This window comes from Hibiscus syriacus, unplaced genomic scaffold (assembly GCF_006381635.1).
Source record: "Hibiscus syriacus cultivar Baekdansim isolate YM2019G1 unplaced genomic scaffold, ASM638163v2 tig00110482_pilon, whole genome shotgun sequence".
NCBI classification, from domain to species: Eukaryota; Viridiplantae; Streptophyta; class Magnoliopsida; order Malvales; family Malvaceae; genus Hibiscus; species Hibiscus syriacus.
The window spans coordinates 1900080-1972168 of record NW_024062758.1 but is presented as its reverse complement, the minus strand read 5'-3'; the positions used below and the strand labels follow the sequence as shown (position 1 = coordinate 1972168).

General features: G+C 35.1%; 4 protein-coding genes across 5 annotated transcripts; 1 reads left to right on the top strand and 3 right to left on the bottom strand.

Moving 5' to 3' along the window:
* Positions 1–23102: 23102 nt before the first annotated feature.
* Positions 23103–24602, top strand: LOC120128645. Its single transcript, XM_039146294.1, has one exon. The coding sequence runs from the start codon at positions 23103–23105 to the stop codon at positions 24600–24602; it is 1500 nt and encodes a 499-aa protein (XP_039002225.1).
* Positions 24603–31208: 6606 nt separating this feature from the next.
* On the bottom strand, positions 31209–40031 carry LOC120128644 (villin-2-like). The gene is made up of 23 exons (XM_039146293.1): positions 39976–40031; positions 39616–39715; positions 39454–39522; positions 39117–39353; positions 38799–38976; positions 38516–38648; positions 37406–37565; positions 37177–37327; positions 36996–37096; positions 36754–36912; positions 36345–36413; positions 36208–36276; positions 35956–36093; positions 35410–35541; positions 34971–35121; positions 34848–34858; positions 34624–34764; positions 34420–34545; positions 33727–33789; positions 33084–33344; positions 32822–33022; positions 32614–32739; positions 31209–31219 (listed from the first exon to the last, which is right to left on the bottom strand). The coding sequence occupies exons 1-22, from the start codon at positions 40029–40031 to the stop codon at positions 32626–32628; spliced, it is 2820 nt and encodes a 939-aa protein (XP_039002224.1). The 3' UTR covers positions 31209–31219; positions 32614–32625.
* Positions 40032–46652: 6621 nt separating this feature from the next.
* Positions 46653–59460, bottom strand: LOC120128910 (probable galactinol--sucrose galactosyltransferase 2). Of its 2 annotated transcripts, XM_039146515.1 has the most exons (16): positions 59371–59389; positions 59268–59338; positions 57626–57839; positions 56702–56937; positions 56309–56399; positions 56037–56085; positions 55804–55895; positions 55591–55698; positions 55256–55378; positions 54483–55035; positions 54281–54348; positions 54055–54189; positions 53753–53970; positions 53555–53643; positions 53086–53473; positions 46653–46664 (listed from the first exon to the last, which is right to left on the bottom strand). In XM_039146515.1, exons 3-15 carry the CDS (start codon positions 57814–57816, stop codon positions 53093–53095), a joined length of 2334 nt encoding a protein of 777 aa, XP_039002446.1. In that variant the 5' UTR covers positions 57817–57839; positions 59268–59338; positions 59371–59389; the 3' UTR covers positions 46653–46664; positions 53086–53092. The 2 variants fall into 2 exon arrangements, with proteins under 2 accessions (XP_039002446.1, XP_039002445.1); XM_039146514.1 differs by having other exon boundaries at positions 59268–59460.
* Positions 47972–49994, bottom strand: LOC120128911 (insulin-degrading enzyme-like 1, peroxisomal). The gene is made up of 3 exons (XM_039146516.1): positions 49978–49994; positions 48426–48548; positions 47972–48331 (listed from the first exon to the last, which is right to left on the bottom strand). Exons 2-3 carry the CDS (start codon positions 48522–48524, stop codon positions 48080–48082), a joined length of 351 nt encoding a protein of 116 aa, XP_039002447.1. The 5' UTR covers positions 48525–48548; positions 49978–49994; the 3' UTR covers positions 47972–48079.
* Positions 59461–72089: the final 12629 nt, after the last annotated feature.

Sequence of the window (72089 nt, the reverse complement as noted above, 5' to 3'; positions counted from 1 at the left end):
GACCAAATGGTCCCAAAAGCTTCCCCTTTCTCTCCACTCTCTATATATCAGACCGATTTAGTCTAAAACTACACCCAATTTTATAGATCTAAATTTTTGTACCTTTCGAAAGCTTTGGAGATAGGCGATCGTTGGTGCTCCCGACCGATTTTGGACTCCTTGTAAGTTTCTCTTCTCTGCTTCTTGCTTTTTATTTTCTTTCTTCTCCTTGATGAGTGTTTTTTTTCCCCTCCCCGAATGGTTCTGGTTTTTTTTTCTTTCTGATCCTGTTTTTTTCTTTTGTTGTTCAAACACCCTTTAATTTATGCTTGATATTCTCGCCAAATCTTCATGGCTGCATCTTGATTTTCTTCGTATTTGGTAAGATACTGACTAATTTAGGTGAAATCATTAATTTGCTTGACTTTAGCTGATTGAAGCAGGTAATCTATCACTGTAGATGATTTGTGCAAATTAATACGTCGGTGTTGGCTCAATGACTTGGTGATGGCTCAGCTCATGTCTGGGAGTTGGTCTGCTGCTGATGGATTACTGAGTGGATCGGTTCTTGGGCTTGAACTGGGTTTATCTTATATGGGCCACATTTGGCCTGCACAAAAATAAACACACATAATACTAAAATTAATAATAATAATTTAATATAATTTAATAATATTTTTTTTAACCCTGACAAAAAAAATGGGTGTCTACAAAATGTTTTTGAACTTGTTGAATGGCCTTAGTTATAAAAAAATTATTGTTTTTCTATAGGTGTTTGATTCGACAAATAGCGTTTATAGAATATGTGTGCATTCATTGTTAATTTATTAAAAAAATATGAATATATACTATAATCACCCTACTAAAAATGATTTTTTAACTATAAATTATAGATTTTGCGGTTAGTTGTGACACCATTTTTTAAAATTAAAAAGATCTTTTTAGCTAAAAATGCGTTTAAAAAATCACGCCAAACATGGTCTTAATCATAAATTATTTTTTTAATATATTATAAATATTAAGAATGTCAATGTTCTCTTAATTATTAATATTATTGGCATCAAGTGTCCAAGTATCAATGTCAAACAAGCAATTACAAAGACAGAAAAAGAGGCCGCCGACCCAAGTTGACCCATCATAGTTATTCCGGATATGGTTGTAAAGGAGTCTAGCAGAGCTCGAATCGACTCGAAAACTTTAAAATAGAGTTCGACTCAATTCGAAAATTCACGAGCATAAATTTTTCAAGTTTGACTCAAATTAATGAAAAAAATCTTAAACTTAACTCGATTGGTCTATCACGAATGACTCACGATCTGTCTCGTCTCATTCACAATCCTAGTTCCGACCACCATTAGCTTCTTTCTCAATTATTAATATCATTTAAATCATCTTAAAATTAAAACACTTTTTTTATTAACTCTAAAATTTTATAATTTAATTTTTATATTAATATCAAATTCTTGACTTCGTCAATTCAGATACTGTCTTCAGAATATTTTTCAAAATAAACGTCCATAATTTTACTTGGAATAAAATAGTTTAGTCCACTTGTAGATATATATGATTGAAAGTAATACACAAATTATTTAATATATCTGTTTATCTACACATAAAATGGATTAACTACATTGATTCAGTGTGATATATTGTTAGTTCATAAAGTCGTATGTACTAAAACGTTATGGAAACAAATTAAGGTGCTAAAATAAAATCAAGTATGAGATTTAGTTTCACAGCAAAGTGATATGAAGTTAATATCTTGTAAATGAGTTTACAAGGTCAAATGATTTAATTAAAAAATATAAAATTTGAATTATTGTTCCAGGTTTTTCTCAATAATATGAGTCAGATTATAGATAAACATTTAGTTCGATGATAAATATCACAAATTTAAGTATTATTAACATTGACTGCCAATAAATCTTGAAAGTTGCTTAAATAAATTTCAAGAATACCTTCTTACGTGAAGAACTTGACAATTACATTTAGGGTAAACTACGCCAATGTTCAACAATGTTAAGGTAAGTGTTCGTTTTTATCACTTGTCATAACCATTTTAAAAAAATTAAATTTAAAAATAATTATTACTTTATTTTGGAAGATTTGGATTTTTTGGTATAGTTTGAAATTTGGAGTCGACATCGATCTTTGGGTTAGGTAGGTCGAATACATAAAAAGCGTCTTTTAATTTTTTAAAAAAATAGACAAAAATTGGTATGTGTTTACCAAATATTCATTTTAAAGGATTCGATAGTCATCTACGCGTGAAGAATGATTACCACCCCAAAGAGGTCAAAATCGGTACCTCTCGATTATATGTTGTCTAAGTAGTGGAACTTTATATATTCGAATCCAAAATTTAAATTACGATCCTTTTTTATTTCGATGAATTTGAAAATGAGTGAATTAATTTTTTTTAAAAAATATTTGAGTCGATGAAAATGAGTTAATTCACTCGATTTTATTTAATAAGGATGTCCACTTTACTACATGAATTAACGAAAATTAAAATTCAGTCATGTTGGACGTAATTTCATTAATCCATGATGCAAGATAACATTGTCTTTAATTATTTTAGAACATGAGAAAACAAATGCATGACATATGAATGTAGCAGTAATAAATCTCATGTACAGTATGAAGGAGATTTCGAATACGATATAACTAATAAAAAATAATAAATAAACAAGACACACTCAATATTTATTTATTAGAATTTAAAATTTGATAGAATATCTTTCACTTGTGCGTCTTAAGGAAAGGTAATTCAAATTTTTTTATGTTTTCCCATAGATTACCCTTTGTTCGAGACGTTCCTGATAAAAAAAATATAGTTTGATTTTTATTAAAATAGTTCTATTATAAAAGTATAAGTGTTTATAAAAAAAGGATATATATATATAGTGTCAAAATATATTAGACAAATACATATATTAAAAATAAAATAATAAAAAAGCACAGGGACTAAATTAAGAGAATCCAAATTCGAAGACTGCATTATTGGAAATATAAAACAACAAGGGTTAAACATGAACCAAACCCTGACAAAAACACATTACAATATGACAGTGACTAAAGTGATCTCAAAGCAAAATGTTAAGTTTCAAAAATATATATATATATACACGTAACATAATGTAAAGGCAACTGAAACATATACTGCACGTAAATCAAGACACCTTAATCAAATATGTAAACATAATTCATATAAGGTATAATAATATATAATACAACACTCGATAAAAAAAATGGAAACGATGCAGGAATAAAGGGGTAAGATAAAATTAACACAAAAAACAAATGGAAAAGCTCAATTCACATTTGAGGAAAAAAATTAAAAGTTATCAAAAATAAAATGCACGAATTAATATAAATTGATAATATTTTTTAGGACTAAAGTAAAGATTGAGAAATAAAAGATGAAACCACCACGACAATGACATCATCAACATTATTCTTTGCAACGTTCAATTGTGGTTTGTTCACGTTCTGGCGATTAGAACGGTGTTGAAACTGATAGGCTTTGTGGCTGACTAGTCCGTACACATAACACTCGAAGGACTTTCCTTCGACTTTGACCTTCCCTGGTTTCTTGAAGTTGGTGTTATTATGATATTTCATCTTCTTTTATTGATTTTCTCTTTTAAAGTTTGCGGTCTTTTTAAACTTAGACCCTGAGGCAACACCAGACTCAACCAAGTTAGTTTTAAAAGATAATTGACTAATAGAGTTAGTAACATTATCCTTTAATCGGTTAGCCTCCTCTATCTTCATATGGTTCACCAACTCCTCAAGCGAAATGTCACTCTTTTTATGTTTGAGAGAGTTACGGTAATCGGACTAGGCAACTTCTCGATCAGAACGTTGGCTTGTAGAACTTTACACATCTTCATTCCCTCAGCAATGATGTCAGAGACTAGTTTCTCGTAATCATGGATTTGATTCATGATCGGCTTGTCGTCGGTCATTTGGAATCTCAACCACTCACCAACGATGTATTTCTTGATGCCTGTATCATCAGCGCTATACTTCTTCTCCAACGTGTTCCAAATCATATTGGTGCTTCTTTCTTTGAGGAACATGTCAAACAACTTGTTAGACATGTGACTTAAAAGATGGCCTCGCATCGTCTTGTTGTCTTTCTCGTACTTTATTACAGCAGCTACGACATCAGCAGTAGCAACGAAAGTAGAGATGACATCATGTGTGGCCTCATCAGCAGTAGTATCAGCTGGGGTAGTGACCGGAGTAGGTGGCGATGGCTTCAGTAGAACGTAGTCGAGATCAAGCTGCTCGAAGAAAATAAGAATCCGCTGGGACCACCTTCGGTAATTTGAACCATCTAAGGCATCGAGTTTGGAAAGATCAGGGATCAACTTACTCAGTGGTGTTTTGCAGTAAGAAATTTGTTTTTAAACTGTTGGAAATAAAGACTGCAAAATGAGACGTTAGACATTGACTGGATAGTATCTGCGTGGACGTTAGCAGTTTCATAATTTGTTTCTAAATTCTTAAATGAGAGGATAGTATCCGCACAGACGTGTCTTAGACACGTATTGCCACGAGCCACGAGACAAGACGAACGGCAGTGGCAGCGCACGAGATTTCCCTTTGTTATCTATCACCCAACAAAGGATGGAAGAATGAACACTATAAATATCCAAGCCAAATGGTATTTCCTACTCAATGTGAGATAGTGTTTTTCCACATTACCAACATAACCTTTTACCCTAATATCTATTTATAGGGATATATATTTGATTACATTAGAAAACTAAATAAAGTAGAAATCTACTTTAATAAAGTTATATACTTTTAATTAAACTAAGATTTTTATTTTTTTAAATTTAAATATTAATTAATTTATGTCATTTTTAATTCGAGTCAAACTCTAATAGACAATAATCTCATCACATAATATTAAACTGGAATGTAAGAGATCTTTTTGAAGACCTTTGCATGGTTCTTAATACTTCACGGTCTACACATCAATTTTTTCCCCTTCAAATTGTCATATGTTATCTTTGGTTCATCGCCTCTGCTTTTTTTTTTCTTCTTACGATTAAAATTTTTATAATAATTTTCTCAATAAAAAGCCATATGTTTTATGTTTCTTTTTGTATTACACCGTACATTAAAAGTAAGAGAAAATAACATCAGTGACAAAAAATGTCTTATAATATACGATTTTAACCAACTATTTTTGGATTTGCCAAAATGACCAACAAAATCGCAATGCGAAATAAAAATCGCAACGCGATCTCCAGAATCGCAAATCAGTTCCCAGAATCGCAACGCGATTATGAAGAATCGCAATGCAATAGTACAAATTCGCATTGCGGTTTTCCAGAATCGCAACGCGAATATGAAAATCGCAACGCGAACATATAAATCGCAACGCGATTCTGACTATCGCAACGAGTATCCGTAAAATCGCAACGCGTATCCGTAAATCGCAACGAGAATACGTAAATCGCAATGTGTATCCGTAAATCGCAACGACAATACATAAAATCGCAACGCGTATCCGTAAATCGCAACGCGATTTTTAAAGCGCCATTATAATCGCTACGCGTATTTTATTTTCAAATTCCAAACACGAATATTAATTATCGGAACATTGAACCGTCCACAGTATATCCCGTAATCGCAACTCATAACCTAAAACCTAAAAAAATCACAACTCAGTCCCATCTCCATCTCTCACTCTCTACGGCGAAATCCGTCCCCATCTCCGAAGATTTCCGTCCCCATCTCCTGCGAAATCCCTCACAACCATTCACGGTCAGAAATCTCTCACAATCATTCAGAAATGGAAAATCAACCTCCGAGGGTTAGTTTTTTTAATTATTTTTATTTTGAAATTTTTGCATTATTTTAGGTTTTTCATATTGAAATTGATGATAAGTTTACTGATAATTTCAATAATAGATTAACCATTTCACTTAGATTTCTTATTAAATTCATTCGATTGCTGTCAATACTGCTAAACTGTTTAGTCTTTAACCCTGTGAAGTTAGTATTTGTCTTTGTTTTGTCTTTTGGTTGAAGTAATGCAATCCATTAAAGTTTCAATTTGCAGAAGAAGAATAGTTTCTAAACTTAAAATCGCAACATGAAAATAAAAATCGTAACACGAAAATGACTATCGCAACGCGAAATGAAAATCGCAACGCGAAACCAAAATCGCATTGCGATTTTCATTTCGCGTTGCGATAGTCATTTCCGCGTTGCGATTTTCATTTCAACCAAAAGACAAAACAGTGTTGCAAATTTTAGTTTCAAGAATAAAGTACTACTTTTTATGTTTATTGTTTTTGGTATATCTTCACAGTGTAGTTTTTGGTATATCTAACTTGGTATGTTTATTGTTTTTGTAGAAATTTTTTTCGGCTTCATTGACATTAAGGAATAAAGTTAGCCTAGCCACTACAATTGCTTCGAAGCTTTCACCTGCACAAAGAAATTGTTTGAGGAAACATGCTTCGGGCCATGGCTGAGAGTACAGCATCCGGGTGGAGATGCTAATTTGACCCATTTGTGGCTTCAAACCATGACTAGCGATCTACCCGACAGTATACAATGTGGTGAGGAAGAGGTATGGTTTCATTTTCCACCGGCGTATACTTGTTTTGGGCAGAAGGAGTTCTGCTTAATCACTGGTCTACGATTCGGACACGATGATGTAGGTCGGTACACTCGTCATATCACCCGTCCATCATGGTTATCCCGGGTTTTTCCTGATGAGTCAATAGAGAAGCCGAACTTACACGTCGAAGACCTGAAGAAATTGTTTAATAAGAAAGATGGTTTTACTCAGATGAATGACGTCGATGTTGTCCGAGTATGCCTTCTAGTACTTTTGTATGCCAGCTTTTTAGGCAGAGAGGCCAGACAACCTATTCCTCAGGAGCTAATATTATTGGTAGAGGACCTAAATGCATGTAATCTGTTTCTGTGGGGTTCGTATATATGGAAAGCTACCTGGACTAAGTTGTCATCTGCCTTTGATGACCGCAAAAGTTTGCGTGGCGATGGGTCAAAATACACTTTGTCAGGCTTTGTTTGGGCCTTTAAGGTAAGAATTTCTATATAATGTTTTCAAAATTATAATTAATTATTTAACAATTACTAATGTTTGTTATTATATTATTTGTAGATTTTGATATTCGAGGCTTTCCCCAACATGCGGACATATGCATTAAAAACTTCAAATGATATTCCTAGGGCTATTTCCTGGAAGAGGAAACGTCTGTTGGATTGGGAAGACTTAATACCATATGGGACAATAAATAATGTAAGTTAACACAAATACTATCATATATAAACAAGTTATTAATAGTAGACGTTTAACTTTGTTTGAGTTTTTATATTTTTAGGAGGCAAACACTCCATTACAGAGACTGACACCCACGGAGGCTGAGCTTGCCACTGATTGGTGGCAAGCTAGTCAGCGTTTTTTTGATGGCACGAATGATGAGCAGCCTCCACTTCCTCCACTTCGAGAGCCATCACCTCACCCAGAGCCATCACCTGATCGACCCGACTATACACCTCTACAACGAGAGCCATCACCTCATGATAGGTGACCGGCAAAGATGCCACGACTTCTATCTCCCTGTTCTCCACCTCCACCTCCACGGGATGAGTCAAGGGAGTTACGTGATGAGGTCAATGCCTTGCGTGAGGAGATCGGTACTCTACGCGATAACGATGGTGCATGGCGTGTGGAGGTGTCTACTTTACGTGGTGAGGTTGCCGCTCTACGTGAGATGGTGGTATCGTTGTAGAATGAGGTTCATACTCTACGCAACGAGGTAAGTTTAAGATTTTCCATATTTAACTTGATGATAAATTTACTCGTAATTTCACTTAGATTAACCATTTCACTTAGATTGCTTAGTAAATTTATTCGATTGTTGCCAATACTGCTAAACTGTTTATTCTTTAACACTGTGAAGTTAGTATTTATCTTTTGTTTTGTCTTTTGGTTTAAGTAAATTTATTCGATTGCTGCCAATTCTACTAAACTGTGTATTCTTTAACACTGTGAAGTTAGTATTTGTCTTTGTTTTGTCTTTTGGTTGAAAGTAAATTTGTTCGGTTGCTGCCAATTATGCTAAACTGTGTATTCTTTAACACTGTGAAGTTAGTATTTGTCTTTGTTTTGTCTTTTGGTTGAAAGTAAATTTGTTCGGTTGCTGTCAATTCTGCTAAACTGTGTATTCTTTAATACTCTGAAGTTAGTATTTGTCTTTGTTTTGTCTTTTGGTTGAAGTAATGCAATCCATTTAAGTTTCAATTTGCAGAAGAAGAAATAGTTTACTTTCGCAACACGAAACTTAAAATCGCAACGTGAAAATGACTATCGCAACGCGAAATAAATTCGCAACGAGAATCGCAACGCGAAATGAAAATCGCAACGCGAAACCAAAATCGCAACGCGAAACTATAATCGCGTTGCGATTTTCATTTCGCATTGCGATTCTCTCGTTGCGATTTTCATTTCGCGTTGCGATTTTCATTTCGCGTTGCGATAGTCATTTTTCACGTTGCGATTTTAAGTTCCAGAAACTATTCTTCTTCTGCAAATTGAAACTTGAATGAATTGCATTACTTCAACCAATAGACAAAGACAAATACTAACTTGACAGTGTTGCAAGTTTGAAACATATTTGTCTTTGTTATCTAATGCGTTTTGTGAACTATGATAGAATAATGACTTGAGTGAATACAATGCAAGTTTGAAACATATTTGTCTTTGTTTTCACTGTTTAAATACCATGTCTGTTTATTTACTGATTTTTTTATTTAATTATTTAGCGGCCCGATAAGGTGGATGCTTTACGTCTGGTTTTTCTTGCACGACGGAGTTCACGCATCAGACGGCGTGCACGTGCTATTAAGTCTCCGTACACCCCAATAGTGCGAAGACACCGCAAGAAGAAGCCAGACTCGCCTGTCATCCCTCAAGAGTCCACTCATATCGTTGAAGAGGCCCCTATCATTCCTCGAGAGTCCCCTCCCACCGTTCAAGAGGCCACTGTCATCGTTGAAGAGGTCCCTCTCACAATTCAAGAGCTCGATTCACATGGTGTCATATGTAAGATTCTTGAGAAACCCTCTGACGTGCCGGACATGATGGATGAGAGTTGGCTCTCGTATGAGTTATCGGCCAGTACCATTCCGGTATCTGAAGTGGAGAGAAGATAACTACCGGACACAATTCTGGATAACACCCTTTGGGCTAAGACCGCAGTTGATTTTTATCTACATGAGCGGAGCCAGGGGTGTTTCACTGACATATGCAAGCTCAACGATGATATCTATTTGTTGCTTGATCGGTCTTGGTGGGGCGTATTATTAGGGGTCGAAGACAATGGCTATTTCGATGGAGGGGTAAGTCTTATATTTTTCTTATATTTCAATTTGATTATTTTTTTTTAAATTTATGTAAGTCACTAATATATGTCTTTTTTTGTAAAACAGCATATCGATGCGTGGGTGTCATGTCTTCTAATAATTAGGAAACTTAAGAAAAATAAAATAAATACACGATATACAGTTATGCCGACGTCTTTTAACGCCGTTCACTTGAAGAATCAACGAGATGAATCATTTGCGTTGGGCAATGGACAAGCTAAACTTTATCCTGCATGGTGGGAGGTCGATAAGGTTAGTATTTATTTTAGATTGAGTTTAAAGGTATTAATAAATAAGTGCGCAAATGAATGAATTATACTTATGATTGCAGGTGTTTATCCCTGTTTTGGAAAGTAAACATTGGCTTCTCGTCGAGCTTCAGCTCCTATCCCTTAAGGCAATAGTATATGAAACCATGATAAATTACATATCATTGGCTGATTTAAGAGATATTATTAAGGGATTGAGCTCTCATTTGGCTAAATTCTTGGATGCGATAAATTATTGGACTCGTTCTGGAAACAAGAAGCCAAATAAGCTCAATATTACAGTTAGCAGAGACGAGACCGCACCACAACAAACGAAGGAAACCAGAGGGGATTGTGGTCCTCTTGTATGCATGTGCTTGGAGCATTTGACGACAGGAAGTACACATTTTCTACCTCCCACCGATAGAGATAGAGGTGCAGTAGGCTTGTGATTTCGGCATTTTATGGCTAGAGCGATATATGCGAGATGCTGCCTACATGCATCCGCATTATGAAAGTGTCCATAAACAATTGGTAAGTTTATAGGCTTTTGGTTTGAAAATGTTTGGTTAAGTACCTAGAATTCAATAATTTGCTGTTTATAGGTTTTAGATGTGTAGAAAGTGTTGTTTGAGCAAATGTTTGGTTTCTGCAGGTTAATCTCAGAAGTGAGCTGCGTGAAAATGATGTATGGCTGCAAAAGTTGATTCAATAGTAGATGAGGAAATAAGAATTATTGCTTATTTTTTGATTGTTTAATTGATTTGTAAAAGATGATTTGTAAAAGTTGATTTGTTTAATTAATGTGAACATAATTCTTATTTGTGCTTGTTTAATTGATTGAAATGTAATGGTTGATTTTGTTGATTTCAATCTGCATTATGTTGAAGGCAAAAATGACTATCGCAATTCGCGTTGCGATTTTCATTTCGCATTGCGATTCCCTCGTTGCGATTTTCATTTCGCATTGCGATTCTCTCGTTGCGATTTTCATTTCGCATTGCGATAGTCATTTCCGCGTTGCGATTTTCACGTTGCGATTTTCATTTCGTATTGCGATTCTCTCATTGCGATAGTAATTTTCGCGTTGCGATAGACATTAAGATGATTGCGAACGTCATTTCTGTGTTGCGATAGTCAAATGAATGCCTAATAAGTGATAACAACTGAACAGATCATAGCAATTTTCAAACTCAAGTTACTAATACATGCCTAACTGAAAATGTTAAAAGTTCACACATAAAATCCACATAATACAACGTTTGCATTTAAAAATCACCTAAGTTAACAGTCCCAAAAGGTGAAGCCGGTTGTGATTGGGATTTTAAAGATGATTGCGATTTTAATTGCCTTTTGCTTGACATCATATGAGCTTTGGATTTTGATGAGGATCCATATTTTGGTAGAGGAAAAGATGATTGTGATGGCACTGGTGATCCACATGTCAACCTTGTATGACCACTTTCCTTGCACCGACTACATGTCGATCTCTTATTCTCTTCACCCTTAGACGGTATACGATCGTGACTTTTTGGTCGGCCAGGTAGCCTTCTGTCCATGGCTGGTGGCAAAACTGTTTGTAAGTCATCTGGTATGTCTCACTCAGAAGGATGTGGAATAGAGTAGACAATCTCGCCATAAGTCGGTCGATATACTTCTGTAGTGTAGCAATCCATAGCGTATACGCTTGAATCATCTTGGTTTAGATGAAGAGAAACTTTTATAACATGGCCACACGGATAACCAGATGTTTGCCATTTCATACAACTACACGTCTTTGCATTTAGATCGACAAGCCTATTTAAGTTATTATCCAGTACTTCAAACAAAGTGTTTGAATATGGTTCAACTCTCCATGACGTTGACTTCACAACACGTTTCGTTATCTTTTTTTCTGTACATGGTGTAACACGATGTTCCAATGTTCCTGTAAATTTAAATAAATAATACTTAGTAAAATATATGATAAGTTACGAATTTAAAGAAATAATACCTGCATGGTTTCTTTTCTTGTAGTACCACTATTGAATAGAGGCTCGAAAAAACTCCATTAACATAGTAATGGGTAATTTTCGGGAATGACGACTTAGAGCGTTGATTGATTCTGCACTATTAGACGTCATGAAACCATATTTTGCTCCAAGTTGATGTACTCTTGACCATCTTTCAAACCCGACATCTTCTAGTGTTTGAGCACACTGAGGCAAAACACGTCTTAAACAGTTTATATGCTTTTAAAATCCACTTCCCGATAAGCTTTTACAGCCTTCCAGTATGTCCATTTGTGATTTTTTATACCAGCAGACCTTGATTTTAGATTTCTATACAAATAAACACCACAAAGTCCATGAAAAGCATCTGGGAAACACATTCTAACAGCGTTGTCAATTGAGTTTGCCCTATTGGATATGATTGTCAGATTGCTAATAGGACCTATGCAATCCCTAAGATGCCCCATAAACCATGTCCATGAATCAGATGTTTCAGATTTGCCAACCTCGTAAGCTATTGGCAGTATCCCATTGTTAGCATCCATGGCTACTGCTAATAAGTTTACTCCAAGGTATCGACCTTTTAAATGTGCTCCGTCAACTATAATAACTGGGCGCATGCAATTAATAAACGAACGAATCTACAAAATCATATACACAAGAAATATAATCATTTAAATGTGAAATGCATGTACTAACAAAATGAGTCAACAAAATTATATTGATTTACTAACCGCAGCACCAATGGTGATAAATAGCAACTCAAAGCGTCCATCTCTATCTGTTTTGATATGAGTTACAGACCCAGGATTTTTCAGCTTTAAATTGTGACAATAAGCCGGCAGTTGGGCAAACGATGCTTCTGGCGACCCCTTCAACAATTCCAAGGCATAACATTTGGCTCTCCAAGCTTGAGAATATAAGATACTAATCTTGAACCAAGCATTCATGTCAGTCATAATTTCATGTCCCCGATATACCCTACCATTCAAAAACATTAACTCAGCCATAAAACCACCCAACACCTTTTTGTTTGCCTGTCTATGGTGAGGAAAAACTTAGGTTCTTGAACATGTATGTTTATCAATAAAAGTCCTAACTTGAAACATTTCGCAATCTTTTATCCTCTTTGCAATCATATGCCACATACAATTTTTGTCAATCATACACCTTGTTTCGAAACGATCTTTGCTTGATTTGTTAACTTTTAGTTGATAGCCATCTTCCACACATTTCGTATACAAAGCCATCTTAAAGTCTTCCTTTGTATCAAAACAATCATCTTTCTTGATACGAATAATTTTTGTGTAACAATCAACTGCTATCTTTACCAACTCTTCTTCCGGTATCTGAAGTAATTCTGGCATATTCCAGTTATACTCCCGTGGCATTTCTTCGGGACTTTTCTTTGGGGATTTATTCTTCTTCTTTTTTTCTTCTTCAGTGTTATATGAATTACAGAATGGATGTTCAACATGTTCATTTACAGTCGTAACTTCCTCCTCATTATCATCAACAACTTCCTCGGCAACGGCTGTTTCATCATCAAAATTCGGGTATTGACCAATATCAAAATCATTACACGCAATGTCTGTTTCTTTTTCTGAAAAATCGTCAAAATCCGAGTATTAACCAAGATCAAAGTCCGGGTATTGACCAAGATCAAATTTTGAATACTGACTAGTACTCACAATTTTTTCTGTTGGCTCATCATCGTCTAACTGGTCAATACGAAAACCGAAATTTGGTGCTGAAAGTTGATTGTGATTTGGATTAGGGAAAGGTTGTGGGTTTTGAGATTGTGTTTGGTATTGGAAATGTGGTGAAACAATATTTGCTTGGTGATGAAATTGTGGTGGAACCATTAAATTTTGAGCACCATAAACTGGGGTTGAAAAACTTAGTTGATTATTACCCGCTACTGACCCAACTTCACTACTTCTAGGTTCAACAACATACAATGTAACATCATCACTTGAAACACTAATGTAAGCAATGAATCGTTCAACATCTTCATTGTCGGTTAACAAATAAACTTTATCATTTCTCTGATAAGATAGCCTAAATCCACTTAGGGGTTCTAAATTCAATTTATTTGCAACACGTAACATTAGAGTTTCATAAGTTAACTTTTTTAATGACAGTTTTAGTTGAAGATTCATGGGTAAAGGCATATATTGTAAAACACCATGAACATTCTCCCATGACCCTCCAAAACACAAATCTATCCAAACATGATCAACATTAGATGATTTCATTATTGTAAATTAATTTACTAAACAAACGAGCTGCGAAACTAAAACCTGTTGCCGGATGGGGAAGGATGTCGTTGGATATAGAAACAGATGTTGCCGGAGAGAGTGATAGATGGAGATGGAATGAGTTGCGATTTAGGGATTTAGGTTATGAGTTGCTGCTGCTGCGTAGTTATATACCCAAAACATTTGTGTTGCGAAATTAAAACCTGTTGCGAATTCAGAAATCGAGTTGCGAATTTGAAATTCAGTATTGCGATAGTCAGAATCTCGTTGCGATTTACAGATTCGCATTGCGATTTACGTATTCGCATTGCGATTTACAGATACGCATTGCGATTTACGTATTCTCGTTGCGATTTATAGATACGCGTTGCGATTTACGGATACGCATTGTGATTTTACGTATTGTCGTTGCGATTTACGGATACGCGTTGCGATTTTACGGATACTCGTTGCGATAGTCAGAATCGCGTTGCGATTTTCATAATCGCGTTGCGATTATGAGAACTGATTTGCGATTCTGGAGATCGCGTTGCGATTTTAATTTCGCATTGCGATTTTGTTTGTCATTTTGGCAAATCCAAAAAAAGTTGGTTAAAATCGTATATTATAAGGCATTTTTGGTCACTGAGGTTATTTTCTCTAAAAGTAAATATAACATAAAATTTGAAATACAAATAATATAATTAATTATTTTATGAACTAATTAATATGCATAGGTTGTAACAGCCCATTTTTTGAAGTCAAATAATAAAAATGATTGAAATAAAAAAATATTTATAAAATATTTAAATAAATAAATAAATAATCCAATAATTAAAGTACATTTACGAAATTCCCATAGCTCCAATATTTTACAAAACACCATTTACATTATCCAACAAATCAGCCCAATATAAATCATAGCGAAGCTCAAAGACCCAATTGATTTAAGCCTAAACGTAAAGCTGAAACCCTAACAGCCATTGGATCTAGATAATAATCCAGAGGATGAATAAATTAATGAATTTAAATGTATAAAAAAAATTAATGAATTTGTCATGAATAAATTAATCTAAAAGATGAATTAAGGGAAAAGATAAAGTACACTGCAAGCCACTCATTTTTTAGTATTATTATAAATATATTATTTTATTTTTAAAAGTTTCAAATAAATCATTCAATGAATCGTTTGTCACATACATGTTAATGGGTCATTAAAAATAAAAGAAATGTTAAAAGGTATAGCTAGGAACATATTTTAATGATTTTACTTATTGGATAAATTACACCACAAATCAATTATAATTAGTTAAATTACAATTGGGGCACATGATTTAAAAAAGTTAGCAAGCAATACACTCAATTTATTGAAAAAGAAAATCCATTTCGACTTTTGAGCTTCTCGAATATTGAAGGCTCCATTCATTGATCTAAACGATGGAGAGACTGCCATTTGTGAGAAGGAGAACATATCCTAAGACGACATGTATTGAATTCAAAAAGTTCGAAAGTTTTAGAGTAATTTCATGACTTTTAAAAATGATTTTCGAATTGAATAGAGAGATCGAAGTAAATCTTATAATGAAATTTGGGATTCATCAACCACCGTATACAATGACCCGACACGATAGAATATGACTTGCTTCTTACAATCAACCAATTAAATGACTTGATTATAAATCTCTAAAACCTAATATTTGTAGTTAACAAAAGATTCTACACCCGAAAGTTGTATGGTATTTAACAAGCCAATGATATTTGTTATTATTGATTAATTGAGTGATTAATTTGTAGCCTTTTAAAACTACATGACTTATTTCATAATCTTATTATAATTTAGCTACTTTATAGTGTAATTTCAACATTGCCAAATGATTTAGGCGACAACGAAATGACAGGTGAATCAAAATAGTAAAAGCATTTAATCATTGACAGATAACATGCTCTTGCTGATGCACTTGTTTTGCAAACGCATCAGTAATTACGAAAATGGTAACAAATTTCCTAAAATAATGCTTACGTTTCGTAAAACGTACACAACATAAAAACAAATCTGTTTAAAATTATTTTTTAAAAAAATAATATTTCATTTAATTATTAACGTCACAATTTTAATATTATTTATTTCTAAAAGATAAATTTAAAAAGTAAAATTAGATATAAACAAAAAAACACAAAAGAGCAATGCATGATTTAAAAAATGGGAAAATCCTCTGAAATCTCGAGTGTCGATCCTAGACTCCCCAAAAAACAAAGGAGAAGAGATGAAGAACCGCCTGATCCATCTGCCATGGCTCGTGAAGGTGCTCCTTCTCTGATGGAATGTGATGGCTCCCCACCTACTTTATCCTACAAGGACATCGTGTCAAAGGCCACTGCTTCTCAACCTGAATCAAAAGGCGTTGACTTAGAGGATGATGATATCGAACTTCTTGAAGACGACATTGCTCTTGGCTCCTCCAATGGCATTCCAACCATAGATTTTTCAGATCGAGTTCAATCTCTTGCTGTCAAAAGCATGGATCTAACGCTCGTAGTCAAAGTCCTTGGACGAAGAGTTGGATATAACACCTTTCATAATCGCATTTACGGTATTTGGAATCCCTCTCACCCTCTGAAATTAATTGATATTGAGAATGATTTTTTCCTTGTGAAATTTAGCGATCATGGAGATTATCTTAAGGTGCTCACATAAGGACCTTGGACCATTTTTGGCCACTACATCACTGTGGAACCATGGTCTATAGACTTTCAACCGACCCAAGCTTATCCTAGTCGCTTAATGGCATGGATCCGATTACCTGGACTCCCCATCACTCTTTATAAAAGAAGCATCATCGAAGCTATTGGAAACTAGGTTGGTTATGTTGTTAAAATTGATTTCCAAACGGATAATGGTTGCAGGGGACGTTTTGCTAGACTAGCTATTAGCCTCAATCTTCATCGGCCACTGATATCCAAACTTCTCATCAATGGTCGACTCCAAATCATTGAATATGAATTACTACCTACTGTTTGCTTTCACTGCGGCATATATGGCCATCATAAAGATATGTGTCCGAAGCTTCAAGAGCATAGAAATGATCAACCAGTGAATGAGGCTCCTCCACCCCCACCACCGCCCCCGGCTAACGAGAACCCAGCTTCGGATGAAGCGTTCGGACCTTGGATGCTGGTGGAACGGAAAAAACGAAATTCCAGGAACCTAAAATCTGAAAATCAGACTACACAGGATTCTGGCCCCATTATTGCCAAATCCAATCCCATATTTGAAGCAATTCCTAACAATCAGGAATTACAGACAAATTCTATAGTAACCGAAGAAGAATCTGTTAGGCCACCTTCTGTGCCGCAATCATCTCCTGTAATTGCTCCACTGTCTGCCTCAAGGAATACTCATTCAGGAAAAAATAACTCTAAGGGGAAGACCTTAGTTCACCCCAAAAAGGTGACAGTTGTCTCACATGCTACTAAGAAGCAGGCCAACATTGGAGTTAAAGCCACCAAACCTCGTGCACTCGTAAAAAACCCCATACACTGTTTACGTACCACAGTGAGTGCAGCTTCTTCCTCCAAAATGCACGTTCGAGCTTCGGTGAAAACCTTGATCCGAACAAACACCAAGCTATAACATTAACATATGGGGATAATCCAAGTATTCCAGCCGAAGTTCTAGCTCCCTCTATAGCTAGAAAGGGTAATGATGCTATGGTCGAATAATGGGCTATCCTGTCTACCTTCCCTTAATTACTTTATTTATGTATCTCAACATTTTTATATGGAATGCCCAAGGCTGTGGTAACCAGAATTTTATTCGCGTTGCACGTCAGTACATACGTGACCATTCTCCAGACGTTGTGAGCTTTGTTGAAACCCGAATAAGTAATCATACTGCTGACAAAGTTATTGCCAAACTCAATTTTCCTAACTCTTTCAGAGTTGAAGCTGATGGATTTTATGGAGGCATTTGGGTCTGTTGGTATGATCATATTCAAGTTGATGTTCTATTCAGACATTTTTAATTCGTTCACTGTCGGATCCAAAGTAAGTCCAACAACCATTCTGCTCTTGTTACCTTCGTTTACGCAAGTCCGAATCCTGCTAAAAGAAAGGCGCTATGGTCGTATCTTAAACTTCTCTCTGGCCATATTAATGAGCCTTGGGCTGTCTTAGGTGATTTCAAAGCTACTTTATCCCCAAATGACCATAAAGGATGTGTCACCATCCCTTCCTCGGATCAAGACTTTAGCAAAGCAGTTTTTAACTCAGGACTACATGATATGGGATACCAAGGACCAGACTTCACCTGGTATAGAAGATCCTGTGCAGTTCGTCTTGATCGCTGCTTATGCAATGATAAATGGCTTCTATCCTATCCCGATACGCTGGTTTATCATCTCATTCGGATGAAGTCCGATCACAGGCCTCTTTTGCTAACTATTGGTAAAAATCCTAATAGACTGCAACAACGCCTCTTCCGTTACTTTGCTGGTTGGACCCTTCACAAAGACTTTCATAAGTTTGTGAATGATAATTGGGATTCCTCTCTCTCAATAATGGATGTTATCTCCAAGTTTACTGTCGCTGCTAATAATTGAAATAACTCTATTTTTGGTCAGCTCTCACATCGGAAGCACAATGTTATGGCTCGACTCAAGGGCATCCAACGCTATCTCGATAAAAATCGAAGTTCCTACCTGTCCAGGCTCGAGACTAAACTTCAAACTAAGCTGGAATTAATCCTCGATCAGGAAGAAATCATATAGAAACAAAAATCTCGATCGGACTGGATTAACTTTGGCGATAGGAATACGGCTTACTTCCATAAAAAAGCCATTATTAACAAAAGGATTAACCGAATTTACTCTCTCCAAATTTCCACTGGTGATTGGTGTTCAGACACGAATGTTCTTCGGCAAGAAGCCAATGCTTACTTCCAGAAATTATTTTCCCTTGATGATGAGGTGAATGAAACTTTTCCCATCTCTGGTCTATTCCCTATCCTTCCTACTGAAGATTTGCAAAATCTATACTCTATTCCAACTCCCATGGAAATAAAGGAAGTCTTATTTGCTATGGCTCCTCTCAAATCCCCGGGAGTAGATGGGTTACATTCACATTTCTATCAAAAACATTGGGACATTATTGGCGCTTCGGTTTTCTCTACGATCCAAGATATTTTCTCCGGAAGCAACATTGAGCCTTCCTTGAACAAAACAATTCTTGCTCTCATTCCTAAAGTTCCAAGTCCTTCTAGTTTCAAAGACTTTCGACCCATCAGCCTTTGCACTGTTTTATATAAGCTGATCACCAAGATCATTATCAGACGCCTTCAACACAATATGCCTAAACTTGTTGCTCCTAACCAAACAAGTTTTATTCAGGGTCGTAGCATCTCAAAGAATGTCATCATTAACCAGGAAGTCATTCACTCCATGAAACATAAGAAAGATAAATATGGATGGATGACTATTAAGGTGGACTTGGAGAAGGTATTTGATCATTTACGTTGGGACTTTATAGCTGATACTCTGTATGAAGCAGGCTTTCCCCCTACAATCACCGACTCATATTGCTTTGTATATCATCCTCTACGATGCAAATCCAATTCAATGGAGACCTTAGTTTTGAATTTCAACCGCAACGTGGAGTTCGGCAAGGGGATCCAATCTCTCCTTACCTTTTCGTTCTTACTATGGAAAGACTAGGTCACCGTATTCAGCTTGCTTCTGAAAGAGGTGATTGGAAATTGTTCAAGCTTGTACGGGGTGGCCTTCCTATCAGTCATCTATTCTTTGCGGATAACCTAATCCTATATGCCAAGGCAACTACTGATCAAGCAATATTGATTGACAATATTCTAGCAGAATTTGGCCACTATTCTGGTCACAAAGTAAACAAACTAAAATCTCATATTTACTTCTCGCCAAATACTAGTGCTGACTCAGCAAATTCAGTATGTTCTCATCTTGGCATCAAGCAAGTCTCTAACTTGGGTGTTTATCTCGGAATGTCGGTGATGCATAAGCGTGCCACTTGTGAATTCTATGCCTTTATAGTTGACAAAATTAAATCGAAGCTCCAATGGTGGTCGGCTCGATCCCTCTCTTTTACTGGTCGGGTTACTCTTGCTAAATCCGTTCTTATGGCCATTCCCACACCTATTCATGCAAACTTGTTGGTTCCCTTCCAAAGTTTGTCACGACATTGAAAAAATCGTTCGACACTTCATATGGACTTCTAACGACCAATCTCGTGGCATTCCTATTGTTAGTTGGGACACCTTATCTCAACCTAGACACAATGGAGGTCTCGGTATCAGGAGGTTACATCAACATAATTCGGCCTTCCTAATGAAGCTTTGTTTTGCAGTTGCTTCGAACACAGAGACATACTTCATAAAATTACTTCGACAAAAATATAAGGTGACATCTATGTGCCCACCTTCCATCATGCGGCTGAATTGCTCTCATTTGTGGAGGTCTCTATCCAAGGTATATGATAATTTCCATAGTTTCATCTCTTGGTCCGTAGGTGATGGTGCTTCTACAAGATTTTGGCACGATAATTGGCTGCCGAAACTTGGACGTCTCTCTAACTGGAAGCAAGAGAGCATCACTATTGAAGACAACTTGATGGTTTGTGATGTTTCCCAATCAAACAGTAGCTGGAACTGGAACTTCATTTGGCAGACTCTTCAGCCTTCCACATTCCAACATATTTTGAATATCCAGCCCCCTAATCCCAATGCTGTCACTGATAGTTGTTCCTGGTTTCACGGCAAGAATGGTGAATTCTCCGTGAAATCCGCTTATAACCTTATTACTAAAGAACTTTGGAATCCTAGAGACGTTAAATGGATTAAGCTCTGTCGTCTTCCTATCCCGGAGCGTATCAAGCACTTTCTTTGGATTTCCTATCGAGATCGATTACTAACGAATGTCAATTGATGTGCGCGTAACCTTATCGATGATCCTCTATGTCAAATATGCGGATCAGCTAATGAAACTTTGTTGCATGTGTTGCGAGATTGCAAACAAACTGCTTCTCTTTGGCAATTGATCATTCGATAGCAGCAACTTCAGGATTTCTTCACTCTAGGAACTAATGAATGGCTTATGATGAATCTTGATTCCAATCGACTTTTTGCAGGTTCAAAAATCCCTTGGAAAACTTTATTTGCTTCCATAGCGTGGCAGATCTGGAAGCGAAGAAATTCATCCATATTCTCCAATCTGTCCCTCTCTAATGATCAATTACTCAACCACAACAAAAACTGGGCTAATTATTTCATCACTACGACGTCTGGTTTCTCGACCGGTACTGCTTTTCCTCGCCCGGAACTTATTCAATGGCGACCAGCGCCTGCTGGCTGGTTTACGCTCAACACGGATGGTGCAGTTCATCATACTTCCTCTCTAGGATCGGCAGGTGGCATCATCCGGAACAAGGATGGAGATTGGATCGTCAGATTTAATAAAGCGATTGGTATTTCCTCCCCATTTCAAGCTGAACTCTGGGAGATTCTTAAAGGACTTCAATTAGCGTGGTCCCAATGACTCGAGCACCTCCAATGCCAAACGGACTGTGCGAAAGCTCTAACACTTGTAACTTCTTCAACAGCCGCATCCAACCCAGTGCCTATTGTCAGATCTATCACGAGCCTTATTTCAAAACAATGGAAGGTTGATTTCATTCTCATACGTCGTGAAGCCAACGCTGCATCAGACTTCCTTGCAAAATCTATCGTCGTTTCAAATGATCAACCATGCATATACATTGAACCTCCCTAGGAGATAATACCTCATCTTGCTCGAGACCTTCATGGTCCTGCTTTTACTCGCTCCTAGTATTTCATTGTAATAGTCTTCCTTTAATTCAAAAAAAAAGTAAAATTAAAAGTTATTTTTAATAAGTAACTTCTTTCGAAAGTCTTTTAATAAGGAAATATATTCAATAATAAAAAGATAATAATAAATTTCAATTAAAACAAAAAAGGGAAGGATTTTCATACATGTGAGTAACTGTTAAGAAATGCTTCAAAAAGAGTATTGTAATACACTCATCTTACATACTTATGTACATTCATATGCTGAATATCTACATATATTATAATAAGTTAATGTTTTTATTAAATAAATATATATTATTATAACATTGTAATATAATATTACAAAATAACTAAAAGCTACAATTATGAAGTGTTTAATGGTTTAACACAACTATACAATTATTTTATTATTCTATTTAGAATTATTTATTAAATAATTTTAATAAATATATTTTCCTCTTATTCACATCGTATGTATGGCGTGATCTATATATTATTAATGAATTAAAAAGTTAAAATTTTGATACTTTTTTCGTGCTTAAATTTAAATTTTAAAATTTAAATTTTGATGTAAATTTATAAACCTTTATAATATTATTAGTTAGTCTGAATAAGTAACATAATTGTTAATGTTATTTTTTTAGAAACATTTTTAACACACACATGTACATATATGTTAGCATGAATAATTGAAACAATTAATTTATAAGAAAAAGATCACATAAGCATTCTGCCGGTGCTAATTATTTATATTGATTAATGATATTATAGAATTTAAAAAAATAATGAAATTAAAATATTATGGTTAATTTAAAATTCAGTACGTTAAGAGAACTAAAACCATAAATTAATCTAAAATTAATAATGAAAAATAAACTTTAGAGGTAAACTGTTGATAAACCACTTAATAATTTCACATGCATTCTAGTATATATTTTAAGTTTTTTTAATAATCATAAATAATTTTACATAATATATAAAACTAAATTAATTCTTAAATTAAATCCAACCATTAAATAATTTTTTTACCATAATCGAGTACTTAGATAGTAATTTATTACATGTAACAGAATTCTTTATCAAAATGTTTATAAAAACAATAAAAACATTATTATTAAGTATAAAATTATTTAATGAGTTTAGATGTTAAATTGTTTAAATAGCATTTAAAATATAAAATTTATTTAAAAAAAAGTTGAATTGAGTTTGTTAGTTGCAAAGTAGATCACATTATTTTCCACCAAACAAAAAGCAGGGCATTCAGCAAAAGGGTAAGCGACGGAGAGCAATTTAGGCTGAGCCACGCATACCATTGCCTTGGGCTCCCCCTTTTGTCCTTGTGAAAACAATCCCACTTCCACTTCCACTTGAAGCCAAACAAAGATAGATGGGTTTGGCAGCAGTTAAAGGAGGATCCAATACCAGCAACGGCAACAAAGAAAGCAAAGGAATGAGTTTACTCTTGGTGTTCTTCCATGGCGGAGGAGACCAAAACAAAATCACCACCAATTCCTCCTTTGATAACCAAAACACTACCACACCCAGAAGATTCATTAAAAGAACAAGCACTTCCACTCTCCTTTCCTCCAAAGCTCAGTCCACCATTTCGATTTGCCTTCTCTTACTCTTACTCACTCTTCTACTCTTTACTCTCTCTACTTTTGAACCTTCCCCCACCATCAAAAACCCTCGTCGAATCTTGTCCCAGAATACCCAATTTACTCCTCCTCCTTTTAAAAGCTTCTTTCCGATGTGGGATTATAAGTCACTGAATGTCAAGCAAAAACCCAGTGTTTTTCCCTCTTCGTTCGCTTTGCAGAGAATGGGAACTTTGTATAGACGTGGGACGAAAGCCATGAACGATCTTATAGTCAGCCATGTTGTTGAAGATTTTACTGAAGATGAACTCAGGCTTTTCTTAAGAGTCTTGCATAGGTCTGGTATCACTTCAAAAGCCGACATTGTTTTTCTTTTTGCTTCTCCTTTTCTATCTTCGAGATTCAGCTTTGTTATACATGAAGAGAACGAGTCGTTCTTGAAACTCATTCAACACCACGTAGAGTCTAATAACAAGGGGTCCCGTGACTCGGTGCTCGGTTTTGACTCGACCCAGTTTTGGAAATATGGGAAGAAAGATGTTGGGGAGACGGAGACTATTTGGGGAAAGAAGGGGAGCCGAGGGAATTCTTGCAATTCGACTGCAGCTGAAAGCGAGTCAACGCGTTTGACTTACGGCTCGGTTGTGGGATTCGATGTGAACGAGTTGGATCCAGAGAACTCGCTGGCTGGGTTTTTAGATCACGTTTCGATGAGTTTCAGAAGATGGGCATGTTATCCAATGTTATTAGGAAGAATCAGGCGAAATTTTAAGCATATAATGTTGTTGGATGTTAAAAGCTTGTTGCTACTGAGTGACCCACTCGACAGTGTCAGGAATCGGAGTCCCGAGTCTGTTTATTTACTAACAAAGGAAAGCGGCTCCGGCAAGCATGGCAAGAGGAACTCGGATAAAACTAAGTCTCACTCTCAAATAAACTCAGCGATTTTGATGGGCGGGGCTAGAGGAATTCGGAGGTTAGCCAATGCAATGTTGACGGAGATCGTTAGAGCTGCAATGCAGCATAAGAAGAAGAAGAAGGATTCGATATCCGAGTCAGAAATCTTGAGTCAACTCGTCGGCACTGGACATGTATTGAAGAATGTTGATTTGATCACATCGACCGAGTCAATTCAGGAAGCGAGCTCACTCACGGGTTCGAAGTTCAACTCAGCTGGATCAGATTATTCAATAATCCAACGCGGTAATAGTAATCATGATCTTAATTCCGTAATTATGCAGCTAATATGTTTACGTGAAACAAATTCTTATGTTTATAGGGATTGTTAGTGAAAAATATATGTTGTAGCCTTTAGAAAATAAATATATATATTACTTTATGTTTTAAAATGTATATAATTTTAGATTATAGGGATTTATTTAAGAACAAATAAAGAATGATCAAGCTTCTACCTTTTTGTTGTCAACATTTTCTAATTGTGAATTCATTCGGTGTGTTATTACGTATCGTGTTTAAAACTATAATTAATAAAATCATATATATTTTTGAAACAAATATAAATCATATATTTTAAATTCAATCAAAGTGTTTAAATGATATTAAATAAATTTGGATCAATTTTTTCTCTAGATTTCAAGATTTTGTAAAACTGTAGGGATTATGTTATATATATAAAAACTAAAACTTAAGATCTACTTAAATAAAATCAAATTGATTATCAAATTACTTACTATTTGAATTTATATTTATACACGCTGAATTCATAATATAAATTATATTTATATTACTCCTATAAATTTGGTATATATAATTTGTAGTAATAATGAAAGATGTATGGTTGAAACTGTCTGGTCGGTATGAGACAAGAAATAAAGGGTTAAAAATATTTTATTTTAGGAATTTTCGCGCAGCTGATTGAATAGCGGCTTCTAGAATCATACTAGCAAGCAACGGTGTCGTTTTCATTCACGTTGTCATATGCATCGTAAATTTGTTCACAAAAGAAAGAAAAAGAATCCCCACACAGGTCAGCGAGGAGTAAAACTTTTCTTATAATTTAATTGATTAATTGGATTTTAAATGTGTTTATAAATGTTATAAAATATTATTTTAATTCTAATAGATATTAATTTTCAAGGAAAAAATCGTTTGTTCTCATGAAAATTTGTATTTATGTTTTATATCTTGTATAATATAATATATACATGATTTAATTTAATTATTTTTATATGAAAATACCAGCGTACAATAAGCAATCATTGTACTATACAATTTCCACACTAAATGAGGGGTCAACAACGACAATGATACTTTTCATTGTTTTATTTTACTGATTTGATCCCATGATGAAAATTCTTTATTTCCCCCACATTATCCCAAAGTAAACAGAATTAAAGAAGAAAAAAACTTTATCGTACAGCTTTTATAGGCAATCGTATTTCCTATATAAATCTCAAAAGAATATTTATAATGCACATTATGTTCCCAAACACACAATTTCTTACGTACACACATGAAAGCAAATTGATTTGGATAGTATTATGATATGAATTTTCCATACAACATATCTATTTATTCTCATATATTGTTTGTAGTATATATTTGTTCAACTATTATATCTTAAAGAGAATAATGATAAAGTATAGAATTCAAACTATATTATAAAAAATATTTTTAACCACATGCCAGGGATTGGTATTCCCAATCAGATTTCTTCCTTTTTTTTTAACAATATCAATGTGACAATTAAAAGTTGGAATTCATAAATACTGGATTTCTAGTTAAAAGAGAGTTCTGACATTAAATCTTCGCCGCCTGCACTGACTTACGGCGAAGAAGTTACTAGGAAGGAGAGAAGAAGGTGCAGCATTTGAAATAATAATAATAATAGGTTTGCTAAAAAGGAACGGAGACATTGAGCGTCACATACAGGTGAAATTACCAAAAGCCAATCGCACCGACACCCTTTAGCCTGACACGTGTCCCATTCACACATGAAAATTTATACCCAGCTTTTCGGGTTAATCTCATGGCCAGTACTGTTTATACCCATCGTGTCATGTCTGAATTATTAATTAGATTTAACATACTTATATGTAAATACGCATGTCTGGATTATTAATTAGATTAAAATTTATTTTTACATTTAATCATAAAGTATTAAAAGATTAAAGATAAATATATATATATATATATTAATATCAAGTGCACTAAAATTTAGAACACATTAAAATTTTAACTAAATTATGAAAAAGCGATTGAAAATAGAAAGTTGAAGTGTTTATATGGATGGACTACCATGTTGAGATGTTACCGTGTGTGCACAATTGGGATGGGGGGGGGGGCACAAAGAGAGAGAGAAAATTCAAAGCTCAAGTACGGAAATTGCTGCTCTAGGGGATTTAATGTACCAATGCTAGCTGTAAAATTGCAAATATTACAGAATATAAAAAGAAGGGAAATGATCTCCCTTAAAAACGTGAAATTCTGGTTTATAGGATACTCCATGTTTTTTTGGACCACACCATTCATTCATGTTAAGCCGAACCTTGTTTTAGGTGAATTATATTTGCTGTCTGTCCTTGTAGTTTAATTGCTAATACAGTACAAGAGACTATCTAGTACGGGCAACAGACCAACACTCATATCTTGGCATTGGACATACACTCTACTTTAGGTATAATAATTTATATAAATTCACTTATAACAAAATAAACGATTCACAACTGGATATTTTAAAAATATCATTTTATGTTATGTTTTTCTAATAATAATAAAACAATGTGAATGAAGTTTGAATAATGAAATTATAATATTAAATCGAATTCAAACAAATATATTAGATATTGATACTCCAAAAATGTGAACGGTTCACTCGTAGGGGCTACTTAGGATTACAGGCTCACATGAGAAAGCAAATGAATATTAGGATAACATTATTATTATTATTATTACAGGATTAATTCACAAGACATCCTTGTACCCTACAAAAAAAACCCCAAGACATCCCTAAATCATGTGCAAATTTAAATTTTATTTTAATTAAATTATCAAGTTAAAGTATAGTTTAATCATGTTATTATATTAATTTAAGGGTAAAATACATAAATGGTCCTGTGACTATATAATATTGTTTTATTAAGTTAATTGACTATTAAAAGCTACAAACTGATTTTCTGGCTATGAAATGTTAATTTGTTAAGTATTCGACTATTAAAAGTTATAAATTGGTCATCCGACTATTGATCATTTTCTAAACTCGTAATTTTTTCGTTAAAAATTGATGATTGTCTAAGCTCGATGTTAACATAATAAATGAATATGATAGTCGTTCATTCTTTTGAGATTCTAAGATTATATTTTATCATATCACAATTAACAGATTAATGTTTAACTCAGAATATAGTCAAATTTTAACGAAAAATGACGAGTTTGGAACATAATGAATAGTCGAGTGGTCATTTTATAACTTTTAATAGTTGAGAGACTCAATGAAGCAACACTCTATAGTTAAAGAATCATTTTATAACTTTTAATAGTTAAAAAAACTTAATAAAATAATATCTTATAGTCGGATGAACATTTATATACTTTACTCTTAATTTAAATGTCATTCACCATTACTCGTTATTTATATTATTAAATGTTAATCTAATGTACTAAGTTTTTTTAAACATAAGATAGTTGATAAATATCTTTTAAATATGTCAAATTTAATTAATTAATCTTTCAAGTTTAACTTATAACTTAAGAATATATAGCAAAGTTAATCATAAAATTATTAACATACTAAATGTTAATTTTTTGTGATTTTTTAAATTTGGATATTACAACATACATAAAAACAATACATGTTTTTCATTCAAAAAATCTAGTTTTCTCTTATTGGTGTGCTGCTCGTCTCTTTTCTTTTTTTTTTTATCTTTATTGATCGACGATGACACTAATTTAAATGTTGATTGTCGATCATCGATATTCTTTAGTCTTTTTCTTTTCTCATATCATATCTCTATTTTTTTTAGTTTTTGATTTTCAATAAGTGTTCTTGTATGATGTGTAACGCCCTGAATCCCGGGTTAGTAGTTCGGGTCAATCCGAAGCCCAAAGTTGAACCATTGGATCTTATTATATTTGTTAGACCAAGTTGTTGTCAGTGGGCTTAAGTTAGGACCCAAGAGAGTTAATGAAGGGAGATGAGTAATTTATGATAACAAACATAAAGGGAATAAAAGTGTATTTTACCCATAGCTATTTTGGAAGCTGAAAATCCCTAATTATATTATGTTTTCACAGTGAACAACCCCCTTACACAACTCACCAAACACTCTTCCTATCTTCTCATCTTTCTCTCTTCTTTTATCTTTCTTTAAGTAAGAATCTCAAAGAAATTCAAGCCTAGTTGGATCCATCCAAGGTAAGATTATTAAACCTTATCCTTCTATATTCATTTTGAGCTCCATTTCACTAGTTTTTATCCATAGAACCAAAAACGGGTATTGAGAGATTTGTGGGAATCTATAAATTCTAACTAAGTTTTGAGTTATAGGGAGTTTGTTTAGATGTTATTCAACCCCTTGATGGATTGATAATCCATTTTCTCATTTTGTTTAGTGAAGGAGATAGGAGAAAGCTCAAGAGCTAAAGGAAAGGAAAAGTTGAATCTTGATTGAGTTGAGAAAGTTTCTAGCCATCCAAGAAGCAAGGTAACACCTTTACAACTCTTACATACTCCTACTGAGTCATTAGAAATTCAAAATAGTTTAAATGGTTGAGTTGAACATGATAAGCATTTTCATGGTGAAATTCTTGTTTTAGAGTTACAAAATGGGTTTAAAGCCTCTATTATGACCCTTGTTGATCAAATAAAACTTTAAGCATGTTTGGGGACCTCACTAAGGTCTTTGGGATTCAATTATAGCATTTTAGTATGTATTATACGATTTCTGCAGGTAAAGTATCGATACTATTGGGATAGTATCGATACTAGTTCTTCGTTTTGGGGAAATTCATGAGGTTCTGGGCAAAAGTATCGATACTCTTTCAATAGTATCAAAACTTTAGGTCATAGTTTTGAAACTCCCACAAATTTTCGAAACAAGGCAGAACAGAATGTTTAAAATATCGATACTTATATAAAGTATCGAAACTTTTGCAGTAGTATCGATACTATTGGGTTAGTATCGATACTTTCAATCTATTTTAGGCAAAAATGTCAGTTTTTAAGGGAATTAGACTCGAGGTACCCAACACTTCTTTTTATTGTCAAATATGACTGCAAGTGAGAATATTAATGATACTAATTACACTTAGAAACAAGATTTATTAGGATGACATAAAAATAGCCTTGGATGATGCTCAGGAAACGACCAGGACACCCGAGTTCCTTTAGAAAATGCTAGCTTATCGAAAGTATAGATTCAATTCAGATATATCCTTAGGTATGGCGAAGTCCCTTCTGACTAACTATGTTTGTCGAGGCCTTAACACTCTTTAGAAGAAATGGTGGGATAGTTGTATGGTTTCCGATGCAGAGAATTCTGGGGTCATATCTAGAGTAGACTAGAAGGATGTGTAGCTCCGAGATGCAAAACCCTTAGTCGCACCATGATGTATACCATAGTGTATAGAGTGAGTATTCAATAATACTCACTAAAGCATTTTTAAAGCAGGCTAGCTTGGGCGCAAGGTCCAACACTCAAAGAGTGGGCTAATAGAACAAAATATATTGTAGAACAGATAGTAGTAGACTTGGTAGGCTGAGCATGTCATGAACGCTTTTAGTATGACTTAGTTGTTACTGTGGCGCTGGGCTAATTAGCTCAGCGTTTGAAATTTGTTTCCTTAAATAGGTTAGTCGATGAGCAGTCCGATGACTTTTTGACAGCAGTGATTCAAACCCAGTTAGTGCATAGTACGTCTCGAGTTCATCTTTAGAAGGCATGTATATTTGTAAACCCCTATTTGTATATTTTTGTATGAGTTGTAACTCATTTTAAACTATGGTTTGTATGATTTAAACATTATTTTGGGAGCTCCTAATGTAAACTATTTTATTTAAATTGTAGTTGATTATTTTAGCATGAGTGATAACAAATGGTAATTTTAAAAGAAAAAAAATAGTTAGCCACTCCGGTGGTTCCGTGTGACATTCTGATCGGTCGACTTTGTGTCGTACTGATTTAGGGTGTTACATGACATGTTTTCATCTATCTCTATGATATGTTTTCTTCTGCTTTTATGACATGTTTTCTTATGCCTTTTGGCATGTTTTATGTTGTTTGGTCATTTTTTATTTATCTTTTCTAAGAGCCAATTTGACATCGCCACGACTGATCAAGATGTTGCTTATTTGATATCTTGTTGATCTTCCCTGCTTTGGACCCTCATATTGGATTTGAATACCTGATTTGCGTTCATAGATAGCTTTTCACGTCGCTCGAGTCTGATTTGAGATTTGTCGATGTTCTTTCAATAGCTTGACCCCTTTTTTTGGTTCATTTGCCGATGCAATCATATATGTTTGTATCTATCTTTGTTCGAGTTTTTTTAGTTAGATTTTTAATATTTTCTTGTATGATCCTTATGTGATATTAAATTACTAGTTTGTTTCAATGATTATAAGAAATTGTCCTAATTATGTGACTAAATTTACTATTAAGATTATAAATGTTTATTGTAATTTGGGATAATTTCTATTTAAAATAAAATTAATTGATTCTATAAAAAAATTGTGATTTTTTTATTAATCTAAGATAAGTATAAAACAATATCTGTTTAAAGATAACTCTCAATCTCTTTGCAATAATGCTGACACAATTCCTTTACCAATTTGCGATTTTTTTTATGTTCAAGATTCAAGGTTAACCATCTCATTAAGGTGATTTCAAATTTAATTTAATTTTTTATTGAAAGCATATTACGCGCATGTTGGTGCTCCTTGTTTTAACTATTAAAGTATCATTTGCACATTAGAGGCCTAATTACATGCTATGTGACAACTCATTTCCCTTTTATATTAGGGTTGATGAAAAATTGATTGTTGATTAATCTTCAATTCTTTTATGTCTGGCTCCATATGTTCCACTTAAATTAAACCAAGGAAATTATGTCAAAATTTGACATGGTTTAAAGTAATAATTATTAAACGTAGACAAAAAAATATGTTTAAAAGTACAATCTTAGTTCGATTTAAGTTTTATAAATTATTATTTATATAATATCGTTTTATGTTTACTTACATATCATATAAATAACAGAATATATATTTATTTGAAGATATTCGTCATCGTTGGTAATAAACGCTTTTGTTTCTTTTAAACTCCGGTTTGATGATGACTCTTGTTCTTTGATTTTTCTGCTTTCATTTTGTTTTTCATTAATAATATTTAATAAAAAAGGGTTAAATCTTCTAACACCCGATTTATTATACATGACTGATAGTTTTATGTGCATACCATACTCTTAAATATCACTAGATCCGTAATTATTGGAAACAAATTTCATTAGCCATGCCATCTGTCTTCTCATATTTGCTTTAGCTGCATTCTCATATAAATTTAATAATTGTATTTTTATTACTAATTATTCAAATTTAGATATAGTGTTAAATTGTTGCATAATTATATAATATATTAATATTCTATACATTATACGTTGAAACTTAAATTCTAAAACTATAAATACCTTTTTTGAAAATAATTATAAAGATCAATTTAATTATATTTTATCTATTTATTTTTATAGTGTGAGTATACTACACTTGTATATTCTTCAGCTTCAAAATTATTAATCTAATTCAACTTGATTAAGGGTTATGCGACCAATATTTTTTTTCAGCAAAATCGACTTTAGAATCTTAGGTCGAGACACATGATGGAATAATTTTTATTTTATTTAAAGTGGAGGATTACATCAAATAAAATAATAGCCGAAATAAAATGTATTTTTTTATGTTAAATAAGGGTGTAGTGGAGGAGACCAAGGAATTTGCATGTGAAATGATGATTACTATTAATGTATTAAATAATAAACTCAGAATTTTTCCAATACCAAAAAAAAAAATCTCAACTGAAGTAAAAAGCATATATAGTTTAAACATTTATTTTATAATAAAGACCTATCAAGGATTAATGTTCAATTAAGTTAAGTGATTAACCAAAAAAATGAGATGGAATATATTGCAAACAAAGCAAAGAATGTTGTTGACCTGCAAAAAATAACATATATGGTAATGGTAATCCATGCAACATTACACGTACGTTAATCAGAAAGGAAAAACAGACAAAAATGGTATTCCAGGCGGAATTGGTAGTAAGACTGCAATGGAAGCACTTAAATCACTTGCATGAAGCTCTAGAATAGATCGACTTCCTTCTTCTTAGAGTCTTGCTTCCACTTTGGCATTTTGGAAAATGCTTCTTTCGTCATCCCGAACACCGTCTCGAATTCCTCGGCGGACAAATAAGCCTGACAAGTCGTATACAAAAGGTTAAGAACACCGATATGATTTCGATCGAGTGAGCTTTGAAACATTGATTGCGGGACAAACCTCTCTACGTTTGAAGTCGATTTCGGTTACAGGATTTTCGGACTTGGACTTCAGTTGATCGTAACTGTATGTACATTTTTCACCCACATCCTCACCGGGGTTGTGTTCCGAATCATCCCCATTGTTTTCGCCTGTCTCGGCTACAGCTATCTCTTGAGAATCAGGTACTTCGGAAGGATCCAGTTGGCCTTTTTGCCTCAGCTGTACAAATCAGATTCAGTGTATTATATGCAATAACAGTATGCGTATTTTACTACGACACTTGTGCACGTGGGTACTTACAAGGAGGGCTGGTTACTGCAGGAGTGTTGCTAGTGGATCCGTCGGGCGTCTTTATCTCTGCCATAAGCACAGAGGAGAGAGCAGCTACAGCTGCTGCTCGTTGCGATCCCTGACCTGTGCTGGCAGGCTTTGGAGCTGAGGTTTTGGTTTCTGATGATGGATTAAATGCAGTGGTTAAGGCAGCTAAAGCTTCAGCTCTTTGCCTAGGTCCTTGACTTCCATCACCAGATTTATCCTGCGCTAATAAGCAATCTAAATGAATCCTTTGAATTCTCAAAATACACATCACTTCTTCCATGATCATTGTGTGAAAACAACAACACATTATGATATGAAGCTTGAGGAAATGTCTGCGAAAACAAAAGGAATAGATAATTGGGCACATCCGGTGACATACAACAAAAGGGTCAAATGGACTACCTCTGCATAACTAATCTTCGAACCAATCGGAAAGAGGGGAAACAAAATGCATTATCAAGCTGATGTTAACTGAAAAGAGGGGAAAACAGAAATACTTTTCTGAAATGAAAGCCCTCGACTCTCATTGAACTTTCCATTCGATTTTTACAATCCAAGTTTATCCTTATGCTAAACAGAAACTTAGTATACCAAAAAGAAATTACCTCTGCATGGGTGGTAGTCCCAAAGAGCAATGCCACCTTCTTCTGGAACGAGTTTCCTAGCAGCTGTGTTCCATAGATAACATGTAAGCATAAATATCAAACAGATGCAATGCGTGCAATACACATGAAAGGATGAACCATATCATACAAAGAACAGTAACTCTTAGAGAAAACAACAGGGCACTTCATAAAATTTTCGGTGCATGCATACAATTAACAGTAACTGATTCTTTTTCGCCACACTATGAGTGCCAACAACAGGGTAATGGTTGTTTCATCCAAAATACAGGATGCTCTAAATGGGTCGATCCCTATAGTTCAGTTTTTGGAAGTATTAAATGGTACTTTCCTTAAAACAAGTGCACCATGCTAATCAATTCTCTGAACCATATACCATAACTATCCTAGTTTTGACCCTTTCGGTGCAGACAAGAAATTCTTGAATCCGGGGTTACAGGTATAATTATCTCATAGAGGCTCTCCAAACATGCACTCAAACATTTCCTCATCTAGAACACAATTTCATTGATTAAAAGCATATGGATTGCATTTCATCTATGTTCATCGGTTCATCCGATTTTATGTAGATAAAATGAGAGTATAACTTCAATTTTGCTGCTGAAAATGAGAGCGATCTAGCATTAATTGAAGTGACACCAAGATAAAGTATAAAAATCAAGTCAAGGAACGTACAATAGCTCGATGAGAATCCCACGAAAAGAATACAGTGAAGAAGCAGGGTTCATTTCCTTCACCAACTTTGAAAAGTGCAACCTTTGGAGACAAACCCTCTAGAGATACTGCCCTGTCAATGTATTTCTGCATGGAATTTTCTAAAATGAACAACGAACATATAAAAAGGATAATGCGACGAAGAACTCGAAGTTTATGCATTACCTGTCCAATTTCGAATGCACTTCGTTTTTCTTTGGTGTCGACACATTGACCGACCCAAACAAACACTTCAGCATGTGTGTCTAGTACCAGAATATCTTCAGTCAAGAGATCATCTTGAGAGAAATTGTAAATTTCCTCAACCTGCATAATCGAATGTAAAATTACATATAGAGGACATTGGATATATTAAGAACAAGTTTTCAATTACAGAAGGAAAAACTCACCTCAAGCTTTCCTGACGCATCCTCACCGAAAAATATTGAACCATGGAAAAACAGTTAGAATGGTAAGAAACTACATTAATAACAGAGGGCCAAGCAAATCACATTTTTGGTTAAGAAATACACCTTTATTAAGAGAGACAGTGAAAAGGTGGGGATCCCTGACAGTCTCATCAGGTTCTTTTTTGGTGGAGGAATAACTTTCTTTCTCCCCAAGTGCAGACCAGAAGGCAGAAACCTCTGCTCCTTCTTTACAATGTTTCCGAGTAACTCCCGGCTGAATGCAAATATGATTCGATGATCAATTCGCATGAGGGAAGGAAATTTTCAAAGGACTATAACCATTAGATAAGAATTAAAGCACACCATGCTTGATGCAACATAGGCATATGTTCCTGTGGTGACATTCTTCAGTATTATTGATTAATTGGTCAACTCAAATTATTGGAACTTAGATTTTAAACTGTAACTATATCAAGTTATTACCAAGCTTCTCAATAAACCTATGTTCTTTAATCTTGTGTAACAAGAAATCCAAAAGTAAATAACTTTCCGTATGGTATACCTTTAAAGATTCAGCAACTTTCGCTGCCAATTCCTGGTGTTCTTTAGAGCTTTGAGTTCCGTACCAAGTAAAAATTGTTGAAGATCCAGATTGCAGGAGGAAACACTCAGTGGAATTTAACGATGTTGCCACCTAAAAAATGGTTACAAAGCCAAGAATACAGACATCCAGCCGTATACATGTTAGGTTACAAAAGGAATAGGTAGTCATACAGCACACATCATAACGAAAAACAGCGGGAATTCAGACATCACAACACATTTGATGTCCGGTAAAAGTAGCTCGTACCTCACTACAAGTAAAATAATGGAGAGATTATTAAAATTTCAACTTGGAAAACGTGTTGCATCAAATAAGATTGTACAGTCAATGGCGGCAACAGGAAATGTTTGGGTCTAAAAATACTAGGATGCAATACAAAATTAAAGTACTTGTTTGCATGTATGTTTTTTTTGTTGGAAAAATACATTTTCACTCATTGGAAAATCAAATCAACCAAAGAAAGCTTAAAAGGAAAAAGTGACAAAATAACCAACTAATGCATACCGCGTTAACTTGCAGTGCTTTACTATCCTGCACAGAAGTTCCAGCTATCTGAAACAGAGCAACGGAATCTTCTGTGTATGTTTCATCACTCAAGCCTTTGCCTTCTATACTCTTTTTGTAACCAGCGCTTAGACCACCCTAGATGGGAATCAGCCATATGAAAATTGATATCTTCCAATTTCAAAACAAAAGTTCCTCATGCAATGAAACATTGATAATGAGATTCTAAAAGTTTGAGGTCAACTTTCATACCTTAAGGACCACTATAGGTTGAAAAAGTGCAATGAATTGTGGTGGCTCTTTACCTTCAAATATACGACCCTGCAAGAAGAATCTATTAGAAACACAAGCATTACAGTAACAGTAATCAGCCAAAGGTAATATGATACCTGAACAGGCCTCCCCTTCAGTGAGTTAAATGTTGAATTAGCCAACTCGGAAGCCGTCTTTCGGTCCTCCTGAATTAAGAAACATATATACTTTTAGAAAACGGAATTTTTTAAGTAGTGACAACTGTCAGTGGAGCGAAGTGCATCAAGTTAACATGTGACTACATAAGCACAACTTTCCTCTTTGAAAGCAAATAATGGGTGGAAGCCATGAATGCAAAAATAATGAAAAGAGGGGATTTAGATTCAATGCAGTCGAATGAATTAGATACTGTCACCACTAAATGAGCTAGAAAGCAATTCTTGAAAATCAACATTTACAATGAAAGTGCAACGTATTGCAGACGAACAACTGAAAAGGTATATCATTTAAATTATCTTCTACTCAACTATGAGCAATGTAAATTACCTCAACGCTATCCTTTCCAATCCACCAGCAAAGAAAGAAATCTTCTTTCCTCTCACCTGAGTGGTATGTATAAAGCACAATGTAGCAGTCTCCACTATAGAATTTACCAGTATACTCTTTTTCCAGCAGCGTCTTGGCACCATCATTGACGCGCCATACCTGAAAAACAAGAAACACCGTTGTCATTTAGATTTTTGTTTGTAAGTCATATATCAATAACCAACTAAAACTATTAACATGACCTCCATCTTTCCACCGCCTTCAAGCAAAGGAACTTTTTCTAGTACAGGAGCAGTTTTAGCCACCACCGCCTTGACAGCAACTTTTTGTTGCTTCAGCAAAGCTGACAGTAAAAGAGTGGTATTCAAATAATGTAAACCACAAAATATAAGTGTCGATTTTAGATTCTTAAGTGATCCCTACCAGATACTTTTCCTTTTCCATCCTCACCACCAGGAGCTGTAGATGGAGCCGGCCAAGATTCAAAGTGGGACTTGAATGAATTGGTTTCATAACCTTGGCTGAGACGGGTTATGCGTGTTGATTTTGGTCTATTGAGGCTATCAACAAAGCCCTGGAGATAAAAGGCTGGGAATGAGAATTCATATTCTTGACATACATAAAGAAACCACTACCAGGACTCTAGCTCTACCTCGGCGACTTGATTGGCGGCTTTTCTCTCCTCTACCTGTGTCATCCGTCCAAACCAAACAAAAACCTCAGAACCACAGTCTAGTATAAAGCATTTGTTGTTTTCCAAGAGGCTTCTCTTTAGTTCACCTTCTATGAGCGTTGCCTTATCATTAGTTATGCTACAGGAACCAGTGATTCCAAATTATTAGTTAACAAAAACATAGACCTTTAAAAAAAATAGTAACATAAACTAATACTAACTCGAAATGATTTCAATCAGGAGTGTCTACTCACTTAAAATTCTCCTAAAGATATGGTCTATAGAAAACAAGTATCTAACCTAAGAAAAGTTCATCTATATTAACCATGATAATGGTGACCATAAGGACACTCTCAAACCTAACAATTAAAATAAACTTAATATGTATGTTATTATTGCCTATACTCACGAAGGCCTTTTAATGTTCTAACTATCATCTTCTCTCATTTTTCCCCAAAAAAAGAAGCAATTAATATAGAGTGTATATATTAAATTATTCTGGCCTTAATCTATAATGCTGCCTTATGATATTAATACTAGTCATAACATTCTCGAAAACACATTAAAGAATTTGATTTTAGATTTCTTGCACATAAAGATAATCGATATGGATTCCAAAGAACATCTACAAACATTTGGCATTGAACAGATTGGATAAAACTAAAGAATATATTTACAGTTTGAAATGAAAGCTGACAGTTTTAGAGTAGGCAACTTTTCAAATAACAAGGCTTCACACTTCCATTGGTTGAGAAAACAGGGTAAAAAATACTAGCCGGATTAGGATAGTTTGGTTTTAAGGATTGTTATACTGAAGGAAATATATTAAAAAGCGCTAGAGAAATATGAGGAAGCTTAAGGAATTCAATATCATAAAAAGAGTTACGAGTGTTGATCAGTCTTTGAGACCTCTAAACAGTTTCTAAGCACTAGCAGATTTACTTAATTTATATGACAATTTCCCTTGGGCAAGAAGTTGGGTCTACAACCCTATAGTAATCTGGTTACAATCACAACAAAACTGAAGTATCCTTACCAACATACATATGGAATACATAGAGAGTCAAAATTTTTAGAATATACAATTACCTGTAAAGTTTAGCCGGAGTAGTCTCGGGAATAATATCATCTTCATGGCTAACCTTCTTACCTAATGGAGCAAAACCACCAAACAGGACCCAGAACTCGCCGGAGTCAGACTCGGTATCCAATTTCCCATCATCTGTAAGGGTGATTACCATTTAAAAAAGTGGCAGCTTTAGATAGAGTAAGATAAGTAAACCTTGCACGAAATTCAAATAATACTTGCAGAGAAATAGAAAAGATGGAAACACATCATCATCAATCAACACTGTAAATGCATCTTCCGTACCAACAATTGCAACATTGCACACCCCATCATGATACTTTTCCTTTAGGAACTGGATAACTTCTAACGCCTTGGCCCTTTCCTGAATATTAGAGTTTGCACCATTGAACTGATAAATCTTTTTCTCTGTGTCCAGGATAAATACATCATCGTGATTCAGTGAAGACCGAGCAAAAGGAACCTGCAAGAGAATAATCCAAAATGGTATTTCCCTCATCCACAAAAGCCCCATTGAATAATTTATTACTAGTTCATGAAACTTTTTCTTTCTTTCTTCTTTGTATCCATACTAATCAAACTTATGTAAATATCATTAGATACCTGCTTCAATTTGACAACTCGTTTTCCTTTGCAGACATACAACCGTGTTTCAAACACTTCTTCCTCTGGTTTTTTGAATCCAGAAGCAACACCACCCTCCAATGGTACAATGCAAGGCTTAAAGTATGACAAAAATTTGTCAGTTTCATGGCCTTGAAGTTCCCTGTGCTGCACAGCACGGCCTCCTAGCGCTGCATCTAGCTCAACAGTTTTGATAGCAGCTGTTCCAGCTTCATCCTGCATACGACAACATTACCTCGACATGCTGTTTTAGTTCATTTGAAGGAACATTTAAATCATTAACAAAATAAGATAAGAAGATGCAGCAAAATCACACCTGACTGGTATCTTTCCCAATCCAGAAGTGTATGTCATACATATAAGAGCCACTCTTGCTATGTGAAGTCTACAAAAGTACATATAAAAAATCGAATAAAGCAGTGGTTCACTAGAAATGTATGTTATGTGGGTGGTAAAGGAGGGACAGGTGATTCTGTACATTTAAGACAACGTAAGAATCTCCCATGTAGAATTTTCCATAGTCGGACTTTGGCAACGGAACCGGCTGAAAATTCTCAATACGCCAGATTTCAAGCCCACTACAAAATGTCAAGTCCAACAGCCTTAACCCAAACAAAATATCAGGACATATATGGAACATAAGAACAGATTCAAAAAGAAGAAAAGATAATATGGCCTTATCTTCTTCTTTTTTTCACTTTTTCCTTTTTTCATTTGGTAATTGGAAAAGGCTTAGTGATTAATTTCAGTTCTCTTATGATCAAAAGACCAAAATATATCCGTATACTTGTATAAAATAATTAAAGACATATATATAAGGCCTTTGTTTTAAGGATACGCTTTCTGACCAACTCCCTGAAATGCAGGATCCAGAGCTTTTGCAGCGGCAGTCATGTTCTGCATCAAAATCCAACCTTTAGCAGTCTTTAAGTTGCAAAAAAACTTACTGGAGAAAATACAGGCATCAAATGATGGAAGGGAAAATTAAGTTACATTACAAAATAATAATAATAATAATTCAGGGAAAAAGCTAAAATTAGTTTGGTTCGTATAACAGCTCGTCTTTTCACAGTCTTCAGCAATAAGCCAATGTACGAAACAGTTACATGCTATCCTGATCCAAAAAAAGAAAGATAATCGAATTGGATGAGCCAAACAATCGCTCAGAACTTGAATAAAAGCTAATGCCTTCTTTAATCTCTAATGCTCACTGGTCACTGCTCAGTGGTTACAAGTTCTAACAAACAAATTAAATCATATCCCGTAGATGATGATGATATTAAATCTTCCCACACTTACGATAGAGTGTTTAAAAACGAAATATTTAACAAGCAGAAAACAGAGAAACATTATGATGGAACAATCCGAAAAATTGATATCAACATCATGCACATTCAGTTCCAAAAAACAATTAAGGAAAAAAAGAAGAAGAAACAAAACCCATTAAAACCGAGACAATATCAAGCGTAACCAGATCAACAAACATCAAAACAAACACGAAAAAAATGATATCCAGGTGATATATAACCCCCAAAAGGAAATGATCAAGGCAATGGCATTTTCCTTGATCAGAGCTGAGAAATAAAAAAACAAGCAGATGATGATCAAAGAAGAAGAAGACGAGAAGGGTACCTCTACGGTGCCAGGTCAGAGATACCTCTCTAAGAGTATAAGGACGAGAAGGGAAAGAGCTAAGAAGAGCTGACAAATCAAACGATAAGAAGGGAAATATAAGATGACAGTGATTTCTATATGCCTCTTTGTTACTGAAACTTTTTTGAGATTTACGAAATGAATGAATGAATGGAGAGGAAAGGAAAAACAGTTATATTAGCGAGTTTTGGGGCAAAGTAGTCGTTATAAAAAATGATCCGGTAACGATGGCTACGGCGCCATGTTATTTTGCGGCCTTTTCTTTCTCTTTTGCTTCCATTTTTTTTTATTTTTTTACTAATTTATTTTGCACTCTAAATTTCCCATAAAATAATTAAGAATTTCTTAATTTTATCATTCTATTGAAGTAAATATTTACACTCGATAAATTTTGAACTTCTTAAAGTTAATCTTTAATTTTAAGTTATATTTAAATTTGACATTTATAAATTATGAATGTTAAGTATTGATAATAATATTGTAGGACTGTACTCAACCTGAGGAAACAGTTTCTTTAAGATTTTGTCAAAGTGAAACTCTATGCGGTCAGCAAAAGCTGCAACAACAATAATGTTTAACACGGAAAAATCATTGTACTGATGGCGCATGCTTTTGGGGTTTTTCTGGCATACATTAGCGGGCCTAATGGAAGCTGAAAATCCTACCGTTTCGCTGATCTCTTCCCCGATTCTCCACCGCTTTCATCCGTTTTTCTCACCTTTTTCTAGTATTCATCCTTTTCCTTATCCTTTTCTGTTCTCTGATGGATTGGAGAAAACTGTTCTCTTGTTCTGCTAGCCAACGCCTGCGATATTTTCCCCCAAATGTAAAAGACGGGACTCCTATAGTTCATCCATCGCCTGAAGTCTTTGAAGAAGGAATTGCTGAGTGGAAGACTTATCTCGTTGGGCAAGTGCTCGGGGCTACTCCAAATTTTCAATCTCTTCAGAAAATTGTTGATAGTTTGTGGAAAATACCCTTACGAGGAGCCAAAATCCAGGTTAGCTATGCTGGACCCAATCTTTACCTGTTTTCATTTGAATCTGATTCTGATCGTGAATGGGTATTGGAAAATGGCCTTTGGCATATCTATAACAAGCCCTTAATCCTTAGGAACTGGGAACCTAACTTGAGAAAGCTTCAATTTGATTTATCTAGAATTCCTCTGTGGGTTCATCTGTATAATGTCCCCCTCGAATTATTCTCTAGTGAAGGCCTAAGTTACGTCGCTTGTGCAATTGGCTTCCACCTCTCTATGGATTATATAACAGCTCCAAAGTCTCTTTGGAATTTGCTAAGGTTTATGGCGAAATTGGGGCTACAGACGTGATTTCTAAGCAAATAAATGTCATGCTGAACAATGGTCAATCTACCTCCATATTTGTTGAAGTTCCCTGGTCTCATCCCTGCTGTAAATCCTGTAATTCTTTCGGTCATAGTGCTAAAGGTTGCAAGGCTTTCCCCAATACCTCTCAATCTATCCAAATTTGGAGGAAAAATGATACTCATTCTTCTTCTCAAACTCTTACAAAAGAGGATAATAAGGACACTACGACTACAAAGTCTGCTTCTATCAACTCAGAGGAAACTCATGTTAAAGAAGTTTTTTCAAGTGATTTACCTGCTTCTGTCTCACGTTCATCTGAAAATATCACTGCTACTCAGGATATTCCGCATTCACAGGGAAATTCGCGTTCCCCCCCCCACAGTAACTACTTCTGTTACCCAAGCTGTAATTGATCCTATTGTTCCAGCTCTCCAAAGTCTTGATGACAGTTCTCTTCCTTCTGCTCATTCACCTTCCAAAAAAAGAAGAGGCATACCACCTACAAACAAAGCCTCCAAACCTCTTGCAGCCTCTTCTAATAGGTTTGAGATTCTCACATCGTTCAAAGAAGTTTATGATCAGCAGTGCAAGCAACCTAGGAAAAAAGCTTATGGAGTTGCAGTTCAGATCAAAGAACTCAAAACTAAAAAGAAGTCCAATCTTGATAAGTCCAAAAGCTCCGTTGAAAGTAAAGGAGGGGAACAAATTCCCTCATCCCAATCCTAATGATTATCCCTTTTTAGAATATTAGAGGATTGAATAATCCTCTTAAACAAGGTAAGGTCCTTAGAAGGGTTATCCTTAATAAAGTGGACATTTTCTGTTTGCTGGAAACCCGAGTTAAGGTGGATAAATCTGCTGACATCTTAGCCTCCACCTTTGTGAATTGGAATAGCTTCTCTAACTATGAATATGCTGTTAATGGTAGGATATGGCTTCTGTGTAGGAAAGATCTTAACATTTCTTTATGCCATGTCTCTGATCAAAGCATCACTGTCAAATGCTTGTTCAATAACAATCATTTCTTAATTACTGCTATTTATGGTTGCAATGATGGTATTTCGAGAAGAAATCTTTGGCATAATCTTCGAAACATTCATTCTTCTTCTTGCAATCTTCCATGGATCCTGGGAGGAGATTTCAATGCACTCTTTTCCCTCACGAATCTTCTTCTCACGAGCAATTAGGTATGGTTACAACTTCGGAGATGATTGAATTCCAAGAAATCTATCATGATCTTCAACTCCAAGACCATCCATTTTTCGGTCCTACTTACTCTTGGAGTAACAAGCAAAAGGAGAATTTTCTTGCTCGTAAACTTGATAGAGTCCTCACCAACCCTTTATGGTATGAAGTTTTTCCCCTCTCGTTTGTGGAATTCTTGGCTCCTAGACCTTCTGACCATTGTATGGCTTTGGTTTCTCTTCATAAAGAGGTTCATGCTAACAAACCAAAGCCTTTTAAATTCTTTAACTACTGGACTCTTCATCACAATTTCCTTAATATTGTTAGTCATTCTTGGTCCATTCCTATCCAAGGAAATCCTATGAAGAAGCTTTTTCTCAAGCTTAAATGCCTTAAAGCTACTCTCAAAACTCTCAACAATGACTGTTATAGTGACTTATCTTCTCGGGTTTGCCTTAAGAGAGTGGAGTTTGAGAAACAACAAATTCTCACTTTAAGAGGAGTTGAGCTTATCGATAAGGAGATTTAATTGCAAAATGAACTCAACTCCTTAAAGGAAGCAGAGGAAATGTTCCTAAAGCAAAAAGCAAAAATTCACTGGCTTAAGGAGAGAGATAAATGCACCAGATTTTTTCACTCTGTAATTGCAAACAAGAGGAAAAAGACATCATTCGAGTTTTGGTTGATGAAAACGGAATAAGGCTAGAGACTTTTGATGATATGTCCACTGAAGTAGTTAATTTTTACAAAAGACTCCTAGGCTCCACTGACCCCAATGTCAAAGAATACCCTATCAATATTCTTAGAGACCTCATGCTTCCAATTCCTAATTCTGAAGACTATGATGGTCTCACAAAGGAAGTCACTTACGAGGAGATCAAGGAGGCAAATTTCAGCCAAGGTAACAATAAGGCTCCCGGCCCTGATGGTTACACTTCTATTTTCTTCAAAAAAGCTTGGCAAGTTGTAAGAAATGATGTGATTGAAGCTATTAATTTTTTCTTCCATGAAGCTTACATTTACCCAGCTTTTAATGCCACTACCATTGTCCTGGTTCCTAAGATTCTTAATCTCAATAAAGTTTCAGACTTTCGTCCTATTTCATGATGCTCAGTTATTTATAAGGTCATCACTAAGCTCATTGTTAATAGGTTGACCCACCTGCTTCCGAAGTTTATTACCTCTAATCAATCTGCTTTTGTTAAAGGAAGAAGTATCATCGACAACACCCTTCTTGCCCAAGAAATTGTGAAAGGATATGGGAGGAACTCTATTTCATCTAGATGTGCTCTCAAAATAGATCTTCAAAAAGCATTTGATTCTGTTCATTAGAGCTTCATCCTTTTCATTCTTAAGGCTCTGGATTTTTCAATCATTCTCATTCAATGGATTGAGGCTTGCTACTCTGCTGCCACTTATTCTATTGCTTTAAATGGTATCCTGACTGGATATTTTAAGGGTGCAAAGGGACTTAAACAAGGTGACCCTCTTTCCCCTATTTTGTTCATTATGATGATGAATATCCTCTCTAAATTACTCAATAATGCTGCTGTTAAAAGGATCCTTAGCTTCCACCCTAAATGCAAGCAAATCGGTCTTACTCACTTAATCTTTGTTGATGATTTGCTAATTTTCTGCAAAGGTAATCTTGATTCTGTCATGGGAGTCATCACTGTTCTTGACTACTTCTATGAAATTTCTGGCCTCAAACTCAATGTTGCTAAATGTGAAATCTTTACTGCTGACATTTCGGTTCATTCTCTTAACACTATTATTAATTTTTCTGGATTTAAGCATGGAACACTCCCGGTTAGGTACCTGGGGATACCTCTGGTCACAAGGAAACTTAATGTTAAGGACTGCCAGCCTATCATCGATAAGATCAAGCTCAAACTCCACCAATGGTCTAGGCTGAAGCTGAGTTTTGCTGGTAGACTCGAGCTAATTAAAATTGTCCTCTTTAGTGTTGCTAACTATTGGTGTAGGCAGTTGAACCTACCTCAATCTGTTATCAACAAAATTGAACAAATCTGTTCGAGATACTTCTGGAAAGGTTCTGACATTCCAGCAGCGGGAGCAAGAGTAAGCTGGGACAGAATTTGTAAACCTAAATCTGAAGGAGGTCTTGGTCTTAAAGACATTAAGTCGTGGAACAAATCTTGCATGCTGATTCTTATTAAGAGACTACTTGTAGGGGAGGGTTCATTTTGGGTTTATGGATTCACACATATTTAATCAAGAATCATGATTTTTGGGTTATGGAAGTCCCATTGAATACTAGCTGGCTTCAAAGGAAATTCATGAATTTTCGTACAATCGCTCGGCCTATCCTTGAATATGGAGCTATGTCTATCAAGCAAATCTGGGATAATATTCGACTGAAAAACAACAAAGTTCCATGGCAGCATCTAATTTGGCTTTCGTTTCACGTTCCAAAACACAGTTTAATCTCTTGGATGGTTATTCTGGACTGCCTCCCTACAAATGATAGGTTACAATGATTTGGAATTGTTGTCAACGATCAATGCATTCTCTATTTTGCAACAAAGGAATCCAGAGACCACCTTTTTGCAGAATGTAATTTTACTGCTACTATATGGAAATCACTACTTCTGCTTGCAGGCATTCAAAATCCTCTTCTTAATTGGTCTGATCTGCTTTGTTGGGCTATTAAGACATGGAAAGGGAAATCTTTAATTACTAGTATCTTGAAGCTTTCTTGGTGCTCACTTAACTACACCATTTGGGAAGAAAGGAACCGACGGATTTTTAGACAAACCAACAGATCGGAAAACCAGATTCTAGATACAATCAAACAGATTGTAGGAATTCAGCTTAGTAATAGGAATGTTAACATATTAGATAGAACCAATCTTTCTCTTTGCAACTTATGGGGGATAGATTGATTTTTGTTGTATCTAGGATCCCCTTCATTTGTTCTTGATGAATGTTTTGTAGCAGTTTTATGCTATTCTTTGGGTAATAAAATTCTATTTATCCAAAAATAATAATAATATTGTAATCTTGAATAGAGCTTTGAATACGATCTTTTCATTTATATAGTTAAATATTGTTATTTCTTGAGAATTGGGGTTCGAGCACCATAAATATCAGGCATACAAACGTTCAATGTTAGAAGGTTGAAAATTATTTTTAAACAGATATTATCTTGTACTTACTTCAGATTAATAAAAAAATGTTACTTTAGATAAGCTTATGAACATGTAAAGTGTTCCCATTTTTGTTTGATTTTTATTGTCTATATTTTTAATTTTTTATAAATATTTTTAATCTTTCTAAATGTAAATAAAATATTTAAACACATTTTTTAAAACAACTTTGCTGTTATTAGACATTTTCACCTTCCGATTATTATAATATAAGAGTGAGATGTTAATTTTATGAGTAAACTACATATTTAATCATCCACTTATTCATGCATTTTGTTTTGGTAATTTAATTATGTTTTTCTAAATCATTACTCAACGTTACATTACATTTATGTTTTTGTTATCCGCCCTTAGATTCAACCGTTGATTTAACATAAATGGTTATGACATGATATAATAACATTTTTAGTCTCTAAAACCTACATATTCTATTAAATTAATCCTAATTTGAACTAATTAAAAAATTTATCAATTTGATCCAACACAAAATTCCAAAATCTCTCTTCAAAATCCCAATCTTCCCCAAAACCCATTCTCAACATCGTCATCGCCCGTTTGCTCAACCATCGCCATCATCTCTCCACATCGACCGCCCGTGTGATGAAGATGACATTGATGAAGCCTTATAGCCACCTTGTAACGTAGAAATACGATGCTTCACCCCTCTTGTTCTCCAGTTACATTGGCCCAGCTGAAGCATGTCATACTTGGCAATTTCGAATTTCTAGGATTAACAAAACAAGGCAAACATCATCTAAACTATGCTTTACTTGGTAGTTGCTAAAAAGAGGGTGGATAGCGTTAAAGTCCATGTCTAAGAAAGACTTGGTAGAGGTAAAAACTTTATTTAAACCGTAAAGCTTTTTTAAGAAATAAAATTAATTCTTCAGTTGTAAACAAAAAAGTAGGTGCAAATGAAAGACACTGCATGTTACAAGAAAAGTAAGGAAATGACCATTCTCAAGAACTGAAGTTTCAGATTAGTAGACATCAGGGCCTTTTGAGAAGGGTGCCGGAACAGTGAATCCAAAGGTTTTGATGCTACAACAAATGAGAGAGACCAAAATCGTCTACACGAAAGAGAGAAAAGAAAAGCTAAATTCTACATATTTCTTTTCATCCACAAACATCCTAATTCCTAAAGGAGCTTCTAGCCTCTCATAAGACCTCTTCACACTGGTTAGGTTCAAAAACAACAAAATAAAATGGAGCTAAGTTAGTATCCTTTCCATGGGTCTCATCCCGTCTGAGAAGACCGCCATTCGTCGTAGTGTAATTTCGATTATAGCAAAACTCAGGCCTGTAGTTTTAGAACTCTGCCTATTTTAACACACAAATTAACTCACAAAAATATATGATTAAAAAAAGACTCGCACCACACATTCATATTTGAAAATGCAAATCTAAAATGACATAGACTTGCACATTCAGTTCTATCAATTCATTATTTTTCAAACCTAAGATATTAAAATCACAGACACAAGGTATTCTCCGTTTCTCTCCAATGTATAACAATTCTATGAAAACCGACTGGAAAATAACTGTGTTTTCCCAGGGCAAGCGTCCTTAAGTCTTGTCTTTTTTTTAACAAGGGATGAGCCTTGATACTACAGTTTCATTTGACCAAAGCCTCCTTTGAATGAACCATACAGAGGTTGAGATCTTTTAAAACTGAAGATATCATCAATTTGAATTGTATTTGGTTGAACTGCTTCACATTTCTGCGAGTTGAAATCGGACAAATGTTGGTTCCCATATACTTGCACACTAAGTGTTTTCTTTCGAGTTGCGCCGACTTTTATATTTTCATTGAAGAACTCAATCAGCTCTTGTTGCGTGTGTTTCTTTAATGCTGCAATCTGTTGGAAACAGATGGTAAAGATGAACCATTTAAGATCAAAGTAGATGAATTTCCTTTTCAATGACTAGAAAATATCAGATCGATGGGCATACCTCAGCTTCTCTCCTATCAAATTTGAGAGTCCCTTCAAGGATCTCTCGCCAGTAAAATTGAGATTCTTCCCTTAAATTCTTGTGCTTCTCAAGCTTCATATCGATCAAGGCATTTACATTGCTCTGTGTAAAATTTTGGAAGTTTATGATTAGAGGACAAATTCTCACTCAAATGTTGCTAAAATATTATTGGAATTAGTTTTAAATCCCTTCACCTACTAAATGCATGAAGGAACTCAACTAAGATATTCAGTAGTCAAAAGGATTTTCTAATGGCTATGCAGCTGACTGTCACCTACGATAGTTATACATGCATATATATATATATATATATATATATATATATATATATATATATATATATATATATAAATCCAAAAAACTGTTCAAAATCAAAATTTCAAGCAATCAACTATATTGGAATTCTAATAAAAGCCATAACAAGGAGCACAACACTACAGAAAGCATTTCAATAAAAGCTCTTGCCTATTATTAGATAAGAAATTATCTTATAGCATGTACGAGAATGTTTCATGGTGGCTAGGCCAAAGAAAACCCAGGTCTTACACAGAATTGAATTAAGATTTGAATAATCAATCAGCGAAAGAATCAATTGAAGTTGGATCTCCAAAGTCCCAATAGGGTCCTCCTGCATCAGCCGAATTGTTGGCAGTTAAAAAGGAATTATTGTTTTTAATAGATTCCAACTGGTGCAATAAAGGGCGGTTGATATTAGAATGTGATTGTCTCTCTGTTGTGCATTGGTTTAAAAACCAGAAATGCTGTCCTATTTCGATGGGCCTTGTTTTGCAAGAGATTGTCTCTCTAGTTAGGGATAGGGATGTAATTGTTAGGCATATTAGCAGAGGGTCTAATTGGGAGGCGGACTGCTAAAGATGAAATTAGTTTATTGGGGGTAGTGTGTAGGAACGGGAGTTTGCTCCTGTGGGGTTTCTTTTGTATGCATGTTAGTGGGAATCGTATGGTGTATGACGTTGACCTTAATGTACTATGGTTCTGATATTTAATAAAATTTTGATACACTCTTTTCCTCCTTCTAATGTCATATGAAATATTTTATATTTTATAGGGTATTAAGAGGATTTTTAATGAGGTCTTTCATTTTTATCAAAAAAAAAAATCTCCAGAGTCCGAAGCATGTTTAGTGAACGATAGCTGGAATTTCTTGAACTAGAATCAAATAAGTTTACAGGAAAGAAGAAAAAGGAAGAAAGGAGATAATTAAGACTCAATCAAATATTATACCACGAAACACTACTTTAAAACCCTAATATCTTTTTATATAAAAAAAAAAACCCTTATCTCTCAATTAAACCCAGAAAAAAACTGAACGGAACAAGACAAAGGGCATTTCAGATATACACCAAATAACAAATATCCGTAGAGGCCAAAGTTGAATTACGCTGACGACTTGAATGAGAAACTTTGTTGTTGAAACATAAAAGTTCATTTAACAAAGATAATGATGCCCTATAATCTCCCAAACTACCTTAGACTGTCATTCAGGTTCAAAATAAACTCCCCATCTTAACTTAAATTCATCATTCGTCATTTCATACGGTTTAGTCGAGAACATTTTAAGGATGCCTCAACTCTTGAATCAATATGTTCAGGGCCCAGTTAAGAGAGATCGTAGTCTTAAGTTAAATGAACAAGACAAGAGGTACATACAAAAGAAAGAACCTGCTTTTCACCTTTACTGTAGACTGGATAATGAACTGCACCCTACGGATTCCGGAATCATTCCTAATGATATAATTAAAGGCTCTCAAAATTTGAGAGCCATGGAATCCCAAGTCATATAAACAACATGATTTTCAGAACCAGATCAGTTAGCGAATCGGTCATGCTACCGGTTTATTGGTTTAACCGGTTGAATCGGTTCGACCGGTTGAAAGAATCGGACGATGTCATAATTATTTAAAAAATTAAATAAAAATATAAAAAATATTTAATAAAAAATAATTTTTTATATCACAAGTCATATTCAAAGCAAGTAATAACATATATAAGTTAAAAATCATAAAATTAAGTAAAACAAAATGATTCAAATTAACTACAATATAATATTTAAGATAAAACATATTAAATAATAAATATAATTATATAACTATAATTAAAAAATAAATTTGGGGTTAAAAAAATCATAACAAAATGATATTGTTTGTTTAATTTTTTTTTTAAAAAACAATCTCACATGGCTAAAAAACATAGAAGCGCATCCCAAAAGTCTAAAGAGTAAAAATATGAGAACAAAACAATCTCACATTGCTAAGAAACATAGAAGCGCATCACAACTAACTTCTATAAATAATAGAGGTAGTTTGACATTCAAAATCATGGAGCCTTTTGGTGAGCATTGAGTGAACTATTTTTTCACTTCAATCAAGCTCGAATTTTAGGCTTCAATCGAACTTCTAATTTTTTTTGAGTTCAAGCTTTTTTGAGTTCAAGTTTCAATATTATATTTCGAGTTTGAGTTAAACTTGATGATTTTTAGCTTGTGAGTTTGAGTTGAGCTTACTTTTAAAGTTTTCAAGTTCGAGTCGATCTCAGCAATACTCGAGTTCGATTTGGCTCGTTTAACAAACGACGTTGTTTGGTTTAATTTTTTTAAAAAAAAAAAAACAAAAATCCCGATTTTCCCCGGTTTTTTCCGGTTTTCAACCGGTCTAGTTCGAACGGTTTAACGGTTCTGGCCGATTCACTAATAGCGGTTCAACCAGTTTAGATTGAACCGGACTAAACAACAATTACCGGTTAAACCGGCCGGTCCGTTCCGATTTTCAAAACAGAGATAAACAGAGTCAAGAAGCATGCGTTGGAAGTGCACATCAGGTTTACTTGAGGTCGCACAACCCTTTCTATCATCATCAGACAAAGTGGCATTAAAATCGCCAATAATGAGCCAAGGTTCGGATAAAACAGGAGCGATCAGCCGAAGATAATTCCATAAAGTCTTGCGCTTGCTAGATAATGGACTAGCATAGATAGCAGTTGCAATGAAGGAAAAACCAGAAGAGTTATCAGTCACCTGACAAAGGATAAACTGAAAATGAGAAAACAAAATTTCAATCCGGAATATGTCATTCCAACATAACTAAATACCACACGAGAAACCCATAGCCTTAACTCGATAAGAATTTGGAAATCTCAGATTAGGAATGACTTTATCGGTTGTAATACCATTGATTCTTGTTTCAGCGAAAACAAAAATGTACGGGCGATTTTCCGCATGTATTGCTTAGCAACTCATAAGAAGTTTGAATTCCTACATCCTTGGGTATTCCACACAATGAATTGGAAATCCATAAAAAATATAGAGGGGAAGGACGGTCATTCGACTATAGTCGATGAATCATCAGCCTGTAATAAAGCAACATCGACAATCGGTGTTGTCGTTATGCTAGTGTCTGGAGGCTTACCATGGGAAACACTTCTAACATTTTCTTTTGAAAAGGGATTTAGAGGCAGCTAGGGATTGAGGTTTGCATCGATAGCAACAACAGAATATTTTTTCGGATTCAAAACAACACTCGGTTTTCGGACTGAAGGGTCCATGGACGAGCTCGCGTGTTGAGCACCAACACCACGATTCAATATTATATTTGAAGAGATCGGTTGAAGAGGCACGGAGAGGGCTTTCCTGGAAGACGGAGCTTCTTTCTCTTTTTGTTTCACCTTATTTTGCAGGGGTGTGATACGTATGCCTTGAGGTGCAGCAGCGGTTTTACCAGGTTTTCTTCGGTGGCATTGTCTTTTGAACTGGCGCGTTAACTGGTGTCTCATCGATTTGGAGTGTACCCGTAGCAGAACGCTCAACAACAGTTTTAGCATCAAGAGGTGTCTCAACATCCGTTACAAGTGGGCTAAAAGGGGAGCTTTCAATACGAATGGTATCATCACCAACAGTTTTTTTTTTTGAAACTTTCTTGAGGCTTTTGTTGACAACCTTCGACCATCATCCAAGCTCCAAAAGCCTCGTTTGGGACAGGCAAGGTTTTGGGTGGTGCAGTCGGTTGAGGTACGGAGGAACTAGGGCGTCGGGGTTCACGGTAGTAGTTGGAGCAACCGTGACAAGCCTCGTTTGGGACAGGCAAGGTTTTGGGTGGTGCAGTCTGTTGAGGTACGGAGGAACTAGGGCCTCGGGGTTCACGGTAGTCGTTGGAGCAACCGTGACAAGAGTAAGGCAGAGATCTTTTACGTGTCCGTAAATTCCGCATTCAAAACACTGTAGGAAGAGACTCATACTCCACGATTTGAGTTCTTCCATTGATTTCGATTTTCAACACGAGGTTTGCGTAACCGCCATACGCGAAAAACGTCGGTGATGGTTTTTTCCCATATCATATTTTTTTTTATTTTAGGTTGACCACCAGTTTTAAAGTCAAGTCAAATATTTAGTTTTGATACGTAAATTCTTTCGGTGGAGATTTTTTACATATACAAATATTTAAATCTAAAACTTTAAATGACTGATTATCACTTAAATATTAATATCCAAATTGAAATGATAGACGTAAAACAAACAACATAACGAAATTTTGAGAAATGGATAATTTTATTGAAGGAAAAGTGGCTACAAAGCACAGTACCCGATTACATATCACCGCTAGACTGGACAGTCATGAAACTAGACAATGATGCTAATGACCTGAACTAACTTGGACTTGAATTTCTACGACCCATCTGTACATCTCCTCCGAAGGAACCGGCAGAGTTAGTGTCACCAATCCAGTGGCCAAGTCGTAGACGAAGAGCGTCTCGGCATTGTTCACACTGCACTTCGATGGACGCTGAGATGAGTAAGCACCGAACCTCCCGCAACCCTGGACTTTGAGGCTGATCATTGCGGTTGGACTCCGGTTGTCACTGAGAGAAGATGTCAACTCCGAGGAAACCTCACCATCGAAGAACTCGGATTTCTCATCGGATGTCACATGTACTTCATACTGCTCCACGGCACCGCTGCCGTTGAACATGTCAAGTAGGCCAATTGGTGCAAATGAAATGTTGTTGGTAATATCCTGCACCATAGGAAAACGCAGTCAATAAGTCACCATACTCGAATTACATACAGAAGCCTAAAGAGAAGGAAAGAAACTAACCTTGACCGGACAGAAATGGAATAATTCATACTCGAGAACCTTGAGCGTTACCGGCACCGAAGCGCCTTTAGGTAACCTTACCACCTCTCCTGCAATTAGAAATGCATTGTTTAACATTATAAGTTGTAAATGCAAATCCCGAAATATATCGACAGTGCAAGGGAGCCGCTACCAGGACAACTAGGATGAAATAAATACCTGATCTATGAGCATAAACCACAGTCTCCCCGTTCCAGTCCGCACCAGCAATCTGAGTGATTGAATCAACATCGTTGGCACAAACAGAACCTGTAAGGGTATCAGGTGATGCATCGTGAATGCGGGTTTTCTTGGAGATCTTGCACCAACCAGCACCTTGGCAGTTGAAAACACCCACCACACCGGAACACTTGTTGACATTCCACATCTTGAGCAAGCTGAAAAGTAGAATTCTCTGTTGGTAAAACTACACAAATAAAAGACACAACGTACATTAAGCAATGAGAAAGTATGTTACAGACCTGATCCCATCTCTAGCCGGATCAACAAACAGACAATCAACAGTAGGCCTGCCGGGCAGTTGGGCACGGAGAACCGATCCATCAGGAAGGACTAATTTCTTCAAGAGCTCAAAGTTGTGGTTTCCAGGCATATCGCTACACAGAACAACATAAAATGCACATTAGAAAATTATTACAGCGTCATTAGCATTAGTAAAAAATAAAAATTAACTTCAGCATCACACACCTGACATAGATAGCACATCCGCCAATAGCGCGAGCAGCTGCATGATAGTCTGCAGCTGGGTGTAAGCTCTGCAAACCAGAGATTTTTTTATTAGTACCACATGACCCCTCTTGTTTTTTAACCTTTCTATAGTGAATACAACAATAACTTCAATTAAAGATGGAAATAGATAAAAAAAAAAACTTCACTTATTTTGACTTACGTGGAACATATCCCAATCAGGTTGCATAAATTCTCCGAGAAAAAGAGTGTTGTAAGCCACAGCTGAAATGTGGATAGTGTGTGAAGCAGGGTCGTGAGGATAAAAGTCATCAGATGCCCTAACAACAGAGGTCTGTTTGGTACTGTAGATTCCATCGGTGTTATGACACATGCAAGCTATGCATCCATTGTCAGGGAAGTTTCGAGTGATTGAGGCTTCAAGGGCCTGTACATAACTGCGGGTAAGAGATACTCTACCACCGTGTCCGGCACCAAGGGTCTCAATTATGTTTTGCACATCAACCTTCACTCCATCAACTCCACATGAAGCCAGATAAGCATGAAGCTCATTGTAGAAGTTGAAAACCTTCTTCGGATGCACCAAACCAAGGCCATGAACAGCAAGGCTGTCCATAACTATGTCTGGCTGGTTGCCCATCACACCAGGGGACTGAATAGGATATGCCAATGCTGTATCATAATGTTCCATACCAGCAGCAGCGGGTTTGACTCCGCCCCAATAGCCAGCCAAGGCATGCCACACATATACATTCCTAAGCCCAAAGTAAGCCAAAATGTTACTTGTGATGGAAATCAACATGATTTAGGGACAAATATACTACTAGTAGCCACCACATGCTATTTTGATTCAAGATCAATACAGGATGAATGACCAAGTGGCAGGGTTTAACTTTTTCATTTCTCTGATGCACAAGTATGTATTCCAATGAGTGTCATTAAACATCAAGATCCAGAAAAATTTGGACCACTTACTTTACATTATGATTCTGCTTGGCTTCGTCTACAACAAGTTTTAGGCCAGAGATCTGTTCATTGTTTTGGCCATTCTTTTGGAACTTTGCATTCTCTTTAATCCCAGTCAACCTACTCGCAAACCTGCAACAAACAATTGAGCATCATATCTATATCCAACTTCAGGTAATAAGTTTCTAAATGTGCAAGACCTTCATCCAAAAAAGAAAATAGAAATAATCGACTGAAGGCGGAAGAGCTTAAAATGTTACGGAAAAAGGAGAGAAAACATTCCATCTACAGAGTTGGTTTCAGTCCATGCATATGTATATGTATATGCGTGAGAGAGAACTTACTGTGCCCCTTCTTGTACAACACAATCAGGCTCCTTGGGCTTACTTTCAATCTGCTGCCAGCCATCATCTATGATCAAAAATCGAGGTGGAGTCCCTCCCTCTGATAGACTGCAATTAAAAGACAGAATTTAGTGATGACATCTATTACCATTGCAGAAGTTCCCATCCATCCGCAATTTATCAATTGCTCAAATTGCTATACTTTTCTACTACCTTTTGAGGCCTTCCTTAACACCCTCTGCAGTGACATCGGTGTAGAAAGCATCCCATGTGCACCAGCCAAACCAATCAAGAAATGAAGGCAACTATTCACAACCAACACAATAATATTAGAAAGGATTCAAAAAGACAATCATAGTTTTTCCACAAACCAATTTAGAATTGTAATAAGAATGCTATAAATATTAAATGGAAGGGGAGGTAAACTTCAATGCAAGTAATTATACCTTCTTCTTCTCTCGATGATGAAAAGTTTGCATGTGTTTCTCCATAGCCCTGGTTGGTTCATGAAAGAGCTCATTAATAAACCACAAGAAACACGATATATTTAGGAAATTAAACAAAAATCTTGATATATGATCACTGATCATAAGTTATCCATAATTTCCAGAGAGAAAACTTGTTCTTCTCTTTACAGGGAATTATTTTTAAAAAATCAATTACACATCAAGGATAAAAGAATGTGGAAAAAAATGCATGAAGAAGCAAATCTACTCACTTTACAGCCTGGTTGATAACTTCAAATGGATTGGTCCCAGCATGCATGTAGACAAGGTAAAGGCCTTGGTTTGTTTCAACAGTGTTATCACCTGCAAAACCAAATCACACCAAAAAGAACATCGTTTCGGTTCTTTGGAACTCCATCCGTTCAACCTATTCTCTTCGCAAGAATGCTATGTATGCCATTTATCTTGATTTATTGGGATGGCGGTCATTCGTGCTTTTCTCTACCCTGGTTGTTCACACTAATGACAACTCCACCCCATGATTGATGATTTCATATGGTTTGCTTCCTTCATTTATGGCCGATAACTAAAGGTTTGCCTCATGCAATACATAATGGATAGGACGTATATGGCAGACGCCACAAGGGGGGCCAGAAGCTACTCACCACTCTCGAGGCATATCTCAAGCTCATTCTTGTCATTGCCTTGAAGAACAGCACGGAACTGGCCTTCAAGGAGTGGAAGGAAAACAGTGTAGATTGTTGGAGCATTAGGATCATCTTCTTCCTTGCTCTCTACGAGCATGAATTGAGTCTCCAAAGGAACATCTTTCCCACATGTTCCCATTCTCTGAGTCATCCACCATAGTTTGAATCGGAAACAGCACACAAATCGGAGACCCCTGTTACAGGAAAAAGTAAGAACAAATCATGACTTTGGATACCCATCCAAGCCAAAATCATTTTAGAACATCCTCAAGTACCATGTGTACATTTCAGCAAAACAACAGTTAATCCAACAAACATGACCGTTAAAAGTAATTTAAAATATATTTAAGCGCGAGTATATATTGGAACCAATACTTGAAAATAGTTATGAAACTATATATTCTAATTCATAGCATATTCATATAATTTGTTTATTTGCAAGTTAATTGGGAAACATTTTTTTAATTGACCCAAATGAACCTTTTTCTAAACATGCACATAGATCAAAAGGGTGAAAATAAGCTAAAAGGTTGAGGTGGAATCTTAAGGCAACAATCAGTAACAAAAGAAGTTTGATGCTGTTAGTAATAAAAATAGGAACCATCTATCTACCGTTGTTTGCTAATATTACTTTTGTAAAATGATTAGCTAGATCTGAAACTCTTTAAGTTCATAAACAAATGAAATTTCAATGATTAGTTAGATCTCAAACTCGTAAGTCCAAAAACAAATGTTATTTATTAGGAAGAAATGTTCATACGAATGCAATCACCAATTCATAAACAGGAAATCACCAAAACAACAGCATTTACATTAATAAAAAGAGGATATGAACGTCAAAACCGGAGGACAATAAAGTTTGAAATAGGAGAAAGTGCTTACTCTAAAACACCAATAGGGAAGACATGAAGGCTTTTGCTATCCGAAGCAGTAGCACCAATGAAAGAACCGGCAACAAGTCCGAAACTGGATCCCGGTGTCAGAACGATGTTGTCTGGCATTCCAGTGAGGATGGTCTTCCCATGAACCACAAGGTTCCCATCGTTGATGGAAATTCTTGGTGTAACAGTCATTGTTGATGATGAGCACCTGATAACTGTCTAACAACACAATAAACAACATCATTGACAACTCAAATAACATATATAAAAACAAAAGTAACATGTTCACGTTAGCTAGGAAACAGAAATTCAGTCAAACTAATAAAGAATCATGGAGCACAAAAACAAGATTAAGGACCACCCTTTTGCAGATTAAGAATGCTGCGAAATAAATGAAAAAATGGGTAAGGGAGGGTCTAAAATTATAACCTATGGGTTTAAAATATCCTGGAAAATTTAGGCTATTAGAAGGAACATTTCCAGTGCCATGAGTTTTCGTTGAAGGAAGAAACCACCCCAATTGCATCACTGGTGTTGTCCTTAACATTCTCTCACCTAACCGCTTAATAAACATTGAGTTTTGAGCGCAGCCAAACTTATAAAGAATGAGGTTAAAAAAAATTCATTTTTTTTACTTGTTGAGACAAAAAATACCACAACACTTTCCTTCACCCTGTATATTTCTGTTATTTGTTTATTAGGATAAAATATTACTCATTGGAGAAACGCCTAGGATAATTAGGTACGAAAATAAAGGAATTATTTATTCATACATTATTGTGGAGTGTTTAAACTAACTCCAGTTCGTCGCTAAATTGGATTTTTTTCCTTTATACCTACTATTTTGAAAGCCATCAATGAAAAAAAAAACGAAAATAAAGCTCTTAATGTTAATGATTTTATTTAAGAAAAATAAAAGAAAAAAGTGTTTTCTGAGAGCTACAAAGAAAAGAGCAAGTTTGGACGGATGCACGAGAAAAGCAGCTTTAATAAACTCAAAAAACTTCATGATTAATACAGCAGCAGCAGCAGGAGGGAGGAAACGGATATTTTTAATTTAACAGAGATTTATATAAAAGTTTGAAACGACGACGAATTTTGAAATAAACAGGGATATATCAAAATTTATAGAAGCCATCGAAAGAGGAATATATCGTCGTGATCTAACTCTTATATCGATGAGATTTATATACTATGTTCTTCGCCCAGCGCAGATCTACAACGTTAATCACTGATCTTGGCTTTAACTCCATCCTCAATTGTTGGAACCAAGCAGAAAGCTTAGCAAATCCGTAAAAATCTCAACATTAATAGACAAAAAGTTCAAAAACAAAAACTCCAAATCACTTCTATTTGATGATCATGATTACCCCCGAAGCCAGCAACTAAGTCACCAAAGAGGGTTAAAAAAACAATTTATTCAATAAAGAATCCACCGTAAACTACAATTTAATCAACAAATCCATCAAAGTCTCAAAATCATATAAAAATAAATTCAGAAAAGGAAGAATCAGATCATAGGAACTCCAAAATCCAAATCAGATCTCTCATGATCACCAATGGAACCAGCAACAAAGTCACCGAAGATGAAAAACGAATTACTCAAACTACAGTTCATGGCTTGGAACCCCTAATGAACTCACCGGTAGCCGGTCTTTATGCCGTCGAGAGGGCTAAAAGCTCGAAACTCTTGTTTACTTCAAAGCTAAGGAAAGTAGAGAAAAACTAAGCAGATGTGCACTCCAACAAAGGGAATGCCTCTTTCTCTATAATCGAAAGGCCGAAGGCGCCAATGACGGCTGTTTTCCTCACTCAGACAATGGATGCGAGTATTGATGGGGAGAAGGTGGGGTTTATATAGGAACAATTTGTGGAGTTAAACATCGAGCAACTTCAATTTATTGGACCGTCCCACAAATCGCCAGGTGGGATTTCCAACTTGTTGGTAGAAATAAAATAATAAACAAAAATGGAGATATTTTCTTTCATCGTCAACAGTTGCTGTCTGCACCGTAAATTTAAAGAGAAAGCTTCGCGATTAGGGGGTAAACGAGTCTTGATGAGTTTAAGTATTGTTGAGATCGATTTGATTCGAAAATTTTGAAATAGAGTTTAATTTGGTTTGAAAATTCGTGAGTTTAAAATTTTTAAACTCGACTCGAAATCGAAATACTGAACTGAAGCTTGTGAGCAGTTCGAAATGAAAAAAGTCTTAAACTTAACTCGATTGAAGCTTCAAACTCGAACTCGAACCTTAAATACATAAAAATCTTATTGTATTTTAAAAAATCAATACATAAATATTAATATTATTAATAGTTTATTTTTTAAAAATAAAATCTTAATATATTATATTTTTGAGTTGTTTACGAGTTTTTTCTAATCGAATATCAAATAATTCGTTTTAACTCGTTAAGAACTCGAATCAAACTCGAGCCTAAATCAAATTCATTCAATCTAATTATTTATTAAACCTTAATTAAATCAATCTCGAATAAATAATGATTTGCCTTATCTTATTTACTGTCGTAATCGAGATTACATTGCATGCATGCATTGTAAGAAACATCGGGAAAAAAGGGGCATTGGAAATTGAAAGAATTCAGTATTCTCAGGCAGGCCGCCCTTCTATCCACACGGTTTTCAAGTTGCATACCCCTTTTTTTCTATTTTATTATTTCAAATTATTTAAATTTATATGTTTTTATTATTTGTGCACTGAATTTGAAAGTCGTGATTATTTTTATTACCAAGTAAAGAGCTCTTATATTTTCAGAGTAAATATAAAGAATCTTTGGTGGTAGATTTATCTATTAAAATTAAACGTGTAATTCAGATTGATTCGAATTAGTCAATAAGAAAATTTGAGAATCAAAAGACTAAAAGAATATATACAAAATAACAATATAAATATTTTTTAATCAATTGATCAAAATAATGGATCTTTCATGTCATTATTAATTTTTGGAATATAATGCATATATATAATTAGATATGAAGGGATCAAATTGGAAAAAAATTAGAAGCTAATGTTGATTATCTAAATTATTATTTATTATTATCAATTTATTATTTTTAGATTAAAAATAATTTTATCATCAGATTAATTTAATATTTTCGTAAAAGAACTAAAATAAAAATTTACAATTCAAGCGCATTGCAAATGTTGATTATCTAATTTGTTATATTTTTGTAAATAATGCATTCTAATTTCGATGTTCAAATTAATTATGTACTATTTTATTTTATTTTTCATTAAATTCAAATATTTTAAAATTTTTGAATATCCAATAAGTAAACTGAAAGATTGTAATGTGATGTATTTCAATTAGAAATGTCAGAATATATACATTGTACATTGAGTATTCTAAGCCTAGAAATTAGGAACTAATTAGCAAAGAATAAGGCAGAATATTCACAAGATTATCGCCTTTACAAAAATAGGAGATATGTACAACTATAGAATATATTTATCAGATATTCTAACACACCCCCTCAGTCGAAGCGGGAGGTTCACGAACGCTGAGACTGTCTCGAAAATCTTCAAATAAAATACGAGGTAGGCCTTTCGTAAAAATATCTGCAATCTGATAACGGGAAGGAACATGTAGGACTCGTACTTTGCCTTTAGCGACCTTTTCCCTGACAAAATGAATGTCCATCTCAATATGTTTGGTACGCTGATGTTGTACCGGGTTTCCTGATAAATATATGGTACTCACATTGTCACAATAAACCATAGTAGCTTTATGAATAAGACATTGAAGCTCAAGTAATAAATTTCGGATCCAACAAGAATCAGAAACTACATTAGCTACTCATCGGTACTCTACCTTAACACTGGAGCGTGACAAAAGTTGGTTGTCTTTTGGACGACCAAGATATTAAATTGTCACCTATAAAGACACAATAGCCGGAAGTAGAATGTCTAGTATCCGGGCATCCTCCCCAATCTGCATCAGTATAATAAATGAGCTTGTGAATTAAGGATTTATACAGATGTAGACCATAAGACAATGTGCCCTGCAAGTAGCGTAGAATACGCTTAAGAGCACTCATATGCTTGTTCATGGGATCATTCATATGAAGACAAATCTACTGAACTGCATAAGTCAGGTCGAGTAAAAGTAAGATACTGTAAAGCACCGGACAAACTGCGGTACTTGGTGGGATCCTCATAAGGTGAATCCTTCGAAGCACTGAGTTTTGGTTTGGTGTCAACAGGAGTGGGAGAAGAGTTGCAATTAGCCATACCAGCTCTTTGAATGATATCTGTTGCGTACTGTTGCTGAGATAAAAACATACCATTAGCATTGCGCGATACAACAATCCACAAAAAGAAACTGAGAGGACCCAAGTCCTTCATAGCAAATTCAGTACCCAAGAGAGCCATAAAGGGCTTTCTCAATCGATCAGATAAAGCTGTAAGAATGATATCATCAATATATAACAAAATATATGCCATATCAGAGCATTGATTGTAGATAAACAAAGAATTATATGATTTACTATTAGAAAACCCAATAGTGGCAACAAAATCTGTAAATCGCTAATACCAGGCTCGCGGAGCCTGTTTAAGGCCATAGAGTGATTTCTTTAGTAAACACACATGATCAGGGCGACTTTTATCGTGAAAACCCATAGGCTGATGCATATATACTGTTTCGTTGAGATAACCATGTAAGAAAGCATTCTTGACATCTAACTGGTGAATATGCCAAGATTTCGAAATAGCAATGCTAAGAACAGTACGAATAGTAGCCAGTTTGACAACTGGACTAAAAGTCTCATCAAAATCAACCCCTTGCTACTGAGTTTTCCCATCACCTACAAGACGAGCTTTATACCGCTCAAAAGAACCATCAGATTGTCTTTTATGTCGAAAAATCCACATAGACATGATTACATTTACATCTGGTGGCCTAGGTACCAATTCCCATGTTTTATTAGCAATAAGAGCATTAAATTCATCTAATATTACCTCTTTCCAATTTGGGTCACGAATAGCACTAATAGGGTTCTTAGGTAATGGAGAAATATTAGTGGTAGTCATGACCGAGAAATTAGAAAAATATTTTGTGTTTGGTTTGTAGATGTCATTTTCAGCTCTTGTTGTCATTTGATGAGGGGTGGGACCTGATAACGGGGTGGGAATGAATGTAGGCTGGTGGTCTGGGATGGGGAGGGCAACAGTACCGGGTGAGAGATTCGGCCCAGAAGAAGAAGGCCCAGCTTAAGAGTGAGTAGGCGAAGATGGGCTGAGAGGAGTAGGCCCAACAGAGGGTGTGGGTTGTAGTGGATTTGACGCCACATGCCCAGGAGAAGAGGTTGGGTCAGCTTGGTGCTCTAAATTAGGAGTTGGAATGCTTTGGTGAGCCAAGTGATGTAAGATTGGATTATAATCCAGAAAATCATAGTCGTTTTTGTGAGGTGAGTGAAGCTTAGATAAAGGAAATTCGTGTTCAACAAATTTGACATGACGACAAATAATTATCTTTCCACTTGACATGTTATAGCATTTTGAACCTATATGATTTGGGGTGGGACCAATATAGACACAAAGAGTGGACCTTTCTTGTAATTTATGAATAGAGGTGGATGGGAAGAGAGGAAAACATAGACAACCAAAGACACGTAATTTCGAGTATATGGAATCACATTGGTATAGAACTTGAGTTGGAGACTTAAATCCTAGAACTTTGGTTGAAATGATGTTTAGGAGATATGTGGCCATCTCTAAAGCATGATGCCAAAAGGAAAGCGGTAAAGAAGCATGAGCAAGTAAGGTCCGGATTATATTGTTTATGGATTTTAAGTGGCGTTCGGCTTTTCCATTTTGAGGTGATGTATGAGGACAAGAAAGACGGAAGAGCATGCATGGTTATTAAAAAACTCTTTTAAAGTGCCATTAACATATTCCGTGCCATTGTCACATTGAAAGGTCTTAATATCACGAGTAAATTGTGACCGTATTAGACTATGAAATGATTGGAACAAGTGTTTGACTTGAGATTTCTTAGCAATAGGAAACGTCCACAAGAATACTGTAATCATCAAGAAAAATAACATAATATCATCGGCCAGATGTACTCATGACAGGCAAAGTCCAAAGATCACTATGAATAATATCAAAAGGAGAAGCAATGTGCGACATAGAATCATAAAACGGTAACTTAGAAAGTTTCCCAAGAGGGCAAGATGAACAAAAAGTTTTACAAGCCTTATTACAATCAATAAAATTTTTACTTCTAAGAGACCTAAAAACAGCATCACCGAGATGTCCTAGACGGTTATGCCAAATATCAGCTGAAATAGTAGTAAAAGCTAAATTATTGACTGGAAGAGTGGCTTGATTAATGGAGAATAGAGGATAAAGGTCACCGGTACTGTCACATCTCACTATTCTGGCTACAGTCTGTAAGTCATTAACGGAAAAACCAAGGGGATCAAATTCTACGGAAACTGAATTATCTTTGGTGAATTTACGGACATATATTAAATTTTTAATCAATTTAGGAGCATGTAACACATTGTTCAAGTGAAACGGGGGGTAAGGGCGAGGCAAAATAGTACTACCATAACCAACAATTGGAACTAGATGTTCACTACCCATAACAATGTTATTATGTTTAATGCTCGAATTGAAATAAGAAGAAAATATACCTTGATCCGAAGTCATGTGAGATGTAGAGCCGTGTCCATGTAGAAATTTCCATCCGCCTAAGAGTGGGATAGAGCATTCATCACTGCCTCGATGTCCGTAGGAGCGTAGCTACTATATGGAGATACTGGACTGAACGGAGCTGTTGCAGTATAGGCTTAAGGACGTGAGCCTAGTAGTCCAGGCCCAGTAGGACGTGACCCAGCAGTAGGAGCAACACCGATTTTTGGGGGGCAAGATGCAACAGGGTATGGGCATGGTGGAGGGTTGGGCCACTGAGCCAACCAAGGTGCCCATCCGGCCCATGGCTATTGCTGCCAATTGAATGGCATAAGCCCATGTTGTTGTTGGCCCACTTGTCCATTTCCATTCTTGCTCTTCCCAGAAGACTTAGTGTTTGATTTTTTTGTTTGTTCCCCTTAGATGTCGAACGTGATGAAGCAGAGGTGTCGGAATCCGAGCCTGCAACAAGAGCGGCTTGGTTGCCGGAGATTCCTTCCTTTGCCAAGCGATTCTTAATGGTTCACTCCACAAGCTTGAGACAGGATCGACAACTTTCAAAGGAGGGCAGCGGTTCTTGGTTTTGAATAATGACAACAGTTCTGACATAGGCCTCAGGCAACCCAACCGTGAGTTTGAGAACCAATTTGTTGTTGGAGAGATGGGCATCAACATCGGCAAGGCGATCGACTAAGGATTTGATGTGATTACAATAGCTATCAATTGACGAGAAATTGCCGAAATCAATGTCTGGAAGTTCTTCTTCAAGGTGGGTAGCCCGAGAAGCCTTGTTGTCATGAAACATTGATTTGAGGCGTGACCACGCCCCTTGAGCGGTGTCGTCTTTAAGCAAGATAGCATGAAGGAGGTCCGTGGAGATAGTCCCATAAATCCACTGGAGTACCGCGGCATCAAGACGCTTCCATAAGGCCGGGTCGGCGGCTTTGGATGCGGCATAGGCGGTGATTTCCTCTTCCTCCGTATGAGGGATAATGTGGTGATGCAAATCATGAACCCTAACAAGAACCTTGAACAAGGCCGCCCAAGAATGATACTTAATATTCAATTATCTCCTTAATTGAGATAAATTAGAGTGTGCTACTAACAAATAGATACTTAACACGTATAATATGTTATGCAAACAAAGGTTCAGATATTTGAAACGGACGGATGGATCCCACCGGAACCTAAGTTCACGGGATTATTTAGTTTGTCAAACATTACTCATTTAATCTCCTAATAATTTGCCAACACTTGGGTCCCGACTCGTCAGCTCTGATTGGGATTATTAATCATTTGTTATTATTTTATTCACTCAAATTTACGAAGAATCTCTTCTAACAAAATCATGGTTGAAGTATCCTACAAGCATTCTATCTAAAAATCTATTTTAATAACGCTATGATAGAAAATATTAACCCAAGATTGAAATATATATAAAAATGAGATAAATTAAAGCACTTTATCATTAATATAAATCTAAAAATATTTATGTCAATTAATGATAGTTTTAATGTTAATTGTAACAAATTTTGACCCAAAATTTCAATGCGTAATCATATAGATTTGTAAACTTGTTATTCTTCCTACCACAAAAACGACCATTCAATTATTATAAGAACTTTAATATTCCTTTCTCAATTAGTTAAATACTATTTTGGTGATTGTGAAGAACCAACATTCGAATTCAATCTCAGCTGAATCAGCCTCTAAAATATGGAACTTTTGAGGCGTTCCATTTGTACGATGGAAATAAAAGGAACCACATCGTCCATGACATGTCACATAATTTCAATTAATTTATACAATAATGTAGCAGCCGTAATTAAGTTGGACCAAATTAATGTCGCGATTGAGGTCATTATTTAAGGCAAAATGAGAATCGCTTTCAAATTGATGACTCGAGTGGGTAGATATATATCGCAATGATTTATGATTATAATAGCTCACAATGATTTATGATCATAATAGCTGTTTCTTCAAAAGCAAAGTTCTGTTTTATTGACCAAATCACTCGTAATAATATCTTCCCAATGACGTGTACCGATTGTCAATAATTAATTAGTAGTTTTTTTCTCAATTATTATCCCATGAAAAATAAATAAATGTAATACTCCAATGTATCCTCAGTTATTAAAAAAACATTATGGTTATTTTTTATTCAATTAAATACTTAAATCCATAAAATGAATTAAAGAATTGATGCTTCGAATAATATAGCAACAAAAGTGCAAACATAAAATATCGTATCAAGTAATAAAATAGATGCAAATCAATGCATCGAGTATCGTGTCCACAGAGACTAGTGCCACTCAAAAAATTGCTATAACATTAAGTAAGTAAAATAACAAAATTGTGTAGGTGATACTGAGAACAAAGTAATAAAAATATAATAGCAAAAACAAATATATGAGTACATATATGAAGGGATGAAGGGAATCACAACAATGGCAATGAAAGCAATGGATCGACTAAAGCTAAAGATTATGGTTTTGTAAAACTCAATCAAACAATTAACAATGCCATAACAATAAGTCTAGCATTAACTTAGCAGGTTTTTCTCTCTCGATGACTCCACCCAAAAACTCACAACAGCGTTATATCTCTATATCCACTTATGCAAATTTACTAGGTATGCTACAACAATCAGTCAACTAGATCTCTCTATACTAAAAAGTTGCTCTCGTAGCCATTGATGCTCCGACAATGGCACTCACATTTGGATGCAACACTCACACAATGACACTCACCTCTCAAGCTAAAGATTATGGTTTTGTTAAACTCAATCAGGTAATTAACGATGCCATAACAATAAGTCTAGCATTAACTTAGCAAGTTTTTCTCTCTCGATGACTCCACCCAAAAACTCACAGCAGCGCTATATCTCTATACCCCTTTATGCAAATTTACTAAGTATGCTACAACAATCAGTCAGCTAGATCTCTCTATACTAAAAAGTTACCCTCGTAGTCACTGATGCTCCAACAATGGCACTCACATCTGGATGCAGTGCTCACACAATGCCACTCACCTCTCGATGCAATGGACTGGACAAATATATATATATATATTAAAAGCCTTAATAAAATTGAGCAAACACCAATCAAATCAATAGACAAAATTAATTAACATGAACTTCATAAAATATAATTAAAAATATAAGCATCTAAGGTTTAATAATTCATGCACAAATAAAGAGTATTCAACTAAACAAAATAAAACCCCTAGTAACTTTAAGACCCCTAGTAACTTCCTAGAGCTTTAACACATGATTAAGAACTACTAAGACCTTTGGGATTATTTTTGGGTGTTTCCCGAGCTTAAATAAGACATTTATGGGTTCGAGTATTGGTATTGGATGAACAATATCTATACTTGATGAATTGGGATGAAATCTGAGCAATTTTAGCAAGAAGTATAGATACTGAGGAGATGAGTATCGATACCTATCCCTTGGTATCGATCCTAGGGTTGTACTATCGATATCGGATGTGTGGTATCGAAACTGCGAGTATACATATTGGATAAACCAGTATCCATACCGGAGGACTGGTATCCATACCGGATGAAATAATATTTGTTGTGAATTGTGAGTACTATAAAATTATACGCAAATAATGTGCAAGTATACACAATCGCAAAAGTAATAAAGTGATGAGTGAGTATCGTCTCCACAGGGATTGGAAGGATATTGAGTGAAGTTTATGAACTATTCTATCTAAGTATAGTTAGTATTGATATATACAAATGTCATGGCAAATGAAAAATGTATGATAGTGGATATGGATGAATGGTCTGATGGTGTAGTAAATGGAAATGCAGTGGCAAGAACATATGTTTAATGTTGAGTATGGTGAAATGTTAAGGCAATGAAAAATGGTAAAAACAGTAAATAAATAAAAAATGAAATGAAAAGTATATAATCCTCACGTGACAAGCTTCCAATAGAATGAATGGTAGGGATTGATTTGAGGATACTAAACTTATTTCTCAGGCATATTTAAGTTTTGTGGACTTCACTTACTCGATAGGGCTTTCCTAAACTGTTCTCAAATGAACCTAACATAATTGGATGCCAAGGCATCTGCTCTCACTCAACGATGTTGGCCAGCCTACCCTATTGATAAATACACCCTTTTTAGTCGTTGAAATCCTATCTTAGTCTCTCCCGAGATCTAAGGGATTAGGTTATAATATTCCTAGGCCGGTTCAAAGCCCCTTGAAAATACTATAACCTATTTCTTATGAGGATCTTGTCTTGTGTTTCTCTTGAATACGAAAAGTATTTTTAGTTTAGGTTTCTCTCAAACACCTAACCTTTATCTAAGAAATGGACACTCACATACCTCTTACAAGCTTATATGGTGAAGCATTTATAAGCAAAGAAAATAAAGAGCCAAGATAAGCTTAAATATACCATTAAAATAAAGTTTAAACATCCATAAAACCAACCACCACCAAATAAGTTAGTTCATGGTGGGGTTCAAAATATCCATAGAAAAATCCATAAAATATTCGTTCCAACAACCCACAAATAAAATAAATAAAATAACAGCAAAGGGAAGTGAGAAAAAACCTTTGACGCGCGCCACTGGATGTCTCCTCGTCCACCACGAACCACCTAAGCTCGCTAGCTCCTCTCAGCACCTAGCTCGCCACTCCTTGAAGCTTTATCAATGGAGGAAAACCCAAGGAAGAAGAAAGGGAAAAGGAAAATAAAAATGAGATTTTTCTTCTCTACGCGTCTCTTTTCTTCCACACCCTCTCTCTCTTCTAAGGTGTAATATATAATAAAAATATCTAGGGGTAATGATGAGGTTGTTGGGATATTGTTGGGTGTAAAATACGGGTGTAAAATACCCGTCATACCCCTAGGATCACACCTTGTGTGTGAACCTTATCATCCAGGTAGCAGTGGTCCCATAGCAGTGGTCCCATAGCAGGTGGTTACAGCAATCATTTTATGTGCAATGTAACATCCTCAATATCGGGCTAGTGACTTAAAGGTGAATTTTTTAAGTATTGTGTTCAATTTCGAAATAAGTTAAAAAGTTCATAATTTTAATTGGAGAATTTTGAGGTTGGATTTAATAGTAAAGTTTGAAAGTAATAAGGGTATTATGGTCTTTTCTAAAAGAAGATTTTTATTTCTCTTTTAAGGGATATAAAAAAGTGGGAATGAGGGGAAATGAGTTTCCAGAGTTTTCTTCTTCTCCTTTCTTCTTCACGCATGGAAGCCAAGAGCTAAGGTGAGAATTTTTATTAGTTGATTATTATTTGAATTCTAAGTTGGTTTTGATTCTTTGGAAAGTAAGAAAGCTTAAGGAAGTCTAAAGATAAGTAAAAACTCAAAAATGAAGATGTTAGAAGAGATTATAGAATATGGGGTTTTAAGTGAAATTTTGAATAAGAAGGTTTAAACGAATTTGGATGATGAATTTGACTTGTCATCTATAAGAATAAGAAGTTAGAAGTGTTATAATTAAGTTTGGATAACATGGAAACTTTGGTATGATTATTGATTTCCATAAGAAAGATGGAATTTTAAGGTTAAAGATGAGATAAATGAATATTAATGAGTTTAAGTATGTATATGTAAGTTAGGAATATGAAAGGGGATGAAAGATTAAGCGTTTGAATTGAATCAAGTGAATTTTCGAGCTCAAAAATGATTTCTGGGCTAGGGGGAATCGGTACCCATTCAAAGGGATACCGATACCCTCTTAAACGAGCAGAATTCCAGAATGTCATGAGGGTATCGATACCCCCAGTGGGGTATCGATATCCCCTAAAGGAAAATGGAAATGTTGATTTCTTAAAGTCGTTTAAGCTATTAGTATCAAGTTATAAGGTTAGATTTTGATAGATTGCCTTAAATTGTATATTTGTGTAGATACCGAGCATAAATCAGTTCCGGAACATTTGGAAAATAAGATCGATCAAGGGAAATATGAGAGATCGGTATTAACTTAGTCAGGCCCAGGTGAGTGCATCTTATTTTATAGGATTATAAGGAAATTGGACTTGTGATAAGTTTATTTCTGATAGTTGTTTTATTATGCATGAAGTGTTGATTATAAGTAGGTGAATGACATGAAATGTATATATGATTGATTATATGAGCTGATATGTTCTTGTATGTGTTATAATTTATGTAAGTATAAAGAATAAGTCATATGATAAGATCTTCGTAATATATAGAATGGAAAATATATGTTTATGAAGAGTTATAAGAGAACCTACATAAATCATATGATAAAGGGAGTATATGATTATGAAATAAAATATGCAAAAATAAAAGAATATGATGAAAGTGAATCCACGAGAAACGATAGAAACTAGGTAATTATGTGGAAAAGTTATATGAATAATGGGATTATGAGTGTACATAGTGGAATAATTAATTATGAGAATTTAATATAATAGTGTTATATGATTTAATGTGAATTGAAAGAAACTAAATAAGATTGAGTTATAGAATGAAATGAGAATAATGTATCAATTAGGAAACTTGAATATGGAGTGATATGAAGAAATTATAGGAGTTATATGAAATTGAATTAAGTAAATTGATTAATTTGTATATAAAAGAAATAATAGAAGTAATATATATGTTTATCAGTATAATATAGGTTATGTAATATAAGTGCATACCAAGAAAAAAAGAATAAGATAGATGATGCGATGTAGATTATATTATGAATTAGTGATATATGAATGTGATATAAATATGTAATAAAACTTATGTGTTGTATGATAAATATGAACATATGAGAAGAAGAGATAAGATAAGTGACTTGTGATAGGAACTATATAACCATAAATTATGTAAATAGGAATAATTTAAGTGATATGTATCTATGAATATTTGGATATGTATATAAGTGATGTGATATATGAGGTCATATGAAATATTATATTATATGACTATGTGAGTATATGAAAAAGAATATAAGTACATGTGAATTATATATAAATGATTTATGTAAACATGTTTGATATGTATTACATGTATGTGAATATAAGAGAATAGAACATAAACCATATGAAAAGATATAAGTCCTATTATATTACCTATGTGAATATATGAGAAAGTATAGGAGTTATATGTATTACATGATATGTGTGATTTCACAAGAAATGACATGAGCTGTGTGATTACATGATTATAAGAGATCAGACATGCGATAAGAGATAAGTAATATGAATGTGTGAATATGAAATGAAATAAATGATAATACCCATGTTATGTGTCATGAGAGCTAGGGGTATAGTTGGCATGCCAAGAGTCGAGGGTCTACGCGGTCCTTCGGGACATATATGTATTCTTTGGAACATGTATGGGGTCTGTTGAGACACCTATGTGATCCTTGGCATATGTATATGGTTCTTAAGGAATGATATGTGGTCCTTATGGACATTATTATATGGCACTACGGTGCAATTCTACGTGGCACTACGGTGCAATTCTACGTGGCACTACGGTGCAATTCTACAAGCTGTGGTGACAGCATTTGTGCACAACCTCAATGCACTCAAATATCTTTAGTTTCTCACTAGTGTATCATGGGCTAATAAAGAAACAATAACAAATACAATATATATATATATATATGATGGATATGTTTTTGATTATACGAAATGCGTTATATGAATTGTATGATGTAATGGGTGTTTCTAGGTGAAATGATATATATTTTATATGATTTGCAGAAATGATAAATACAAGATCATGTGATAAATAATTTGATGATAATGATATAAATAATGATAATATTATATATGATAATGCTAAGAAAGTAGA

Coding starts and splice junctions, on each gene's coding strand:
- LOC120128644 (XM_039146293.1), bottom strand. CDS start 40,031: ATGACTGCCGCTGCAAAAGCTCTGGATCCTGCATTTCAGGGAGTTGGT. Junction 39,716..39,975: donor CAGGGAGTTGGTCAGAAAGC/GTATCCTTAAAA, acceptor GACATTTTGTAG/TGGGCTTGAAATCTGGCGTA. Junction 33,023..33,083: donor GTAAGTACCCACGTGCACAA/GTGTCGTAGTAA, acceptor TGATTTGTACAG/CTGAGGCAAAAAGGCCAACT.
- LOC120128910 (XM_039146514.1), bottom strand. CDS start 57,816: ATGACTGTTACACCAAGAATTTCCATCAACGATGGGAACCTTGTGGTT. Junction 56,400..56,701: donor TGAGATATGCCTCGAGAGTG/GTGAGTAGCTTC, acceptor TTGGTTTTGCAG/GTGATAACACTGTTGAAACA. Junction 54,190..54,280: donor GGATGTGCTATCTATGTCAG/GTGTGTGATGCT, acceptor TGTTCTGTGTAG/CGATATGCCTGGAAACCACA.
- LOC120128645 (XM_039146294.1), top strand. CDS start 23,103: ATGGGTTTGGCAGCAGTTAAAGGAGGATCCAATACCAGCAACGGCAAC.
- LOC120128911 (XM_039146516.1), bottom strand. CDS start 48,524: ATGAAGCTTGAGAAGCACAAGAATTTAAGGGAAGAATCTCAATTTTAC. Junction 48,332..48,425: donor TTGATAGGAGAGAAGCTGAG/GTATGCCCATCG, acceptor TGTTTCCAACAG/ATTGCAGCATTAAAGAAACA.